We start from the raw sequence: 72,089 nt of genomic DNA, 5'->3' as shown, positions 1-72,089 counted from the left end.
CATTAGAATATGCATTTAAACAGACTCACACTGCTAGTGACTCCTATTACCAAGACCGTGATACCGGGGGCTTGAAAACTCCACACTTTCTAGAAAAAGATGGTTGTCTTTTCAGAGTGATTACAGACCATTTAATGGGGGAATTTATTGAGCAGCTAGTTGTACCTGAGGTGCATAGGGAAATTCTTTTGCAGCTGGCTCACTCTAACATCTTGGGAGGGCACCTGGGGGTTGACAAGACCAGAGAGCGGTTATCAAAACGATTTTATTGGCTGACTATGGGAAAAGATGTTGAATGGTTCTGTACTTCATGTCCTGACTGTCGGATCGTCTCCGCTTATAAGCCTCCTCTGGTTCCCCTTTGTCCTATGCCTATTTTGGATGTCCCCTTTCAGAGGGTGGGATTAGATATTGTAGGCCCTTTGCTTAAGACTAAGAATGGGTACCAATATACAGTGGTGTGAAAAACTATTTGCCCCCTTCCTGATTTCTTATTCTTTTGCATGTTTGTCACACAAAATGTTTCTGATCATCAAACACATTTAACCATTAGTCAAATAAAACACAAGGTAAACACAAAATGCAGTTTTTAAAATGATGGTTTTTGTTATTTAGGGAGAAAAAAAATCCAAACCTACATGGCCCTGTGTGAAAAAGTAATTGCCCCCTTGTTAAAAAATAACCTAACTGTGGTGTATCACACCTGAGTTCAATTTCCGTAGCCACCCCCCAGGCTGATTACTGCCACACCTGTTTCAATCAAGAAATCACTTAAATAGGAGCTGCCTGACACAGAGAAGTAGACCAAAAGCACCTCAAAAGCTAGACATCATGCCAAGATCCAAAGAAATTCAGGAACAAATGAGAACAGAAGTAATTGAGATCTATCAGTCTGGTAAAGGTTATAAAGCCATTTCTAAAGCTTTGGGACTCCAGCGAACCACAGTGAGAGCCATTATCCACAAATGGCAAAAACATGGAACAGTGGTGAACCTTCCCAGGAGTGGCCGGCCGACCAAAATTACCCCAAGAGCGCAGAGACGACTCATCCGAGAGGTCACAAAAGACCCCAGGACAACGTCTAAAGAACTGCAGGTCTCACTTGCCTCAATTAAGGTCAGTGTTCACAACTCCACCATAAGAAAGAGACTGGGCAAAAACGGCCTGCATGGCAGATGTCCAAGACGCAAACCACTGTTAAGCAAAAAGAACATTAGGGCTCGTCTCAATTTTGCTAAGAAACATCTCAATGATTGCCAAGACTTTTGGGAAAATACCTTGTGGACTGATGAGACAAAAGTTGAACTTTTTGGAAGGCAAATATCCCGTTACATCTGGCGTAAAAGGAACACAGCATTTCAGAAAAAGAACATCATACCAACAGTAAAATGTGGTGGTAGTGTGATGGTCTGGGGTTGTTTTGCTGCTTCAGGACCTGGAAGGCTTGCTGTGATAGATGGAACCATGAATTCTACTGTCTACCAAAAAATCCTGAAGGAGAATGTCCGGCCATCTGTTCGTCAACTCAAGCTGAAGCGATCTTGGGTGCTGCAACAGGACAATGACCCAAAACACACCAGCAAATCCACCTCTGAATGGCTGAAGAAAAACAAAATGAAGACTTTGGAGTGGCCTAGTCAAAGTCCTGACCTGAATCCAATTGAGATGCTATGGCATGACCTTAAAAAGGCGGTTCATGCTAGAAAACCCTCAAATAAAGCTGAATTACAACAATTTTGCAAAGATGAGTGGGCCAAAATTCCTCCAGAGCACTTTAAAAGACTCATTGCAAGTTATCGCAAACGCTTGATTGCAGTTATTGCTGCTAAGGGTGGCCCAACCAGTTATTAGGTTCAGGGGGCAATTACTTTTTCACACAGGGCCATGTAGGTTTGGATTTTTTTTTCTCCCTAAATAATAAAAACCACCATTTACAAGCTGCATTTTGTGTTTACTTGTGTTATATTTGACTAATGGTTAAATGTGTTTGATGATCAGAAACATTTTGTGTGACAAACATGCAAAAGAATAAGAAATCAGGAAGGGGGCAAATAGCTTTTCACACTACTGTATGCTGGTGTTGGTTGACTATGCAACGCGATATCCAGAGGCAGCTGCTTTGAAAAAGGCCAACTCCTCCGCTGTAGCCAAAGCTCTGTGCGTGATTTTTACTCGTATTGGCATTCCTAGGGAAATTTTGACTGACCAAGGCACACCTTTTACTTCTCGTGTGATGAAACAATTGTGTAATAGATTCGCTATTAAGAAATTGGGCACCACCGTTTACCATCCACAGACTAATGGTTTGACTGAACGGTTTAACAAGACTTTAAAACAAATGATCAGACGATAGATAGACGATATTTATTATACTTTCAAGGAAGTTCAGGTGATTTGCATAGTAAATGGCTTTGTGAGCCTTTGACTTGTGATTATCAGAGCTTTTAAGCACACTTACCAGCCGTTGCAGCCACTGTAAATAAAGAACATGGGCCTCTGAACCTTCAGGTTGCTCCATTCCAATTAGCATGTAATCAAGTATGTGAAGCATTCTTTATGTGGCATGCAAGTGCATGTAATCTGTTAAAAAAAAAAATTCCTCATTTCATTCACTGACAGATAAAATTAGTTTAAAAAAAGGTGTAGTGGTATGATCAAATCTAAAGCAGTCACTGGTGGTTTTTGATCTTTAATTAAATGTTTGATTTTTAATAAACCTCTTTTTTGTTGTTGTATCTTCCCTTAATTTTCTTAGTGGGAAATCCCCCATGATATGTATATATTACTTTTGTTGTAGCCAATTTAGTAATGCAATGTGTTTTCTGCACAGGAGTAAGCTAATTACATTGGCCTGACATTCTTAATGATGCTGGTACAGGCCCTGGCTTCTGCCAGTCATATAATGGACAAACATGGTTCATTTATGATGGGTGGATAGCCAAACTGTAAGTATTATTTAAAATAATAACTTGATATATGTGCACATACACATATCCTGAGTGCACACTGAATACACACACATACTGTATACTGTAGGTACAAATTGTAACACAGACACATCTTCTGTGTGCATTAGGCTAATTTATATTTAGTACAAATGGAAGTTTGTGACAATGCGGGTTCCAGTCCATGCTCCCATCTTCCTTCTGGGAGCTCTTGAACCTGACACCGTCGGTAATGTAACCGATGAGCTAGACAGTGAGGCACAACAAAGCAAGGGGATGATGCAAAAATGCCAAGTGCTTTTATTAAAACAACAACAAAGTCAAAATGTCCAAAATAAAGTGTAGTGCTTCACAAACAAGCCATTAAATAAATAATCCATAAAAACAAGTGAAAGGGTGGAGATTAAAATCCATTAGAAAAAAAAGTCCTTTAAAAACAACGAGGTTAAAACAGTGGCTGGAAGCAGTCTCTTTAAAAACACAAAGCACGGTTCTTTTACTGACGACTCCCCTGCTTCTCCCGTCCAGGCTATGCACCAGGGGAGTCACCCTACATGCAGCTGACCTTCTTCACTCAACTGGTCTGGTGACCTCCCGATCACTGGCTTCGTTCAGCCCCTGCCAGACCGAGACTTGGCTTTCCCCAACAGTCAGGACGGTCACGCTGGGGATTCTGCTCCAAATCTCAGATTCCCGCTGCCTTCTCTGCGGCGAGCCAACCTTCTCCTGCTCACTCCTGCTCCCAACAAGCGCTCAGCAGGAGCAACCACTAACATCAACCCCCGGGTGCCAGCCAAACACCCCACTCGGGCTCGCCTCTCCCAGCTGCCTGCATACATCTGCGAGTCTGCGCATGCTCGCTTTTTCGCTCTCCCACTCTCTTGCACACACAGGCTCCTTCACTTCCAGCTGCCTTCTTCCTCAACCTCCGTTTCTTTGTTTTTTTCTTCTTTTTCTCCCTAGCCGCCTCGCACTTCTATTTATTAATGGGGACGTGGATCAGATGTGGCAATTAGCAGCTCCCGGCACCAATTATGGACGCGGATGGCTCCTCACCTGTGCACTTCAGTAAGGACCTTCCGCATCACGCATCACCCGGGAACTTTTCCAGCCACACATACTATGCCCCCTCGCTAAGCCTAGAGTGCGGCGATTATTATTTAAAAAGTGGACTTTTTGATGTGAGCTGTGGACCCGATACACCACAATGTCATATTTTGGCAGTCGATCACTTTGTCACACCCATTGAGTATAAAATTGGATTTTAAATCAGGATTGAGATGCCTTTGCTTTTGACTTGAAGTCTATTCACTTTCTTTGTTTGGGTCCTCAATCACAGTTCAAAGTCATTGATATAAAATTGCTTAGATCAATCATCTGGCCTTCAATTAGATAGATAGATAGATAGATAGATACTTTATTAATCCCAAGGGGAAATTCACATTAGTTATCTGTTGTGCTTTTTGGCAGTCTACACTGAGGAAATAAGTACTGTACCATACTGTACTTTAAAGGATGTCAATCCATCCTAGGGCGCATCCACTCAGATTCCCACACTTACACAGGCTGTTACTACCTAACAGCCTTTTGACTTCCTCTTTGTAAAATATGCATGTTCTTCTTTTTTGTGTACATCTCCTCCCACAATGCAAAGACATGGTGTTGCATTGACTGGAAAATCTGATTTGGTGTGTGCGTTATGTCATGTGTGATGGACAAAATACTCATTCAGAGTTGGTTTCTGATTTAAATCAATTGCAGCCAAGTTAGGTTTAAGATTGTAGCTGCCATGACCGCGAGTAACAGGTTACACTCTTTGGAATAAATGAATGTAATGATTTAAAAATCAAAAAAATTAAATTTTATTGGTGTAAAGCAGTTTTGTTAATCAAGAACAGTCCTACGGAATATGAGTGCACAATTTTAAAGTGCCATTTCCACCACTGTTAATGTATTTTCACACTACAAAACATGCCTTACAGGGCTGTAATTTGCAGCAGAAAAACTAAATGCAGTCCCACCAGTTGCTGTGACAGTTTGTGTTGATTACTTATTCTGCAAGGGCAGATGCTGACTAAAGAAAATGACTTGATAAAATAAAGGCCTGATTTTCCTGCTGCTTCTATAATCAGCTGAATCTAGCTAAAAAAAAAAAGAGTTTAATCACTCCGTTTCCAATCAGCTTTCAAGCTAAACTATACTGTATCTCATATACAAGCCTTCTTATAAAAGAGCGGGGATTAAATGACAGGGTCAGAACTAAACATGTAAGAGCTTGTGTTAGATTTACTTGTATGACATTTTTTTGTGTTTCCAGAGATAGAAAATTTGGCACACATACAACAAGTCCATCATTGCGCTTACTTTTTAACCAAAGTTCAAAAAATGAAGTCATGTCATCAAGAACCTCTAGACATTTGCATCCTATTTCAACTGGGGCTCATGGGGATTATTTTTGAGTAGAAAGAATCCCTTTCAAATATGAAAGAGGTCTGTATTAAGGTAAAAAATATGATATAAAAACAAGTTGAGGAGAATTAGGTGAACATATTCTCAAAAGGCAAAATACCATGACACTAATAGAGTCAAATATAAAGTCATAGACTAAATACCAAAAAGCAAACAGAAAGGAATATAGTCAAAGACAGGAGACCACTGTCATTAATATGTGTTTGACTGGCAAAATGCCACATGTTTTAAGCTTGATTCTATAAAACTACTTCTGAAAAGTAAAATCTTGAACCTGTCATTGTTGCCTTCCTTTTTTGTCTAAATTTCTTAAGAAGTTTATTGCCTAACAATTACAAGACTATTCATACCCTAATGAAATCCAGTTTTCAGTCATTCCATAATATGTTAACTACATTAGTTGGGATTGTCAGTAGCCATCTTATAGCAGCAGATTCTGAGATTTCATGTCTCATCATTTTCTCCTCATTTCACTTTTTTTAAAAAAAAAAAAAAAAAAAAACCTCACCCTGTCCCGGTGTGGTGCTGAGGTGTCCCCTGCTGCTGGCCGCAATCATCAGACATCATTCTTATTTCACTCGATGGAATGAATATGTCGACCTTCTAACCTTCTCGTTGTTTTTCAGATGAAACTATATACTGTGGGCCACCATGCATTCTACTTTTTGTGGTTCCTTACTATCAAGTAAGCTTCCAGAAACCATCAGGGCTTTCTGCAACAGTCTTTTTCAATGCACCTTTAAAGACTTGTCTTTATTGGTGTTCATTTCAGTAATGTGCAGTTAGTAATATCCACATTTGGAGTCCCAGGGTTTTATTTCTAAATATCTTAAGAGGTGTGTGTTTTTCATCTGTTTTTACTATTCTTTCAATTTGTGTTTGAATTTTTTATTTTGAATAGCCTAGAGATGATTGTGGCATTGGCAAATATAAACTATTTGTACTTTGTAACAGGGATTTGTAAGTAAGGCCTAATGACCAACATGGCCCATGTAAGTTTTATACTTCCATGACAGAGCTTTATGAAGACTGCAGTCCAGTGGCTAAGACGCTGAACTGTAAGTGCGAAGTTGCCACATTTGATTTATCATTCTGACCATAAGCAGGACATCTGCCTGTATTTCGCTTGTAAACCTTAGTTATGTATTTGTAAAGCACCTTGAGAAAGTGTTCACTGTAAAAATACTCTAGATTAAACTATCGCTTGTGGACACCTCGTGGTTGCAGCCTTAAGTTTATTTGGAGTCAAGAAATCAAGCTCACCAAGTACCGTAGGCTTAAGAATGTAAATAACATACCTAAAATTCTCAAACCCACTTAATCCAGTTCACAGTGATGAGGGGTTTAGGGCAAAAAAGAAGGGGGTGCCAGCCTATTGCAGGGCCCACTCATGTAGTATTATTGATGATACTATATTGGCTCTTACACATGTCTTTTGTAACTTGAGAGGAATAACCAGAGTGGCCCAATTGGTCTCAGCCTGTGGCTTGACTTGGTTTTTCATCCTTTAAGCTGATGTCACATTACTTAACTTGTAGTCATAGGGATATATCAGACTTGCCAACTGCAGTTGCTGACCTTGTTGTCCTACCATGTCAGTTTAAATGACTGAAAATCACTGAGTATGTCACATATAAATGACACGACTAAGTTTGGACTTAACAGCACAGTTGTGCTTGCCCCTTTTTCTGAAAGTCAATGACGTACTGTGTGACAGTGTCTGTGCTCTATAAAGGGTTAACAGGCATGGTGAGTTCAGCCACAATCTCATCCTCTCTTTCATTCTTTCATGGTATATAAAACATGAGGCATCAGACAGGTGAGGTTCTCTTCTGTTTGTGAGGTCCAAAACACCTGCCGTCTTTATTCCTCATTGCATTACCATTGTTTTGTATGAGCATTCATTGGTTGTGCATGTAGCACCCACCCTGTGACATGGCCTTTATGTTTCCCATTGTGCCCTACTATTTCCAAATCACTTTGTGCGATATGCTAAACGGATAGGCAGCTGTAATTGACGATGCTGTCTCAGCACTATTAAATGTAGCTTCTCACCATGGAGTGGAGTATGACTAGAACTGACATTTGGCAGCACTATGTACTTTAGTTAATCCTTAAACCTAGTCACTGCTAGAGTGACCACTAAGGGCCTGAATATAAAATGCAGCATAATGACACTGATGGAGGGTCAGAGGCCAACACAGTAGCTTTTTGTGGTGAAGCTGGTTGCTTGCCTAGGCAGGCTGAAGTTCCAAAATCTGTAGAACATAGTTGGCTGAAAGGCTTGTAATGTTATTCACAGAGAAACCTGTTTCAAAAGAGCAGAAGTGGAATTTTCCAGAATGCCTGCAGCTGTCTCTCTGAACCCGTCACACTTGTAATTCTTCTTTTATGATGTGATGTGTGGGCCTGCTGCATTGGTGTGCTGAAGGATGGTGATACAACACATTCTGTACAATAGGAAGAAACAGAATCAACATCATAATGCAGCTGGAATTCTGTGACCTTTCTATTTTCCTAACTTTGTATCAGCCTTGGAATGAAAGAAAAAGTAAAAGAAGAGATCCTAAATATGCTGGCATAATTAGAATGCGGATAATAGCAGTAAGTAAATGTAAAGGTGTGTCAGGAATACTGTACATTTCACATTTACATTCCAGCAGCTTGATGGTATCTTAAAAATAGCTCACCTGACATGAAAGGCTATTAGTTTGCAGACCAGTGAACACTGCTAATAGAAAAGACACTAACTTAATGTGTGTGGCTTTGTGTTTGTTATCTACAATTGAGTATAGCAGAAAGGGACTTATTAAACAACAAAGGAATAGTGAGAAACATGGAGATGAAGTGCACTGTGCTGAAGGGGACAGAAGTCAGTTAAACACCCCCAGCAGTGCAGGTTTCAGGCTGGTGAAAAGGAAAAGACAAAGAGACATTGGGTCATGATCATGAGCTCTTCACTTGCTGGCCTGTGTCACCAGGGCAGATGCTGGAGTGTGGAAAGTCAGAGTGAGGAAATCCCTGGTATGACATCATGCCAAGTTAGTGTGCTGATCAGTGAAGTTAGTTACTATTGTCTTAGTATTTATATTGTTCTCTATGCTACGAGAGTGTTGTAAGGGTGTCCAACAAGAAATTGCCAGTGCCTTATTTAAAGATAAATGAGCCAGCCTAGAGACTGAGCACTTTAAGCAAAAAATAGGGCAGGTCTTGGATGTGTCCAGGAACCAGGGACCACTAGAGAGCACTGCAGCCTGGTTGATACAGAGTTTTGCGTGAGTTAATTTCTCAATATTCTTCATATTTATAAACTGTCTTAGTTTTAAACTGGAAAAAAAAAATTTATCTACCCTGGGATGGACTGGTGCTCAGCTTTGAACTGTATTATCATCTGCTGCCAGATGATCTACAGCCGTCTATGACCCTGAGTTGAAAAGAGTCAGTAAATGAGATGTCGTCAAAATCTTGAGCTGTAACTACAATAGGTAAATAAGCCTAAAGACATCTCAATGCATATAGTCAAGTCTGGACAAAATTTGGAAATTGCCCTGCAAAATATAGCTTTGTTACACTTTCCATTAGAAGGATTGGTTGGAGAGTCAAAGTAATGTGATGTGGAACACCTAAATTGGCAGGAGCCAGCCTTGGTACCACTCCATTACAGGGCACATTCATGCATTCAGGGCCATTCTGAATGAACATTTAACCAAGTCTAGTTGAGCCAGACACAACCATAAGTGAATTATGCTTAAAACTGAATGGAAACAATTAGATGGCTCACTGAATGTCACATTTCTAAACCAACCCAATGTCTCATGAAGGCACAAAGTAGGGGCAGTGATTTTGAACTGCAAAGAGCAGTGGTGCTCTTGTTAACCTGAACCGACAAAGAGCAAGCTTCTGTTGACAATAAATTGTCTACAGCCTAGAAGTCTCTGAGAAAGTCCCCTATTAAACATGTGTGTCGCATGTGCGGAGAGCACATTCCATGTGTTAAAAATATACCTAACCTTTTGCAAGAGAAAAACCTTTCTGTAATATCAGATTATACAGTACATTGGCATTCAAAGGCATTGATGGAGTAGTGGTAGCAGTGAACAATACATTGTTGCAGGTGCTGCTGTTCAGTTACAAACACAGTGTCGGATTCGATGTGATGGGTAAAGAATTGACAGATATACATTTGACGTAAACAATGTGTCACAGCCTGCCAAAAGCAGGTGAAAAGGAGATCTGTTTAGAGAGTTGATAAAGAAGAGCCGCAGGAGATGCAGATTTCAGTATTCAACACACTCGAATCAACAAAACTGCCCAACAACACCAGTAGATGTACAGATGAGGCTGTACAACATTCATCTTATGACTGCATGTGTAAGCAAATAGGTAAAGAAATGTAACATTACTGTCTAATTGAAAATTCAAACATGCCATTACAGAATAGCCGCAGCATTTTAACACGTTGTGTATTCATAGACCACAATGCTTATCTAAACTCTGTTTGCTGTTGTTATGTCATACAGTCATGTGAAAATTTGTGAAAATGACAGGAAGATTCAGAGCAAACAGAAGTATTTCTTGAACGTGTGGAGCCCTGTGGCTGCAGTAGTCTGTCTATATGTGTGTGCCAGTCTCTTCGGTCACAGCGAATACAACGTGCAAATTAATCATTAAGTGTTATTGTCCTTTTACTACTGAGCTCCTGAATGGATGACAGCAGTTTTAGACTTTTTATTTTCTCTCAGAATCATCTTTTGTCCATTTTCTTCTACTCTACCCCTTAACCCTAGTGGTTTAAAGTGCACAGACTGGGGATTGTGGGTGGGTGTTTTAAGGAAGATGCCATGTGGGCAGAGACTTTGCAGCAGCAGATTTTTTGTTACTGTTTACTACAATCATTTTACTAAGTTATCCCCAAACGTGTATTCTTAGGTATGGCCCCACAAGACTACCTAACTCGCATATCTTTGAGATGTGGGATGAAAACCCACATCTGTGTGTGGAACATGCGAACTTCATAAAAAATGTGTCTTGGTTGGAATACTGAGTCCAGATGCCTGAGGCAGCAGAACTAATTATGGTGCCACTGCAAGGTATGTGATAAATGTATTCAAAGATATTGTAACCATCTCCATCTCTTTGTTCAGTTCAGGGCCAGTGGCCTTCCCAGCAGCAACAGGCAAAAGGTAAAGACCAACTCTAGATTGGATGCCAGTCTTTTGCAAGGCATGCATGCTAATGTCAGGTTAGAAGTGCTAGTTGATGTGACAAGTATATATCTCTGGTGTTGTTTGATGGGCAACTGGTTTACCAGAGGAAAACTCTCACATCCAGAAAGCAAGCATGGGGAACAAACACAGGATCCTGGATCCATGCTTTATATATTAAAATTGAGTATATTAAGCCTAAATACCTCTCAGGAAAAGGTGTCTTTGTGAATTGAAGCAGATAGTGCAGCATATAGGAAGGACAAATGAGGCTGATTGGGTGTTGAGTGTTGGAGATGTGTGTGTAGAGAGCTAGTCGAGTTAAACGGAGGTCACATTTGGATAGAAGCTGCAGATTTGAATTTCATGTTAAAGGCCAAAGAAACCACAGAGAACAGCTACAAGATGAATTCCATGACTAAGATAATGATCAAGGTTCTAGCCCCATTCTTTTTGTGAGTAATCATTTGACAGACAGACAGACATTAGGATTTTATATATAGAGAATATACATAGAATTAGTTGAAAGCCATCTGATATTTTAAAATGAGTTCAAGAACACAGGATGCTGTTATGAAATGGAGTCACATACACGGCAAAAGGAGTATGAGGCCTTCCGAGTGATCATAAAGCAGGCCAGGAACCTTCCCTGGCCACCCCAGAAGATGCTTACGTTAAACCAGCTTGTCCTTAACAAATACATGCTGTCTTCTAGCCAAGCAGGCCGAAAATTGTAAGCTGGCATTAAAATTCAAAATACATGTAAGATCCCACAATATATCAAACACTGATTTGTATTGAGACGAGGTTTCACAATATTTTTATAAATAAAGATTTATTAGCAAAAATAGACAGAAAGCAAAAATGCTTAGCAGAGCAAAAAGCAGTTGAAAGGGAAGGACAATACACAGCAATAAGTCCCAATGCATTATCCAGTAACAGAAATCACAAAACAAAATACTTGAAGGAAAATAACAAGAAATGCAACTCATATAAAGCTCCAAAACAGCCGTGATGTTTTGCTGCTGAATCTCTATGTCCTGACTCAATATAAACCAGAATCACAATTCACTTTATTGGCCAGGTACACTAACATGTGCTAGGAATTTGCCTTGATCGTATTGTTGTAACATACAAGGACAACACAAAAGATAGAATGTATTGTGATAAAATATGATGCAGCATACAAGGGCAATACAAAAAATAAAGGGACAGTAGGATTAAAAGACCCAGGCAGTCCAGTGTACAGGCATACATAGATACGGAGTAGAAGCTCAGACCTGATCAGTCAGAAGGAGGACCCATCAGCAGTGATACCTGGGTGGCCCCACTCTCAAAATACACAAAGTAAAGCTACAGGACACAATTACTAAGTCAAAGACAAACAAAAAATTAATAAAAATATGAATTCAAAAACAACAATAAAATCCACAAGAATTCAGACTGTTACATAACAGATGCAAGTTGAAGCTGGTTATGACTGAACTTTACAAAAAACACTAGAAGGCAGAGCAGCATGGTGGCACAATGGTTACCAGTTGATTACTGGTTTCTAATTCCAGAGGCACTTTCAGATTGGACGTGTGCAGATCATAGAACATACTTCTTCAAGACATGTAAATGCATGAAAACAGTCGGTGGCTGGGTACCTGTGGTGCTGTAAGAATTATGTTTGTGGACTTCTCTAGTGCCTTCAACACCATCCAGCCTCTGCTCCTTAGGGACAAGCTGACAGATGGGTGTAGATTCATACCTGGTGGAATGGATCGTGGACTATCTTAAAGACAGACCTCAGTATGTGCGTCTCGGGAACTGCAGGTCTGACATTGTTGTCAGCAACACAGGAGCGCCGCAGGGGACTGTACTTTCTCCGGTCCTGTTCCGCCTATATATATCGGACTTCCAATACAACTCGGAGTCCTGCCACGTGCAAAAGTTCACTGACAACACTGCTATCATGGGCTGCATCAGGAGTGGGCAGGAGGAGGAGTATAGGAACCTAATCAAGGACTTTTTTAAATGGTGCGACTTAAACCACCTACACCTGAACACCAGCAAAACCAAGGAGCTGGTGGTGGATTTTAGGAGGCCCAGGCCCCTCCTAAACCCCATGATCATCAGAGGTATGCAGAGGGTGCAGACCTATAAATACCTGGGAGTGCAGTTGGATGATAAATTGGACTGGACTGCCAATACTGATTCCCTGTGCAAGAGAGGACAGAGCCGACTATACTTCCTTAGAAGACTGGCGTCCTTCAACATCTGCAATAAGATGCTGCAGATGTTCTATCAGACGGTTGTGGCGAGCGCCCACTTCTACGCAGTGGTGTGCTGGGGAGGCAGCATTAAGAAGAAGGACGCCTCACGCCTGGACAAACTGGTGAGGAAGGCAGGGTCTATTGCAGGCATGGAGCTGGACAGTTTGACATCCGTGGCAGAGCGATGGGTGCTCAGCAGGCTCCTATCAATTATGGAGAATCCACTGCATCCACTAAACAGGATCCTCTCCAGACAGAGGAGCAGCTTCAGCGACAGACTGCTATCACTGTCCTGCTCCACTGACAGACTGAGGAGGTCGTTCCTCCCGTACACTATGCGACTCTTCAGTTCCACCCGGGGGGGTAAACGTTAACATTACTCAAAGTTATTGTCTATTTTTACCTACATTTTTATTACTCTTTAATATTTTTTTTTCTATCAGTATGCTGCTGCTTGAGTATGTGAATTTCCCCTTGGGATTAATAAAGTATCTATCTATCTATCTATCTATCTATCTATCTATCTATCTATCTATCTATCTATCTATCTATCTGTCTGTCTATCTGGTCTCCACATTGATCTGGTTATCAGCCTCATAGGAAGGAGGAGAATTCTCTTCTGCTATAAGACGGCAGTAGTATTGTGGCCAAGTGTGTGCCATCTGCCCCCAGTGTACTCCATCTATAATTTATGGCCCTTAAGCATGATTTTTGCATTTCATTCTTTATTCAACAAAATGGCCTGCATAGGGACAAAGGTTTAGAAATTCAAATTATTACAAAAGGAGAGAGGGGAGGAAAACGTAAAAACACCAAGCCCGCAAAAACAAAAAAAAAATTCCTTGAATATTTACAGATTTATTGAGAAATTTGAAATTATTTGAAAAGGACTGCACAAAAGCAGTGGCAGGAGAGAAAACAAAATAGGCTTATTTAAACTGGAAAACAAATCAAATACAAAATTGGAAACAGTGCCTTAATTCAAGTAGGGGTCTAAACCAGGAAATTGAATATCCAAAATGAACAGCACACACCACAGGAGAGGAAGCAACCTCGGTGTCAAAGCAGCCATATCAACTTTGGCTTCTCCTTAAATACTACAGGGGCAGTCCCCACCAACTGAGGCTCCACATAAAGTGGACAAGACAGAAAACTAACGTACAATAACATAATACAAAAAAGCACAATAATTAATAACACCATGTTAAATGCAAAAAACAGTACAAACAAAATCAAAAACACAATATACAAAATAATAAATAGAAAATGTACTTGAGCCAGGACTTAGATTTTGGCTGAGACATACCATAAATTAAATCCTGGATATTCTTCATAACACCTTGGTGTTGCACATTACGGTAATGTGAATCATCTTGATTTGTGTGCCTCTACTGCATGTAAGACTTCATTATAGAGCTAATAATGCCGGCCCTTCCTCTCCTTCATTACTCCTTTATTTCCTCTCTTAATGAAGGTGAGTGACCAGGTATCCCATGCATTAGACCCAAGCTTTATTTGTCTTATATTCTAGATGAGCGTTTCTCAATGTGGGTCACTGGACGCCCTGGATTAAATAAAATTTAATCAGCCATCACTTTAATGTTGTAAGGGGCTACTGATTGCAGATTTGACTTCTACTCCCAGTCAAAGGGACATGTTTTCCTCCATACTAAGGAATGAACTGAAATGACTGCCATAAGTCCAGTTATGAGCAGATGACAACCTCTTTTACACCGCATGCTTCATTAAGAAAGGACATGTTCCTAAAATGCCCCTCTAAGTTCTTCCAATTCTGCATCAACCTCAAAATATTCATTCCAAAAATCTGAGCCAAGAAGGAACATGAACAAAACATACAAACCAGATGTCTGAGGTATAGACTTGGTATAGAGGTACAGTATAGACTTTTACCATGAAATGTGATGAACAATAGTTGTGTGGTATCTGTAGTGTGCTAACACCAAATGAAAGCATAATGCCTTTGGCTATGAAGGTACTGTATTTACTGAAGTAAATTGTTTGACTTTTTAAAATGAAGATCTTGAGGCGCCATTAAAACCATTCTAGTGCGTTTGTACAATAAGCCGGCAGGTACTCAGGGCATCGTCTCCTTGCACGTCGACCTACCAAACATAAGGAGGTGCACACCATTGCAAAACAGCTCATCGTGCCTTGTGCTGCAGATGTGTGCACCGAATTTCTAGATGAGTCAGCCAGCTAAAATGTATTCCTCTCTGCACTCTCTTCACTTAGCACTGAATTCAACAAACTTGTGAAAAGCAGACAAGCACAGGTTACCAATTAAAAAGACAAAAGAACACCCAATTTCATTCAGTTTTACGCCCCCATGTGTCAAGTTATTTTTGGATAAGTACCATGTGTATTTCATCTGTCATGTACACTGTATTTATCTGTTGAATGCGTATTTACCAACATTTGTTATTGTGTGCCATTCAGGGGAAAGTGTTGGCTGGTTATATTAACATTAGTGATAATAAAGGAACTGAGCAAAAATATATAAAACTGGGTCCAAAAAGGTTAGGAGCACAGCTTTACTTTGCATTCTGCTTAATCGCCTTCTTCCTCTTCATCCTTTTACACTTCTCCGTGAGGTCGATGTGCTCGATCAGCCTCGGTCCTGCACCTCCACGGCCCTTTCCTTCAGATCTTCTTTTACTTTATCCCTCCTCCTCCATTTTGGCCTCCCTCACTTTCTCTTCCCCTGGACTTCCATTCCCATCACTTTTTTGCCAACATCTTCATTGTCTGTCCTCGGCACATGTCCATACCACTTTATCTTACTTTCTTAGTTATCTCTCCCACTTCTGTTAATCGTCTCATTTCTTATTCTGTTATTTTTTTGTAACTCCACACATCCACCTCAACATTTTCCTTTCTACCACATTCTTCTTCTGCGCTCCTTTTACTGCCAATGTCTTGACTCCATTCATCATTGCTGGTCTTGCCACTTCCTTATAGGCCCTTCCTTTAACCTTGGACTCGATTCTTCGATCACACAATCCTTCTGATACCTTTTTCCAGTTGTCCCATCCACACTGCACTCTATGGGTTATCTCTACATCTAGTGTTTCATTTGGGACGGATCAAGACTGTTGAAGGCTTTATGAAACTTTAGTAGTATCCATCCATAACCCAACCTACAGGGTCACGGAGGTCTGCCAGAGCCAATCCAAGCCAACACAGGGTGCAAGGCAGGAAACAAACCCCGGGCAGGATGCCACACACCAAGCACACACTAGGGACAATTTAGGATCGCCAATCCACCTAACCTGCATGTCTTTGGACTGTGGGAGGAAACCCACTCAGATGTAAACTCCACACAGGGAGGACCCGGGAAGTGAACCCGGGTCTCCTAACTGCGAGGCGGCAGCGCTGCGCCACCCCTTTACTAGTATTTTACAGTCAATTCTGAATGACACAGGTAACAAAGGTAAGGACACTAAAACTGGTGTGATGTGCTTTTACTTTTTCTAGTGAAGTTTCTGGCTGCTGCATTCTGCACTCATTCCAACTGATGAACGTCTTTCCTAGGTAGCCCTGTTAGGAGTTGGGTGGAGTGGTGACTCTGGGTCTGACTACTCCATTGGGCCCTTGACCTGCAGTTGCTCCATCCTGGGTATGACGTTAACCTGCAAGCAGGTCCTCCATCTTGAACAAAAAACTCAGGTTTTGGTGGCAGGATTGGCACTCTTTTTGATTTTATTGAAATCACACAACATTTCCATACAAATAAATCAAAAGGACTGGCACTCTAGCCACCATGAAAACCTCACAGTGTTCCTCTCCATTCCAGCTAGTGTGGTGCTGAGGTGTCACCCGTTGGTTGCATGGCTGCACTTGGCTCCTAATTCAGGATCCTGAGGTGGTCTGTCGTGTGGTGGGTGCGACGACGTGCTGTATGCTCCCGACCTCCCTCTCTCCTGTTAGGAGTGCATTGACTAAACAAAAGCATGAATTTATTTTTCTGCATCTCGTAATGTTATAAGAGGTCTAACGTTTGCTAAATACGGTCCTAGAAATCTGTTTAATATGCTATTTAAAGTTTCGGTCAGAGTCAGTGATTACTCCTAAATTCTTTACCTCCGACTGAAGGGATCAAGTTTACTTGTAATGCCCTCACTCTGTCCATGTCTGCCCATCACTAAGATTTGTTTTTTCCTCATTTAGTTACCACTCCTCCAATACTGCTAAGACATTGGATCAGAGAGCCAAGAGCGTCGGGGTCTTCAGGAGCAATCGATAAATAACGCTGTGTGTCGTCCTCATAGCTGTGGTAGCTCGCCTTGTGCTCTGAGATCGTCTGATGCTGTGTGCTGTCAGTGGCGCGTGACTGAAATCGATCAAAGACGGCTGACACGGCAGCTTTACTTACTAGAGTCCTCTTTGCACCCTTTAGTTCTAAAATGGACGCCACGGTGCTACGAATTCTCGCTTTCAAGCCATTCTTTTATTTTTCCTGACATTACATCCTAAGCTCTGTCACGTTTCCATTTGTGTTTCTACGCACTTTCTAACCTGACTGTCTGTGTTTTGGGGAGCCGTTTCCACTCGCACTGCACTTCTGATGGTTTTATTGTAACTTGTTTTCTGCTCTTTGCTCTGTGAAGGTTCCAGTGATGGTGCACACTGGGACTGGTGCTGCAGTATATACAGTAACTCCAGGACATTTATGACCATTAGCACACCGGAGGCTCCTGCCCCTTTGGTCTAAAGCTGTTGGGAAAGGCGCTGTAGACAAATATTTACATGCCAGGGGTGCTCAGGCCACAAGCCACGTCAGACCAGCCTGAGGAGAAGGCCTCGGCACTCGGGTGCCATGCTGTCTCCGGCTTTGTGTTCATTTTCTATTTTAACAAAAGCCTCGAATTGCCCCGACTTGTCCTTCAGTAGCGACGGTAAATATGAAACCCATCAATCAATTGCTCTCGTCTTTCGGCAGATGCCAGCCCATTTCTCCTCACTTAAGCTTGGCTTGTTGAAACACATTTAGGACCCCCGGCTGCTCCTTGAACTATTTTTAGGCTGTTTTTCATTTTTATTCCATGCTTATCATAAACACTCGACAGGCTCTTCTTCACACCACCACATCTCGAACATGAAATGAAATGAGCAACAGAACTGGTAGGCCATCCATGGCTGCTTACTGCCTTGCACTTCTGTAAGCAGTGCGTACTTTAATAGACACGGAGACCCCAAACAACAACTTCTACCAAAGTCCATGTAACCCTCTGTGCTGTAAAGCCCCTCGGTGAAGATGCCGTGTCAAGTCTCTCGTTTCCATTTACGCCTCAGGTAAACTCTGACCCCTGTGAGCCTGCACTGGATTAAGTGGGCTTTGACGACGTATGCATGGACTGCAGCATGTGGTGGTCCTAAAGGGGGCTGCTAGGGAGTCGTCACCCCTCTCAGCATACCACTGTTTGGCAGGTCGGGCCCCATTTTATGCTCTAAATCTCCTAGGGTACCACTTAGGTTTGCGTTGTTGCCGGCCGCTCACGTGTGGGAATGAAGGACAGAGATTGGAGCAGGTCATTAATGATCTACTGGGCTGACTTGACACGTTCAGTGCCGCAAAATGGGGGGAATAAAAAGGTCCTCCTTGCTCTTGGCTAAAATTCAGCTAATTCCTTGATCAGTCATGCGTGTGAAGTTCGCTGTGGTAGCCATCGGCCGCTGGCATCAGAGATCACGAGGAGGCCGCACACGTTGGAGGGAACTCCTGTCCACAGCAAACTGTGAGTATGGAGCTTCACTGAGAGCGAAAGGAACTTCCAGCTGCAGTGTGTGTATAGCGCCTTGTAGGGTGAATCTCTCACGCAGAGTCTAAGCAAATTCTTAGAGGATGGATAGATAGATAGATAGATAGATAGATAGATAGATAGATAGATAGATAGATAGATAGATAGATACTTTATTAATCCCAAGGAGAAATTCACATACTCCAGCAGCAGCATACTGATAAAGAACAATATTAAATTAAAGAGTGATAACAATGCAGGTATAGATACAGATAATAACTTTGTATAATGTTAACGTTTACCCCCACAGGTGGAATTGAAGAGTTGCATAGTGTGGGGTAGGAACGATCTCCTCAGCCTGTCGCTGAAACTGCTCCTCTGTCTGGAGATGATCCTGTTTAGATCAGGGGTGCCGAACTCCAGGCCTGGAGGGCCGCAGTGGCTGCAGGTTTTCATTCTAACCCTTTCCCTAATCAGTGAGCAGTATTCACTGCTAATTAATTCCTTTTCCCTTTATTTTAATAGCCCTGTTTTTAAGGACTCAGTCCTCTGAATTGATTTGTTTCTTCATTAAATGGCAGCCCAACAGAAATGAGATGTGAAACGAGCCAACAAATGAGCAGCTAAACTGGGATTTCAAACTCCAAACAGTCTCTTAATGAGAAGCTGAGTCTTGCTGTTAATTAAGCCCGTTATTTAATTCAATGGCTTGTTGCTGCTCTCATTTCCAAATTTGTTGATTTTTTCTGTTTTTTCTAAGAACACCGTCAAAATGTTTTGGTGACCTGAGAGACCAACCTTACTGAGACCTTCACCTTTCTTTATTTTCAGATATTGTGTGATGGGCACAGGTGAACTGGTCATGTGGCGGCTTGTTTGTCTCGTTATTGTTTGGCTACTAATTAAGGAAAAAGAGACAACTAAGGGGTCAGAGTCAAGTGAATTAAAATTAAAGCAAATGAAGTTAATTAGCAGTAAAAACGGCTCACTAATGAAGAAGATGGTTAGAATGAAAGCATGCAGCCACTGCGGCCCTCCAGGCCTGGAGTTCGACACCTGTGCTTTAGTGGATGCAGTGGATTCTCCATGCTTGACAGGAGCCTGCTCAGTGCCCATCGCTCTGCCACAGATGTCAAACTGTCCAGCTCCATGCCAACAATAGACCCTGCCTTCCTCACCAGTTTGTCCAGGCGTGAGGTGTCCCTCTTCTTTATGCTGCCTCCCCAGCACACCACCGCGTAGAAGAGGGCGCTCGCCACAACCGTCTGATAGAACATCTGCAGCATCTTATTGCAGATGTTGAAGGACACCAGCCTTCTAAGGAAGTATAGCCGGCTCTGTCCTCTCTTGCAGCTTGGGTTCAAGGTCTGCTCCATTCCAACAATAGTAAACTCGCACATTATTGTGATCGACTTGTGCCACACAACGACCACCGACATGCTGAGGCACCAAACTGGCCACAGTGCCCGGTTCTTCAGAGCTGAAATCCCAGGTGGGGTGTGGGGGTGATGACAGACAATACTGGGTGCCAGGAACAATGGAGGAGTGCCACACAGACCCCCAGCGTCTAAGGGAGCGGGCTCAGCCGAAAAACTTCTGTTTTTAAGGTGTTGGCTTTTTATAAAATGCGGTGCTTTCTAAAGAGTACAGTGGTACCTCTGGTCACGACCGTAATTCGTTCCAAAACTCTGGATGCGACCCGAACGTACTTTCCCCATAAGATTGTATGTAAATACAATTAATCCGTTCCAGACCGTGTGAACTGTATGTAAATATATATATTTTTTAAGCACAAAAATAGTTAATTATACCATAGAATGCAGAGTGTAATAGTAAACTAAATGTAAAAACCTTGAACAACAGAGAAAACTAACTAACATTGTAAGAGTTTGCGGTAGACCCTTACGAACCGCTCGCTTTAAACACTTTTTTTATGAGTTTTAAGCACAGGGGAAAAATTAAATGTCACTTCTCTTACGAAACTTTTCAAACCGTCCTCTACTGGCTTTAAATTCCTCACCTTCACCACTCGAAGAAGGATTTTTTTTTCAGCAAATCGCCATGAACCTTCCTGGCTTTCTCACATAACATCGCCTCTCTTACGCTATCCCCTGCAAGTTTCTTCTCGCTCAGCCACACTAGAAACAGTTTTTCCACCTCTTCCAGCACTTGAGGCCTCTGCTTGGTTAACGCTGAAACTCCTTTTGCAACATCAGCTGCTTTGTTAGTCCCTGTATACGCAAACAAAAGCAAATGGGAAACGGAGAATGGCAAATTATTAGGGAAACTGGCCGCCAGTGTTTTTGCTCGGCACCAGAGTGTGTGGTCGTGAACAGTTGCAAAGTTTTGGCAAACGTTTTGATCGTAACCCGATGTGTACGTGTTCAGAAACGTTTGTGACCAGAGGTTCTACTGTATTCAGACTCCTTCACTTTCTGCACACTTTATTTTGTTGTGGCTTTAATTTGAAATGGATATGTTTGCCCATCAGTCTACTCCCAATATCCCATAATGAAAAACTGAAAACCCGTAAGAGGGGTTTATAAATGTAATTAATAATCACAATCTGGAATCCTTTATGTAAGGACTCAGGCCCTTAGTTCAGTACTTTGTGGAAATGAGTCTTCATTGAGAGGTCTCTACAAGTTTTGCACTCCTGGATTTGGCCAGTTTTTGTGTTCCTGGTAGGTCCTCTCAAGCCCCATCACATTGGATGGGAAGCGTCTGTCAGCTGCCACCTTTAGGTCTCTCCATAGGGGTTTCAAGTCTGGGCACAGTTAGAGACTCGACCTGAAGCCTCTCCATCATTGTCCTGGCTGTCTGCTTTGGGTCATTGTCATGTGGGAAGGTGAAGTGCACTTTAGAGCTGTTTATCTTCAAGGTCCTCTCTAAATTTGGCACCATTCATTGTTCCCTCAGTTCTGACCAGTCCCCCTGGCCCTGACAATGACAAGCACCCCCATAGCTTCACTGTGAGGAGCAAGACCCGGTCTTCACCAGACATGAGTTTGGATCAGAGAGTTCAACTTTTGTCTCATCAGACCAGAGAATTTTTTCCTCCTGCTGTCGAAGACCTTTACACTTTCATACGCCTTTAACGCAAGTATGGCTTCTGTCTATGCCAGGGGTGTCAAACTCTGGGCCTGGGGGGCCACAGTGGCTGCAGATCAGGTTTTCATTCTAACCCTTTCCCTAATCAGTGACCAGTTTTCACTGCTAATTAACTTCTTTTCCCTTCATTTTAATAGCCGCGTTTTTAAGGATTCAGTGATCTGAATTGATTCTTCATTAAATGGCAGCCGAACAGGAATGAGATGTGAAACGAGCGAACAGATGAGCAGCTAAATTGGGGCTTCAAACTCCAACCAGTTTCTTAATGAGAAGCTGATTCTTGCTGTTAATTAAGCCCGTTATTTAATGCCATGGCTCTCATTCTGCCACAGCAGACATTTCCAAAACTGTTGACTTTGTTTTTTTTCTAAGAACGCCATCAAAACGTTTTGGTGACCTCGGAGATCAGCCTTATGAGACCTTCTCCTTTCTTCATTTCAGATACTGTGTGATGGCCACAGGAGAGCTGCTCATGTGGGGACTCATTTTTGTTATTGGCTGCTAATTAAGGAAAAAGAAACAGCTAAGGGGTCTGAGTCCGCTAAGGCAAAAGACGTTCATTAGCAGCAAAAAGTGGTCACTAATTAAGAAGATGGTTAGAATGCAAAACTGCAGCCCACCAGGACCTGAACTTGACACCCCTGGTCTAGGCACTCTACCATAAGTGCTGCTGCCTTGACAGCTTCTCCCATCTCAGCAGAGTTCTTCTGAAGCTCTGTTAGAGTGGCCATTGGGATCGCGCTCACCACCCTGTCCTCTCTGCTCAGTTTGACCAGAAGGCCAGCTCTGGGCAGAGTCCTGGTGGTTCCAAACAACTTCCAGTTCACCCTTACCGAGGCCACTGGTGCAACTGGGAACACTCCAAGCTTCACAGCTGCTTTCATAGTCTTGCCCTGATCTTGGCCTCACCACAGTTGGGTTGTGAAACTCAACATGGAGTTCTTTGGACTTTACAGCTTGGTTTTTGTCCTGACATGAGTTGTGAATTTGCTACTGGTGGACTCCAGTCATGTTCTAGACACATCTCCAGGAGAATGAAAGTAAACAGGATGCCCCGACCACAATATGGAGAGCCACGACGCCTTAGTAAAAGGCCAGGTGTCTGTGTCTCTGTCACTCCAACAGATGGTGCATAACAAACATTAACACTGCTTTTATAAATTCAATACCAAATGGCACATAACAGAGACATGGGCCTTCCAGAGTGCACTGCAAACGTGAATGCTGAGGTCTGCATGGATTACTTACATTTTAATTCCTCTTAATAATAATAATAATAGTAATAGGTCTTAGACTTGGCACTTTAATAGAGTGATTTGAGCTTTTGATTTTCGATAAATTGGCAAACCTTTCTAAAAACCTGTTTTCACTTTATGGGTTACTGAGTGTAGAAGTGCAGAAAGCAAAGGGGTCTGAGTACTAGGAGTCCGCCGTATGCATTATAAAAATTCCAACTTTTTATTGTTTCTACACCAATCGGCTTGAACAAAGCAGGTTTCTACACAGGCTGTCGGGGACGACCCGCAAGCCTCAGGAGGTGCAGCAGGAATTTCAGCGATTTCTCTGTTTTTATAAAATCGCTGCTGCACTTTACACTCAGTCCACCGGCACACAAATATCGAGGCTTACACAGAACGGCAGATGGTGCAGCTTGGTAAACCAGAAAATGACAAGGACGCTCAGCTCGGGGTCATTCCTTGGTAGACTTCTCAAGGTGCGGGTGTTCAGCAGGACATCACCTTCCAAGTCTCGCTGACCTCTGATCTTTTTTATTGCTCCTTGCCCTTTGATTTTTACTGCGACGTTCACCACATGAGACCTGCTCTGCTCCTCTCGTTTTATTTGTGACTCTCCACCTTGACACCTACAAATCTGCATTACAAAAGGCGCTTACAGGCTTTGCCAGCTCATTTTTGGTGAAGTCCTCCATACTCTCTTAACCCTGAATGCTGAACATTAAAGGACGGTGAGATCACTCACCTCGTGGCAATGCCACACAACATGGCAGGCCATTTGGGGTGGTAGGCGAGAGCCTCAGTGAGGAAGGTAAATGTTGTACACACTGTTACGTGTATCAGAGAGTTCTTCTGCTCATCACCTCAAGTGCATCCACCATGGAGATGAGGAGATCCGGTGATATTTAGCCCTTTCACTAACTGTAATAATTTTTTTTTTTTTTTAATTTTTTTTGCATTTATATAGCGCTTTTCTCACTACTCAAAGCGCTTAGCAATTGCAGGTTAAGGGCCTTGCTTAAGGGCCCAACAGAGCAGAGTCCCTTTTGGCATTTACGGGATTCGAACCGGCAACCTTCCGATTGCCAGGGCAGATCCCTAGCCTCAGAGCCACCACTCCGCCTGTAGAAGAACTGTAGAAGAAGTGCCTACCCAATAGTATGAGGGTTCTTTAAGATGTCGAAGCTGTCCAGATATTTTGGTACCTTGCACATTCAAACAAGACATTGAGCGTGAAATGGACTGAACGGTTCTGTTCACATCGATTGGGGCGGAATGAAGGGTCTCACGGCTGTGGCACAGTGTGTCAGGGGTCCATAGTGGATCTGGGAGGCGTAGTCTTCTACTTTAAAATAGCGCAAGTGAAGATATGGAGGAAAGCTGGGCAGCCATGGGGCACTGAAAGGGGGAATGGGCTGATAAATCATTCATGTGTTTGAGAGCAACTGGCACAGGCATCCCTCATTGGTAAGCCAATCCATCATTAAGAGAAGCCCCTCAAGACCACTGGACCTCAGGGTGCACTTACTCTCTCTCACACACACACACAAAGAAGCCATCAGCCAAAACTGCATGTGTGTAAGTGAAGAAATGGGAAGAACGTAAAAACGTCACACATTGCAACAGCCAAAATCAGAACGCAGAGCTCTGGCCAACGACAGCAATGAGTAAAAATCAGATTCCACTCACGTACACAAATTTGGCTTTTTAATTCAGACAATGCTCGTCTAGTTATGAAGTGTCTGTTATGGAAGCAATTTTTAATAAACAGCTCCCTTGAAATATCCCCGAGGACCTCCTTGGTCTCAACTGCCAGCTACCATCAACTGTCTTGCCACAAGTCTTAAATCCTGTCAATGCCTCTGCCCGGGCTCCTGGGGAACATTCAATATTTCTTCCCATGGTGCACTGCTTGCCCTCTCGCTCATCTGCCCTTTTCATTTGGGCACAAACAAGACAGCACAGATCGATGCTCTCTACTTGCCAGTGATTTATTTCCATTTCCTGGAGGACTTCTCTCTGCCACACTGGCTATGCCATTGCCCTGGCCAGCCTGGTACCCAGACTGGGAGATTGGCGTTTCAATCAGGTGCCATCTCCAGGTGATTCACTGCGTGTGTGAATATTGAAAAAGACAGCTGTGGAACCAAAATGAAAACGACACTACACTGGGGTCTTCAGTGTCAAATGCTGTGTGTTTTAAGAGCCCCCCCTCGGTCCTCAACCCCACTGCACAGGCGCCCTGCAGATCCACAAGCCGACACTCAAGTGGCCTTTCATTTTTTTTCTCTTAGATACCCAAATGATTTTTCTCAGATGTCACTCAACACCCCCCTCTAGTGGCAGCACTTCAAGGTTGTAATACACAGCCTAAGGATTCAGAAATAACTTTAATGGAGGACACAAGTTTATTTTTTTCTCCCAGAGGCAATTATGAAATTACTTTACAATACATAATTAATGTACAGAGTAAATTATTCTGAAAATGCAAGTGATTAAAATACAAATATCCACAGGTAATATTTAATGTAATTGTTATTCTGTGGTGTATTAAATGTTAAAAAAAAGAAAAAGTAGAAAAATGCTAAATAATTTTTTTCCAAAGGTTTTGGGTCACAGAGCCTAAATTTCCAAAGAAATCAAACATTAAAAATAATAAGTTTACCTGCGGAAGAACAATATAAGCTGAGTGACTGCAATTACTGCTACAATGCTACACAGTTTCAAACAAAAATGAAATAAAAATACAAAAAATAAAAAATACAGGGTTTGATTTTTTTTATTGTAAATTCAGATACTCTATATTCAGCTTTAAAGTTTTTGCTTCTTTTGAAAGAATATATAAATACATTAAAAGAAATGCAGCAGAGCATTTTTTATCCTCACTCTAGTGTATCCTGGGGTTGGGGATCCTGATTTAGGTTTCTTGCTGAAAGTCCACAGCACAAACAGGACAGGATGGAACAACACGTAGAACAAAAATGGAATAAACATTCCACATTAGATCTGAAAACAAAAAATATCAAATTAACTTCAAGTATTTTTAAACACCCACCCAGGCTGTATGAAATATTTACAATAAAAAAAGGAAAGACATTTAGATCATCAAAAACAGAGAACCTCTTTACAAAGACGAATGCACGTTACTTTAAATAAAGATGATGTATTTCTGATGGTTTTCGATGCTCAATGTTCACTCGTACACAAGGCCATTATTATTAGATGCACACCCAGGAAGAGAGATTTGCTGATAAGGAAAGTAATTCAGGCCAGTTATGAAGGTTTGGCTGACAAGGACATCAGTTAACACGGCCGGCAGATCACCTGAACTGCTGCCAGTTTAAAAAGGACAGCGAGGGTCTTCATTAACCCCAAGGGTCTCACTGTCACTCCTACTGTTTGTTCTCCCTTTATTCTTGAAAATTCCAAGATGGAACAATTCTGTTCACCTTCATCTCACTGAAGCTCGAGACGGTCGTTGGGTGACTGGGGCAGCGCTGACACCAACAGGAGCTCCATTTTGTACTCTTGAAACCAGCCCAGGTGTTTTCTAGGCTTAAAGCAAGGAGCTGGAAAATGTCAATCTGTGGGCTGGTAAGCGTCAATGTGAAGACGCCCCCTCCCTATTTATATTATTAATATATTTAAACAAAACACCACTACAGCGCCACTTGTGGCCTTTAATGACAACACCTGACATTTTCACCAGATACTAATACTCTGCAGTTTTGTTTTGGCCTGCATGCTGCTGTACACGCGATGTGTTAACCTCGGTTATCACTTTTCAAACTGCAGGGAGACGGTGGTTTTAGGGGTGTAATACTCACTGGAAAAGCCAGCAGTGCTGACATTGTTGGATAAATCTGTTAGTTTCTTAAATATTTACTCTTAGCCATTCCCCCACTACAATGTACACACACACCTCTGACTCCTCTCACCAAATCACTGATCAGACGCACAGAAAATCAAGATGTATTTCCAGGGGACACTTAAGACTGAAGTCTGCAACAGAAGGACTTTTTGTTTACCTTATGTTGCCTACAAAGGGGGTACTCAACTCCACTCCTGGAGGTCCACAATGGCGGCAGGATTTTGTTTCAACCAATTTTTTTTTTTTTTTTTTTTTTTTTTAATTAGAACTCATTTATTTATTACTAAAGCAACATGGTTTTCTGGGTTTGGTTTTAGAAAACCTGTTTGTTACAACTCAGAACTCTTGATTGCAGATTTTAGTTTTAAATAGCTACATTAACAGCGGCCAAACCACAAGCGCTTCAGAACAGGTCATCACCTAAAGCTTAGCATGTTCAGGCCGAGCAAGCACTTGGATGGGAGACCAGAAGGAAAAACTTGGGTTGCTGCTGAATAGGTGTTAGTCAGAAGAGCTTTTGGGATTTCGGATGGGCGCTTACCCTGTGGTCTGAATGTGAATCCCAATGTCCAAGTGAAGTGAAAATGGCTTCACCCTTCAGATGAGAGATAAAACCAAGGTCCTGACTCTCTGTGGTCATTGAAGATCCCTGGGCAAAGATCCTCTTCGTAAAGAGCAGGGTGTATCCCAGTGCCTAAACTGCCTGCCATGGCCTAGTCGTTCTGCCCCTTAATCATCCCCCATCTCTAATTGGTTATCTCTCACCACTTGACCACCTAACAGCTTGTGTGTGGCGAGAGTACTGGCGCAACAGTGGCTGCCACTGCATCATCTGGGTGGGTGCTACACTCTGGTGGTGGTTGAACTGGCTCCCCACTCACTAAAGCACTTTGAGCAGCAAGAAAAACGCTATATAAATAGGAATTAATAATAATAATTTACAACTGTTTTCTGTAATTAGCCATCAGTTAATAATAAGGTGCAAACGACAAAGGAGCCACCAACTAATGTGCTTCCATTGAAATGTTATGATGCATCAAGAAGTATCAGTGTTAATACAAGTTTGGAAATAAATGCGAGAAGATAAAGGACCAAGAGATACAAATTTGTTCTGGACCACAAAACGCATGGATAATGCTCTTAGAAAATGAAATCTACAATGTGATAAAGATGTCTTGGAAGACTAAAAGACAACTTTCAGGCCTGGCTTCTAATTACGAAACTGGTTGGAATGAAAACCCACTATGCCTACTAGGGCTGGAATTAAGTACGTCTGTACAATACAAAGTACAATAATACAGTGGCATGAAAATGTTTGGGCACCCTTGCTAAAACCGTCTGTTACTGTGAATAGCTAAGTGAGCAGAAGTTGGAAGACATTTCTTTAATATTTTAAATCAAGATTACATTTTTATTTCCATCAATCACAGGTACAAAATCCCAAAAAATGAAAAGGGCCTGAAGCAGAAGTCTGGGTACCTGACATGGTCAGCACTTATTAACAGACCCCTTTAGCAAATATCACAGCTGGTAAACACTTTTTGTAGTCAGCCGAGTCTTTCAGTTCTTATTTGGGGTATTTTCACCCTTGCATGCGCTGCTCTTTTGAGATCTCTCTACAGGTTTTCAATGATTTTTAGTTTAGGGAACTGTGAGGGCCATCACAAAACCGTCAGCCTGCACCTCCTGAGGTATTCCATTGTAGATGTTGAGGTGTAATTCAGATCATTTCCTGGAATTCTGCACCATTTTTTCTCCAAGCATACCTTTGGTGAAGTCAAAACAGAACTTTTTGGCCACAATGTGCAATCTACATGACTTGTTTCCAAAATCCATCAGGCATGTTTAGATGTTAATTTCCAAATTTTAGAAGCTGAATTTTGTGGCCAGTGTGCAGGAAAGCTTTTCTTCTGCCGACTCTACCATGAAGGTTATATTTGTTCAGGTGTGTCTGCACAGTACAGCAGTGCACCGCCACTCCAGAGTCTAAATCTTCCAGAAGGTCTTTTGCAGTCAAACGGGGTTTTATTTGCCTTTCTGGCAATCTAACAAGCAGTTCTTTCAGAAAGTTTGAACTTGACCTTCACAGTTGCGGTTAACAGCCATTTCTTAATAACATTATGAACTAAGGAAACAGACACCTGAAAACGTTTTGCTATCTTCTTGTAGCCTTCTCCTGCTTTGTGACCCTCAGTTAATTTTCGGATTGCTGGGCAGCTGCTTAGAGGAGCCCACGGCTGCTGATTATTGGGACAAGGTTTGAGGAGTCAGAGAAGTTATACAGCTTAGCAATTTGCATCTCCTAGGGTTTCTAAAGATGGCTGTGAACAAGCCATAGTTCTAACAAGCTAATGAAGGTCAGACCTTGGTGAACGTTATCCAAGACCTTGCATAAAATGCTGAAAAGAAATGTCATCTTTATGCCTTTTGGTGTTAAGTTCATCTTCTGATCACTTAGCTATTCACAATAACAAACATTTTAAGCAAGTGTGCCTAAAGTTTAGCATACCACTTATATACTTAATTTGTTTGTTAATCTGTACTTCGTTAAGAAAACAAACTACTTCACATTTATAAGGGATATGGAACCAATGAAGCCCCTATACATGTTAATCACATATTTCAGCCTTCATTAACCTACAGTTTATTACATTTGATCTATGGACGCTGTACCATACACAGACACCTGGATATCTGTATATTACTCATGTATTTGCATCCTTTGATCAGCACACTACTTTGTTTATATACAAATTATAACCCTAACTAAAAGCAACCTACCATTCTTGTATGTAAAGTGATAAGAGACAGTACCTCTACAGTCTATCAACAAACTTCAAGGAATTTAAACTTTCCCATTATACCATTTAAAATTTACTTTTTACTTAAAATTCAGAAAAGATATGAAAATCAGCCAGTCATAAGATATACTTGAATGGAATATACCCTAAGCATACCACAATCCAACAACAAAAGATATTTGAACAATTATGTGGTCTAAAGTGTACTCATGACAAGATCCAACCTCTCAGTAATGTCAAATGCCCAAGCTGCTATGTCATGTTTTAAGAATGTTCCAAAATCTCCTTGGATCTACAAATCACTCTTAATGCTTTTATAATAATTGTTGCATTAATACAAGATGGGTAACATTGTGCTATGAACAGTCTATTGAGATATTCTACACTACACGGCTTGTATGAAGACTTGTTTTAAGTAGAAAAAAAAAAAAAATCTTGACCTTCCATAACTCACTAGGAAGCAAAATTCTCTATTATATAGCTCCCTGACTCAGACAGTAACTAAGTGAGGAGTTTGATGAATTTTTCCACAAAAAAATATTGCACTTAATGTTAACAAAAACACCCCACATTACTTACTAGTACTCACAGGCAAGTATAAATGCCACAGTCAGCATCTTAGCCTGAAAAGATTACTGCTGGAAAAAAGGCTTGAGAGTATATATACTTACATCATCAATGTCTTCATCATCATCTCCAATATCATCAAACTGGATTTCATCATCATCCCCAGGACCAAAGGTGTCAGTTTCGTTGATTTTAGCTATAAATTGGTGAAAAGGAAAAGTATTATTCATTAATGAGGCTGAAAACAAGGCACATCCTAGCTTTAGTAAATATATAAAGCTTCACAGAACATTCAAAACAAATTCCAGAGCTTTGTAAAACAGAAATTACTAAACAATGCTGTCCATTTTCACAGTACTCCTTAAAAGTCAGGCAGAAGTTTCTGATTTTCAAGCCTCTTACCATGCTCTGGAAGCTCTCCATACGCTTTCAAGCTTCTAGCTTCATCTGCATTGTACTTTAGAATAACATCTGCTTTGTTGTCCTAATAAAAAAAAAAGATTTGTGTTATATTCAGTACAACTTAAAATTGAGCGAATAACACAAGTTTGTCTAAAAGCATAATAGAGTGGCAAAAAAACAAAACAACTTTACCTGGTAATCTCTCAACCCAACCAAAATGATATCCGATGTGTTAATCCAAACCTGATAAAAGAAAAAAAAAACGCATAATTCAAAGAAATATCACATTACTTTTTTGGATGAGAATATAGCAAACAATTAGAATGAGCAAATTAATACAAAAATAAAGGTAGAACCAAACAGTTTCAGAGGCTGCAATATTTCTTCTTTTGTTGAACAATGACTATTTAGATTGAGGAATACGTTTGTTTAAAACAACAGTATTGTGTCACATCATGTAGGAAAAATACAATTATGCTAAAAGGAACTAGGATTGGGCAATATCATCATGGCAATAGTTTCAGCTTTGATACACAACATTTCTTTGCTTGGACATAATGACCAGCCACTAGTCACTTATTTAAAAATGGCTAATTTAGATGCAAAGAAGAAAAATAGCCCAGTTATTTGGATTTTTTTTTTTTAAACCAGACGAAAAAAAAAGGAGAGCCTGCAAATTTAAACACTGAGATTAATGAAGAAAGACAAGTGCCAAGCTGGTGCATTATTCAGTTTTGGTGGTGTAACAATGACAAGACTCAAGTTAAAACAGAAAGTTAAGGTTTCCTGAAATAGGTATCACCAATGAGGTGTGTTATAGCCGATAAAAAGCTGGGCACCTGCTTACAGGTGGGAAACATGAGCGTTGTTGCACTCACCACATGACGAACCACCCTGATTGAGACACGAGGGCAGCCATGCAATGAGTGACACCTCAGCACCACACACACGGCAAGACATTGGAGTATTCGAGTCCTGAATGCTGCACTGAAGGCCGTTGATGTGTTAATAGATGTTTTATCAGGAGAACACTGCACAACAGTTACTCCATTCGTACTTAGTAGCCTTGTGCAAACAGGCAGTAGCAGTAGCAGTATCAGTGTCAATTGATGACTGAGAACTTACATCATCATCATCTATGGACTTTGCTTTAAACCAAGTGATTAAACATGTTGTAAAATTCATTATGCACTTGTATCCAGACATGCTCTAAATGCACAGTATTTACTAAAACTAGAACATCCAAGTACTTCATCAGAAAGCAACAAATCCAAATTCATTTTCAGTACCAAAACAAAAATTAGTAACTTGACAGACTACATCGTTGTGGGTTTTAACATAGTAGGCAAGCAGTTTTAAAGGCCAGCGGAAGAAGAGGACTGCAACATATTAAGAGAAGAACAAGAGGCAGAGGATGTACTATTGCAATTTTGACAGCTCTAGCCAAAGCAGAAATTTGCTTCATTTAGTCTGGATACATAAACAAAATCAAGACTGGTGAGAAAAACTGCTTGGGTCGTTCTGTGACTACTACTGCTGCCCAGGTGTCATTTCATTTTTTTATTTGCAAGACAGCAGCCTGAGAAGACATGAGATTTCAAAAATGTATTTGTCAAAAGCATGTTGTAGCTGACATCATAGTATACTGCTATGGGTACTGGCTGTTAACACGTTATTCACTGTTTTTGGAATAAGTAAACTGCCAGTAAGTCAGTGCGTTCAGCAACTGTGTTGTGCTCTCAGATCACCTCTGCATCAAACTCCCACAAGGGAAGCGACTCAGTGGAGTGATGCAATTGACAGCTCACATACTGAATCCCTGTCACTGCCCCAAAAACAATTTGAGACGGATTACTACAACTGGAAGGGATGCCACCGTTTAACATACAGATGTGCAATACAAAGCAAACGTACTTTATTCACAGACAATGCAAAACAGCTGCTGTACCGTTGCATTTTCCTGACTGTAGTTTGGTTTTTCTATATTCAAAAGCACAAACAACAGCAGGTAAGATCTGCCATAGTATAGTCCACTGGATGCTGTATGCACAGATGACAATTTCTCAATAAAACATTTCTGCTTACTCAACAAATAACTTTGGTTAATTTCACTTGACTTACCATGCTGATTTGTTTTGAAGGCAAAGTGTTGCCAGTTAGGCTGATCTCTTCTTAGTCCACCATTTGCACATCTATATTTTTCTATTTTAAACATGGACAATTTTATTCCTTGCCACAATGCAAAGCAAATACTAATGAGGACACCCTGTGGCCAAATTAAAAACTACAGGCACTGCAATAAAAGCAATTTTGTCTTTTTGTTAAAATGGTGATTTTAGCCTTGAAACAAACAGGCCCAAATTCCCAATCCCCCTCAAATGATACCCCTGCCCCGATAATACAGTCTATCAATGATGTTTAAAAACACAAATCACTCTGAGAAATCCACACATCTATTATCCAATTCTAAAGGGGACTCGTACTAAACCCAAAAAGTGAAAATTCAGGCCCCAAGTTTTACACAAAAAGTACCTGAGGTCATATTTTTGCATTTTATATTTGTTGGGTCTGAAAAGTCTGATCTGTTTTTTTTTTTTTAGTGTCTCCCAAACAACCAAATAACTTTACTTGGAAGTGAATATTGAGGATAAAAAACTAATTCTGAAATACTGAGAGAGATTAGTTTCAACCAGGAGAAAGAAAAATACAATCACCCAAGTATTTTCCTCAAGTAAATTTATCCTGTGAATGGATTCCTCCACCATCTTCTATAGGCGACTGCAGACAGCGTGAGCTAAACTAAGCAAGCAAACAAAGAGCAGCGAACATGTGCAAACTACAAAATCCATAATAGTAACCTGGATTAAAGATTTACTAATAACTCAGTTTCTCTAACCAGAGTAACTTTACATGGCAGGTTATAACCAAGTTTCTGAAAATAACCAGTTATTAAAGTGCATGTAAACATGCTAAAAGATAATAATGCAGCTATGGATTAACTTTAACGCAAAATAAGCACATTCATAGGGCACCAAGGGAAAGGGGTCACCACAGAGTTTTTAAATAAGACAGACAAAATTAAGTATAAATAAAATTAAATTGTCTGCAATAAGAATTATTTTTAAATCTTTCCAGTAAGTTGAAATGCTATATTATATATCTTCAAGATTTGAAATCAATAGAATAGAAGACAATTTGATTCATACAAATAATTGTGTTTTCAGTAGAATATCTTTCAATAACCGACCACTAAACACATGTTTCTGTAGAGAAAGGATTTTGGAAATGAATACTACAACAAGTTTGAAAGCTTTATTTAGTAGAATCTAAATATTGTAGGGCTTGGTTTGCCAACCCCTACTAAGGCAGTACTTTGTCTTTGTAAGTTTACTTCATGCTCATAAAGATGTTTTAATGTTAGGCCTGCTTGTTTTTGTTAAATGAAAAACAAAAGAAATTGGGAAGAGTAGCCATTGTCAATCTTTTTTTTTTTTTTATAAATAGTACAGCCTATACAGTACACAATTTTTCAAATATTGTGTCCTTTTAATGGCATGTGCACCATTTTATTTCTTGTTCAGTTCTAATTTTTTACATTACGATATTCTGGATATAAATTAAGTAGATCAGCCAAGTCAATTTACTTTGTAATAAACCACATTAAAATTCATTTGTTTACCCTAAAATTCTGACCATTTCACTCTGTCCATTTGTTCATGAGGATTTGCATTTGTATCACAAATTATTTCATTTGCTCAGGGTTTTCCTGCAGTATTCTTATTTATACTTTAAATCTGGTTTACTGGCAGTTATTCTAATGCAAAACATTATTTCCTGTATTTATCTTCATTTAGTGTTTCATGCTGATATTTTGTACCCAACTGTGTATTTGACATTTTTACTATAGGCAGAACTGGGGTAGACCAACAACTGTGACATATTATGCGTTTCATTTGTGAAGAGGTGTGGTGTTACCAACCCAAGTACGGCACCACCATTATACTCACCAGGAAAACTGAACAGAAAATGAGCGGATACTTTTAGATGGAAAGCTTAGGAAAACATATAATAAGACAACAAATTTTGCAGTGTAAAACAAGTTTAATTCCAAAGCAGGAATTAAAATTTCTAAAGTGACTAATGTTAATAAACTTTTCTTTGTATTGGGCTCAGGTACTTAAATATTTTAAACAAATGAACATACCTTTTTTCTTAATTTGCCTCTGATATGGCACAGCCGCTTAACGCCATCAAAACACATAGCTTCCAGCCTACCATTTCCTAACATTTTGATCACCTGGGCATATTCTGAAAACACAAAAACTAGTAGTCAAACATTAAATCCGATACATCAGAAACCCAAAAAGACTTAGTAATTGAATCATTTTCTTAAAAAAAAAAAAAAAAAACACACACCACATACAAATAGTGTTGGGGAATACCCAGAAATAACCAAGAGAAGAAAAACAAATTTCAGAAAATACACAGTATTATCCAAAACACCCATCTCTTTTTTAAACAAGACAATCCAGTAAAACTTGAATGATGCCTACTTGATCAGATAGAAACAATAAACAAATTTCAATAAGTTAGCAATGTGTAAATAGAGATTGTGATTTCTCAATTAAAACTCACTTTGAAATTTAAGGCAGTCATCCAAGATAAAAAAAAATGATTTCAGTGTTTCATATTAACATAGAATCCCATGCAAAAGTTTATACTCCAGGCCAAATTATGTATTTTATTGACATTTGAAGTAAAAATAGTAAACATTGATAGGAAACACATTAAATTGCATTTTAATTAAAATGTTAATGTACAATTTTATGAAACAAAAACAAAATAATGTGTAAAAATAGAATGTTTTGTAGCCAGCTATGAGTTTTTGCATTCTTGTTTTAGAAATGTTTCCCATTTCTACCTTGCCGATTGATTCCAGCTATGATGAGAAGTCAAGCAAAATGACACCTTTTGTTGGTTAACTGAACAGATTACAACGCAGGCCCCTTCTTCAGGCAAGATGTAATCAGGTTATTTTTTTTTTTCACATCTTGCCTTAAGTGCGGAGTTTCCTCAAAAACTTGTATGTTGTAATCTGTTCAGTTAGCCAACAAAAGGTGTCATTTTGCTTGACTTTTCATTGCATCCATAATAGCTAACACGGTACAACACTACCATTCCAGCAATGAGATATTCTTGTTCTGTCTTGCCTAATGTCACATTTAAGATCTTCTCTCAGACTGCAAGGGTCGTTCAAAAACACGAGCCTTGTGTTTTCTGAGGTACTTCATAGTACATTTTGAGCGTGTTTTGGATTGTTGTCTTTTTTTCCCCACCTTCAATTCCCTGAATTAGTTAATTGGGGGCCAATTCTATTCATAAAAAATAAGTCTACTTGTTCAACAAGCAGTGAATTTCTTATGCACTACAAGTCCCCTTGCATTCGTATGTGGCAATGTGCATAACACATATGAAAAAAAAAAAAAAACACTCCACTGTGGATTTAAATCCTTGGGCACTAAACTGGTGTCAACGCATTCACAACAGGCATGTATGTACTGTATAGACGAAACTGATCACAAAAATACCAAATACTTTTACCTCTATATCTGATGTTCAGGTCTGACAGGAACATGTTCTTTAAAGAAAATTTCACATCCTACAGAAAGTTTACTATTTGGTTGTCCTGTCTAAAGGTGATATTTTCAGATGTTCCATGTATTTCCTTTGTCAATCTGCTATGTAGCCTGTACTATTAAGCATTGTTCATTACGAGTTCCTACACAGGTCAGTTCTTCTAAACTGTATGCCTCGAATAGTTTGTTTCTTGTGTATAGCCTGGAATAATGCACAAAGACTCATGGACATGAATGGTTGTGATGCCATTGTCTGAAACAGTATAGGTCATTTCCTGCTTTACTGAATAAAGTGGAAAGAACTTTAATTCAGTGAGTAAAGCATACCTAACTTACAAGGTTGTCAAAAAATCCCATGGATGTTAACACACTGTATAGCCATATTTTGTCTAGGTCTTTTGCCATCTTTTATTACGTGACAAATATTTTTCAAGAGCAATGTAGGTATTCCACACTTCTCTTGCCTATCCCAAACTGGATGACACTGTATGATTGTATGGCGAATATTTTGCCAATTTTCCAGTCTTTCATCTAATAAAGAAAATAACCTAAAACTTTCTAATTCTTTGGTGACATGTTGTATAGGGATTAATCCGATATCATGTACTGCTAATTTGAATCTATGTTAACAGTACAACACAAGGTGCAGTAATATTTTAATTTAGTACCAGCTCCATTTTTCTGTCCAGCATAACTGTAGCCCCATTAAGAGCAAAAGTAAATGTTACTTATTTGAATAAATGAAGATCTAAAATATGTACAGACTATGTGGTAAGTGTTAAGTATAGCTGAATCCTGAAGTGTATATATATTATATGCATATATTAAGATTTATATTTAGACCGTTGTGTTCTCGGACTTTCATAAAAGGTTAAACAGTGAATAGTCAAGTTTGTTTAGCAATCTTGTATCTTCTTCTTTCGGCTGCTCCCGTATGCTGTAATTAAATTCCTAAACTTTTGATTTCAGCACCAAATCCAGCTTTTGGACGCCAGTACAGATACCAAAAGGGTCCTGAGGCAAATAAATTATAACTGTAAAACTCCCGCCTTCCTTCAGCCTCTCTGGAATGCCATGCCATCACACCACTTTCTCCTTCACAAATTTTGATTTTGCCAAGCAATTAAACCAAGCACAGGGTTAAACAAGACGACAGACTGGATCATACAAAGACTGCACGAGTGCTTTGTCCTCTATGACTTGTCTGAGTTTGCAGAAGAGAAATAATCAGTATATTTGGAATAGATTTTTTACTCCTTAAACATTTGGCAGAATTAAAGAGAATGACAGCCTCAAAAAACACATACAGTCAGAATACACCTTATCCAGGTCAAAACTCACCTTGTCCGTCTTCTTTAAACACCAATTCTCTTTTTTCAGACTCATTCTCATTCTTACCACGTCTCCGATTTTTTCCTCCCTTACCTAAGAACAAAATGTACATTAGACCAAGAAAACAATATTTAATTGCTAAAATGCTTTGTCATGCACAAACTGTCTCATTGCACCATGCTCATATTGTCCTTAAAAACAAATTTACTTTAATATTTATTTAATAGTATGGATGATTGTTGTGATGCATCTATGGAAAACGATAATGTTTCTGATGAATAAAACAATTTTGAAACACAACTTTGCATCATTGGCTCACTATATATTATCACAATCCTGCAGCACCATAGTGCGCACACTCCCGTATATCGTATTTCGGGTGTTAGGTGGGGAGAGATTGAATAAATCTGGTAATGACCAGCAATCCTCCGCTGAAGCTAGAGTACCAAGTCGTGAGCTTGCAAGCCTACACAATACCAACTAAAGGGGGTAACACAACCAATTTAACTAAACACATGAAGGACCAGCACATCAGTCAATAAAAAGAAATCAGACAAGTAGGCATCTTATTTCAGAAATTATAGAAACAATCAGTATAAGCAGTACAAGCCTGAAGACTTGTAAATTGTTAATTTTGAAGTACAGATACAGCAGTACAAGCCTGAAGACTTGTAAATTGTTAATTTTGAAGTAGAGATGCAAAGTCAAAATTTTTTTCCCCCACAACTTAAAACATTGATGACCGAAGTATTATGCAAACATCTCATGGTCTGGATCAACAAAACACATTGTGAAAAACAAACAAGTAGGGCAGGGAGACAGGAGGACAATTCAACTCGGATTCAAACTTCAGCACACAATGTCTGAAAGCACCCTTACTCGAGGTTTGTGTGCGCCCAAGTCTTACTTTTTTAGCTCTCATTTTATTGTACTGGTCTAGAATGCACATGCACTGACTCACTCCCTTTAGTTCTTACAGGTGAGTGAATGAGTTAATCAACTTTGCGTTTTTTAGATATGGATTCAAAACTGACTTGCCAACAAAAACACTTTCCCATTTTGTTAAAAAGCTAAAAATTTGGCATCTACATCAGTAGATATCCGCTAAGAAAACGACATTTCGATATATAGATCTCAATATTTTAGGTGTAAACCCCTCCCCCTAACAGAAAAAAACACATGCACCTCAACAAAAACTTTGACTGATTTGACTGAATGTTACATAAAAAAAAAATTAGCTGACCAGTGGTATTTTTTCCTTGATATACAGCTGTAGGGAGTGAGGTATTCTTAACTTTTCTTTTTTTATTAATAAGAAAGTTTATGATTTTTTTCAGTTTTTGATGTATTGATTGTAATTTTCAATAAAGGTGAAATAGGTTCTGACAGGATTTACCTTGGTTTCATGTTTTTATTAAACAAAAATATGTGATTTTGGCAGGAGGGTGTAAACTTTTTTTTATATCTACCGATATACATTGGAAAGTACATCATGGGTTTTATCAATCATTAAGACTTTGATTTTGAAAATTCTAACTCAGTGGTCATAAAGGCAATAAAAATCTGGACACTGCACTATGGCCGTCAACTCTCTCTGACCATGCATATTTTGGGGGAACATTCAGGGCGGAGTGGTGGCTCTGAGACTAAGGATCTGCGCTGGTATCTAGAAGGTTGCTGGTTCGAATCCTCGTAACTGCCAAAAGAGATCCTACTCTGCTGGGCCCTTGAGCAAGACCCTTAACCTGTAATTGCTCCAGGGGCGCTGTACAATGGCTGACCCTGCGCTCTGACCCCAAGGGGTATGCAAAAACTAACAAATTCCTAACACAAGAAATTGTATAAGGCAAAATAAAGAACAAAACAAAAAAACAAAAAACATGTTAACTTGCTATTAAAATCACTTCAGCAAAGTACTACTGTACAGAATACACAGAATATCATTCCTGCTAACATGGAGCACATAAAAAATGAAGTATAGAAGGTATGGGTTGGTCAACTATGAAGAAAAATACCTATCAACATTTTGCTAGTTTTTCAAGTGTCTAATTCAACTATCGAGCATTGCTTCAGCACAATGCGCTTTGTAAAAATGGGCTTGCTTAACAGCTGAAGTGCACCACAGCCTCAATGCCTGCAAAGGTTGAAGTAGCAAACCTCATTATCTGGCACTGAAACTGCAAATACCTTGCAGCAAGTGAATAAGTGAGTACCCATATGTCAAAAAAAACCAAGTGGAGTATCGCTGATACCCCATTTTCTTGACAATGGCATTTCCTCGTGTGTAGCCAAAAGGCTTCCCCCGCTACATTATACAGTAGTGATGCTCGGATCGATCAGCCGGCAATCTAAATTGTTCAATTTTCACTATAAGACTGTCAGTGATCAGTAAACTGGCCAATCACAAACAAAATGATTTTCTGCCTCAGCTTTTCCATAATTTATTTGTAGTGCTCCTTTTAGGAGCGAAGGACATCTTTTTTGCTGCAAACCTTCTGTAAACAGAACAGTGAGGCAGACATCACCATAGAAAGAAAAAAATGGAATATTAGACTTTACAATAAAGACAATGGATTAATAAACTGATGAAAAAGTAATCAGAAGAGATGCCCTGTGCAATTAGACAAGAAAGGATACTTTAATGAATTCAAAGCTTTTTATCTTGTCCTTTAAATTAAAATGAAAACTGCTTTGGGAGCTTGTGTGAAGTACAGCAGCATATATTTTCACTTAGAAAAAGTAATGAAAAATTTGAAATTGCTGTTTAGTAAGCAATAGGCTTTTTAGGTTAACTGCATATTTTTGTCTATTTTACTTTTTAAGCATGATAGCCTTGTATCCTTTTGAGGAGATCTTATGAACAGTTGAGAGAATTGTGGCTTTTTGGAAGGTATGTACTGTTTGTATAAATTTTAGCAAGAAACAAGAATTGCATAATTAAAAGATCAATCCATATTTATAATTGTACATAAAGAATTGGGCATGTCTAACTATTGCACAGAAAAAAAATCGAAAAACCTCTACAAAACACAGTAGACGTACATTTTAACAGCAAATAAGCTGTAGTGCAATTAAAAGTTAAAATATATTAAAACAAGTGAATATGTAATATACATCTACAATAAAATCTAAATTGTTTTTTGCAAAGTGAGTGACATGACAGCAATCAAAAACACACATTGAGATCCCACGCATTCACTATATCATGTAGCCTACTCTCCAGAAGTCAGATGTGATTCTCAAACGAGAATCCACATCCGGAGACAAACTTAAAAAGTCAGATTCTTCCCAAACAACCGTTCTTGATTCCTCCAGTCCAGAAAGTTTAAACTGCCAAGGATCAGGTAGAAAGCAAACAGAAATTAACTGACTTGTTGCAGAGAGAAAGTAAAAAGCTAAGATTGATCAGGAGCTTGGTAGCACAAAGTAACTGAAACTCAATGTTTAGATTGTACATTTTATTGAGTACTACGACAGTAGACACAGCCACTTGGTTCCACATGTTTGAGAAGTGCTTCTGTCTCCTACATACACTGCCTGGCCAAAAAAAAAAAAAAGTCACCACCAAAAAAAAAGGTCACACACACTAATATTTCGTTGGACCGCCTTTAGCTTCGATTACGGCACGCATTCGCTGTGGCATTGTTTCGATAAGCTTCTGCAATGTACAAGATTTAGTTCCAGTCAGTGTTGCAATAATTTTTCACCAAGATCTTGCATGATGGGTGCATCACTTCATCTGCCTCTCTTCTTACCCTGATGCGCCCATCACTCTGAAACAGGGTAAATCTGGACTCATCAGACCACATGACCTTCTTCCATTGCTCCAGAGTCCAATCTTTATGCTCCCTAGGAAATTGAAGCCTTTTTTTCCGGTTTGCCTCAATGATTAGTGGTTTTCTTACGGCTACACAGCTGTTCAGTCCCAATCCCTTGAGTTCCCTTCGCATTGTGCGTGTGGAAATGCTCTTACTTTCACTATTAAACATAGACTTGAGTTCTACTGTTGTTTTTCTTCGATATGATTTCACCAAACGTTTAAGTGATCGCCGATCACAATCATTCAGGATTTTTTTCCGGCCACATTTCTTCCTCGAAGACAATGGGTCCCCACTATCCTTCCAGTTTTTAATAATGCGTTGGACAGTTCTTAACCCAATTTTAGTAGTTTCTGCAATCCCCTTAGAGGTTTTCTCTGCTTGATGCATGCCAATGATTTGACCCTTCTCAAACAGACTAACATCTTTTCCACGACCACGAGATGTGTCTTTCGACATGGTTGTTTAAGAAATGAGAAGCAACTCATTGCACCAGTTGGGGTTAAATAACTTGTTACCAGCTGAAAGATAATCGCCCATGCAGTAATTATCCAATAGGAGGCTCGTACCTATTTGCTTAGTTAAATCCAGGTGGCGACTTTTTTTTTGGCCAGGCAGTGTAGCTCATTGTTGCATCCCTATATGTCAAGACAGTGAACGGTCTATATATTATATATAAGCATTGTGGTCAATGGATACACTACGTGCTAAAATGCTGCGACTATCCTGGCATGATTGAATTTCCATTAGTTACTCATTCAGACGTGCCATGAGAAGGTGGATGCTATGCAGGCTATACGCGGTTCTACTGGTGGATATGTGGATTTAGGTGTGTCAATTAGCAAAACCTGCATCTCCTGTGGCTTTTCATTTTCAGCTCTTCTAACATCAGTCCTTTTCACCTCCTTTTGACAGGGTGTAACACATTATGATGAATGCATATTCTGCATTCATGAAGATAGCAGTTTATGATAATCGGAAGTTTGCTCACTAGTGGACTAAATTAATGGGACCATTATAGTCCCTTCAGGTTTAAAAAATAAAATAAAAAAAAACAAACAAAAAAACGAACAAACAAACCACTGACCCCTACTTTGAGCACCTTTGAGACACTGGATTGGTTTAAAGATGGGACAGTCAGAGCTGTTCAATTGCTCACACCACTCACTGTTGTCTCAAGACCTTTACATTCATGCGCCAACCTACAGCTCCTATTTGGCTGTAAGTGGGTCACAAAGCATACAAGTAATTTCAAATGAGGCTGTCTGCGTCACTGGTATACATACTGTAACTGCAGGTATGAAGTAGCACAAATCTATCTTCATGCTTCGGCAGCCGCACGGTGGGTCTAGATAAGGGGGTGTTTCTCAGCCACTGGACAGTGCTCCTGGTGGAATGAGAGATGCCGTCATTGGTTTGTGAATAGGTCGCCCAAGGCCGGAGTTATACTTCATGCGATGCGACGCATGCTGCAGCAGACGCTCCTGCTACGCAAGCATTGAAGTGTTTATACTTGCGCGCGTACTTTACGTAAATCTGGAGGAATCCGCCAGGTGGCAGTGCGAGATATTATCACGGTGAGAACATGTTCGGCTTCTCTGTGTTGTGAATTGCCTAGAACACCTATTAAATTCCGATGACACCTTACCACAATATCTCTGAAAAGGATGTTTATTGCTGGAATGGACACATCCCTGGATTTAATCAATCATTGGGCACGAGTGAGAAACAATCCCTGGACGATGCCTCGGCTAATCGCAAGGCGAATACAAGCACACACACACACTAGCGTCATTTTAGTGGCACCAAATCCCCAAATCTGCATATCTTTGGAAGGAAACTGGAGAACACTGAGGAAACCCAGCAGGAAAACATGTAAACTCCAGGCAGGGAATATTAGCGACGTGACTCCCTGCAAGAAAGCAGCGCTAACGCTCCGCCACTGTCACCCCATGTGTGTAATTATTAACAGTATTCATTATTTAAACGAAATTACCGATCTGTAAAATGTAATATATATACTTTAATGCTTTTCATCATGAAAGTGCTATCAAGTATAAATCTAAGGATTCTAAATGTGTAGAGAGTTGGAATATCATACATTTAATTTGCTCAGTGTGGCGATCTATTGCTGGCGATTCGCTGCTGTCAGGAGCAGAGAAAGCCCTAGAAAAAAAGATACCACAGAAGACGTTATGTGATAATTTTAAAACGTATCGTGTCATTACGATCGGGAATATGCGACGCTTGAATATAAAAGCACCACTAATACATCTGTATGTCGCCATTTTGCTTCACCACATCGAACCATTTATCAAATATCGAAGCGTACACACCGATCTCGTAGGATCCGCAAAGCGGCTTTCTGTCACATGTAGATAGTAAACAGACTCTGACGTCGCATTCTAACTTTTAGCACACTGCACCCTCCAACTTTTTGCTGGTACTGCAACTCGCACACGCGTCGTGTTAATTTCGGAGGACCTGCTCAGAGGACGCATGAAATGAATGATCAGAACGCGTGGCGGCCATGATGCGGGGGTGTACGCGTTCTGAGCGTTTAGTATAAATGAGCCCTTACCGATCATCACCAGCGTGCGATGTTCCCCATTTCCTTAGTGAGTTTGTTTCACCAAGGGGTCCACAGATTGCGGTCTTCTCATCAAGAGAGCAGAACTTAAAGGCAAAATTGGGTCACAGGACCATAAAAGCTGAGAAAAACTGGTGTAAGGCAAGGTGGTGCTGGCTGAATGCATTGTTCACCATAAGAATAATTCTGGAAAATGTTTCAGAATTGTCCAGTGCTAGGAGTCTACCATCATGATGAGGTGCTTGCCTGCGCTCGATTTCTCTTTCAGCTGCTCCAGCACACATTGCTGATCACAACAACCATGCAATTTCTTTTCTGGAACATAGGCTAATCTGCAGTGAAGGCTGCTTGCCACTAAAAATTAATTTGTAAACAATCATACAACTACTTTATAAATTAACAACTAGGCTGTCAAAACGTTTCAAGCAGGCATATAAATGTTTGCTTCATGAGACCATTTATTGAGTAACTGAACATAGGGAATTTGAATGCAAAAGACATGGAGTCACACAATGTGAAAATTTCTGAGAAAAGAATGTTTAGAAATGTACATGAACTCTCAAAAATAAATGTACTCTGTCACGGCTTGAAAATAACCACTTAAATAAATGATCATTTAAATATTTCTGTATATTCACTATGTCTCATAACACATTTTTAAAAACATCTCTCTTATGCGGAGATAGGCATAGATGCTTATTCACTACGGACACTCCAGTTCCGTTTTTTTTTTTAGGCCTATACCAATCGTGATTCCATGTTACTGGATCAGCTGACTCAGATTTTTTTTTTTACCACATTTTTTAACAAAATTAAATTCTGTAGGCTCATTGTTCAGTATCATAGAAATACTAAAATTTCCTTAATATAAAAAAAAATATAAAAAGGAGACATGCAGAGCTGACAATGTGTGTGTAAATCAGTTCTCATCTTTAAATTCTTGATGTTCTTGAAAGCCAACCTAACTGGTACCTTAATAAGCAGGTTAAAACTGTCACATGCAAATTATTAAACAGTCAAAAATCATGTGTTTGAGTATTGTAGCAAACAGAGGTTCTGTAATACACAAAAATGACTCTCCACAGAACAGCTGGTCTTCAGACTTAAAGAGGGGAAAGGATGAAGTGGGAGAATATCACTAATTCAGTATAACTTCACAAGTTACTCTTTAAGGGTAGACCTTTCTGGAAGGGCAGGGAAGACTAAACCGTCCATAAACATTTCATTTCTGAAAGGCTGATTTTCAAATTACCACGAGGACCAGGATTTCACTAAGCTGTGAGGTCTATGCAGCCGATTCAACATGAACTAAATTAGAAAGAGGGTTTCTTTTCAAAAAAAAGAGGACAATTCACAGCATTGGCTTGTCTGCAGGCACAGAGAATTGTGTTGCACTGCCACACAATAACTTTGTTTACATCAGCCGAGGCAATTGCATTAGAATTAAAATGACATCTTTCCGAGTCGACTTGAATGTTATTCAATTACAATCTAGTAACAGGAGAAAATACCAAAAATTAAATTTGTAAATAAAAATTTAGTAGGTTAACACCAATGTGTATTCTTTCGGATCAAGTGCACCCAACAGAGTACTCAATCATATATAACTAGCCTGTGTAATGAAAATTTATTTAAAGCACTAACCAAATTCTATCCCACAAAGTACAGTGGCTGTAACCTTCATAATAATGCTATTAACTAGAATTTCTGTAGTTAATAAGCTTTATACTGTATCACAAAAAGCTGGGTTACTCAGAACTCTTATCTTTTGGATTAACTTTCTTTGTGGTGCAGTTGCCGCCACATCTTAATATGCAGGAGGTGAAGGGACGATTAGTCAGTTAAGAAAATAGGGAAAAATTTTTGCCAATGATTGTCATAGATTACTCGACTACATAGAATCATGGCAGCTCTAATGTGTAGGAACAAACCCATTAATTACCTCATTGATAAATTAGATTATTGATGATTGTTTTATGTAACGGAGTAATCAAGGGATAATGCCTGTTTACATGTTTTGAGAGTATGCTAGTGATATTTGGGGAAACTGGTTGAGGGTTTCTAATGGGCTGGAAACATTTTTTTTTTCATTTAAAACAATTTTTTACCATCCACTTTTTGTTTTCCAACCCATTTTCAGGAATGGATTACAACTGGATAACCACAAACGTCTGCATTTACATTCAGCATGAATTCAAAACCATCCATCCATTTTCCAACCCGCTGAATCCGAACACAGGGTCACGGGGGTCTGCTGGAGCCAATCCCAGCCAACACAGGGCACAAGGCAGGGAACCAATCCTGGGCAGGGTGCCAACCCACCGCAGGACACACACAAACACACCAAGCACACACTAGGGCCAATTTAAAATCACCAATCCACCTAAACTGCATGTCTTTGGACTGTGGGAGGAAACCGGAGCGCCCGGAGGAAACCCACACAGACACGGGGAGAACATGCAAACTCCACGCAGGGAGGACCTGGGAAGCAAACCTGGGTCTCCTAACTGCGAGGCAGCAGCGCTACCACTGCGCCACCGTGCCGCCCCGAATTCAAAACCAGTTTTACATAAATTTTTACTGATTTTATTACTTTCCAATAGAAAGGTACAGTTTAAAGAACAAGTTTTGTATTTTTCAAGTCAAAGTCATTGCTTCTCAATTATGATATATAGTTATTTCCCTAATGAATTTGTGTTCTAACCTGAAGATCATCATCCATCCATCCATCCATTATCCAACCTGCTGAATCTGAACACTGGGTCACGGGGGTCCCCTGGAGCCAATCCCAGCCAACACAGGACACAAGGCAGGAACCAATCCCAGGCAGGGCGCCAACCCACCACAGGACACACACACCAATCACACTCTAGGGCCAATTTGGAATTGCCAATCCACCTACCCTGCATGTCTTTGGACTGTGGGAGGAAACCGGAGCACCCTGAAGAAACCCACGCAGACACGGGGAGAACATGCAAACTCCACGCAGGGAGGACCCGGGAGGCAAACCCAGGTCTCCTTATTGCAAGGTAGTAGCACTACCCACCGCACCACCCACCGTGCCACTCAATATTTAATCAATAAAAAAAAAAAAAATATTCCTGCTCTTGCATTTTACACTGGGGCAAGTATTTACCGGGTCAAAAATGTGAAAAAAAGTTTCAAAACTTACTGAATACATTCATTTTCCAAGCCATTTTTCAGGCATGTCTTCAGATTGTACACATTTTGCAAAACACACTATCCATGTTACTTTAAGAAGGATAAAGGCAAAATATTTTTTTTTAGAGATTCAGCCACTTTAAAAGGAGACTGGCTGTGTACAGTAGACCCCCGCGAAGATGCGGTTCAGGGTTTGCGGCCTCAGTCATTCGTGGATTTTTCCTTAGAACCTAATTAACAATTGTTATCAGAAACCGCAAATATCCTCCACAATTTTTGATGGCTTTTTTCATGGCAATACTGCACTGTAGAGAGAACAGGAAGCAACTGTAGAGGAAAACATGGCTTGGGATGGTGAAAGTAGCCAATCCAAGAGCGTACTCGACAAGAATTTGAAACTAACTCCCAGCAGTCCCTTTACTGTGTGTGTTTTGTTTGTGCTTTGTTGCATTTAATGTATAGATAGATACTTTATTAATCCCAAGGGGAAATTCACAATAATCATCCTCTTTAATGAAATCCCTGTGTGCGTCCAGGTGTCCGTGTGTGTGTGTCTTCTGGTGAAGTGCGCATGCGCGGGGCATGGTGCGATGCGCGATATTACTGTCAGAGAAAGTTACAGGCGTTTTACAGAATTACAAACCAGTATTACTGCGAGAAGAAATTAAAGGTACACAATATAGTGACACATATTACAGCCACATACAAGCCAGTATTACTGTCAGAGAAAATTAAAGGCATACAGTAATCCCTCCTCCATCGCGGGGGTTGCGTTCCAGAGCCACCCGCGAAATAAGAAAATCCGCGAAGTAGAAACCATATGTTTATATGGTTATTTTTATATTGTCATGCTTGGGTCACAGATTTGCGCAGAAACACAGGAGGTTGTAGAGACACAGGAACGTTATTCAAACACTGCAAACAAACATTTGTCTCTTTTTCAAAAGTTTAAACTGTGCTCCATGACAAGACAGAGATGACAGTTCCGTCTCACAATTAAAAGAATGCAAACATATCTTCCTCTTCAAAGGAGTGCGTGTCAGGAGCACAGAATGTCACATAGAGAAAACAATCTCTAGCAAACAAATCAATAGGGCTGTTTGGCTTTTAAGTATGCAAAGCACCGTGGCACAAAGCTGTTGAAGGCGGCAGCTCACACCCCCTCCGTCAGGAGCAGGGAGGGAGGGAGAGAGAGAGATAGAGAGAGACAGAGTTTGTTTTTCAGTCAAAAATCAATACGTGCCCTTCGAGCTTTTAAGTATGCGAAGCACCGTGAAGCATGTCGTTTCAGGAAGCAGCTGCACAAAAGATAGCAACGTGAAGATAATCTTTCAGCATTTTTAGACGAGCGTCCATATCGTCTAGGTGTGCGAACAGCCCCCCTGCTCAATCCCCATACGTCAGGATCAGAGAAAGTCAACGCAATAGAGAGAGAAGAGTAAGCAAAGAATAAGCAATCTAGCTTCTCAGCCATCTGCCAATAGCATCCCTTGTATGAAATCAACTGGGCAAACCAACTGAGGAAGCATGTACCAGAAATTAAAAGACCCATTGTCCGCAGAAATCCGCGAACCAGCAAAAAATCCACGATATATATTTAAATATGCTTACATATAAAATCCGCGATAGAGTGAAGCCGCGAAAGGCGAAGCGCGATAAAGCGAGGGATCACTGTATTACCAATGTGCACGCCTGTATTACTGCCAGAAAAAACTAAAAGTATATTACGGACATACAAGCCAGCAGACGTACAAGACAGTATTACTGTCGCAGAAAATTAAAGACACACAATACACGGCGGCAGCTCACGAAGAACGGTCAGCTCAGCAAGTAAACATCAACAAAAGAAAGGCTGAAAGACAAAGAAAAATACGACCAACAAAAAAGAATGAGGTCAAAGTCCCTTGCCATTTAATATAGACTGTTCCTACTAATGTTTATGCACTACTGTTCTAGCGCCCGTTATTGTAACGGGCTTAATGACTAGTATAGTATAATCACCTTAAGGGGAACAGGGGTGGTATCGTTTTCATTACATTCTATATTTGCTGTTTGATTACCGGTTTGCTTCGTTTTTGTCTCTGTTTGCGGGTGCGTGCGGGTCGGGTAGGGGCTGCGTGCATCCCTGGAATCTCCACCATAAAAATGAATAAATCGTCTTCTCAACGGTGTGAATCTTAGTGCCACAGGACCGCTATAGTTTTATTCATTTCTCCTTGCTGCTGATCGACTGTTGTCCTGTGACGCATCTCCAGCAGAGTGTTCTCGTGTTTTCCGTTCTGTTCTTCTTAATCCTTAAACCGCCGCAACCAGCTATAGTCGTTTCCCAGTGCCATTTGCCAGCACGTAGGAGCAGAGTATATTCGGCGACGTATATTCATTGAACGCCGCAACCGGCTATTGAAATTAAAGTGTTTTGGGGGCATATGTAGGGTTTAAACTATAAAAATAGGCTTTTTTTTTTAACCATATCCATAATTCGCAGTTTTTCACAATTTGCTGGTGCTCTAGGAACGTAACCCCCACGAACTGAGGGTGTACTGTACTTCATTTTGCTACTCATCTTCCTCTGCAGCAAATTTTCAGAGCTAGGTGCATGGATTCAATTTAAAGTCATTGCTATGGACCACTGTTGACATTATTGAGTGCTGATGCCCAAAAAAGTTCACACTTAAGTTTCCGCACAGAGAAAGAATGGGATTGGTCTTTATGTTCGCCAACGTCTACGAAATGCATGCAAGTCAACGGGAAGTGAGGAACTGAACTAGTTTTGAGAGGATTACAAAGGTGCGATAGTCTTAATTGTCCTTGCAGGCTAGGGAAAAAGTCTGCCAACTATGCTGGATCCATAGTGGCCAAAAATACAATCCAAACTGTGAGGCAGTGGTGATAACCACTACACCACTGTGCCTCAAACCACAAAAGACCCAGATGGAACAAAAAACACAAACAAAATGCAACATTCACAAACTAGTAAAAAGAGGTCTGACAATTTTGCAAACTTACCATCACGCGCTTCCGTTGGCAGCACTGTACAAGCTGTACAAACAGTTTGGTAAGGTTTCTTAACCTTGGTATAACTGTCTCACAGCTGTGTTTGTGTCGACGTGTGGTGGTGTCTTGCTGAGTGGCACTCATTGTTGTTGCGTGTTCCTGTGTGCCATCACGATAATGTCGGAGCTTGCATTAGAGCAACCAACATACAATAAATTTCCTGTTAAACATGGCAAGAGTGGAAGTGAAATCAGGGACATGTTAGTCCAAGTTTATGGGGACAATTCTGTGAAGAAAACAGCAGTGTACAAATGGATTAAATGTTTTTCTGAGGGGAGAGAAAGTGTCACTGTTGGAGAGATCAGGGCAGCCACTAACGAGAACGGTCAAAAATATTGCAAAAAATCATCGAATTGTGCATCAAAATCATTGGCTGACTGTGAGAAGCATAGCAAACCAAGTAAACATCTATAGAGAAACAGGAAAATCTTAACTGGAAATCTTGGCATGAGAAAGGTTTGTGCAAAATTGACTCTCCTTTGCTTTTGTTCATTGGTGAGTTCGTTCGGGACCAAAGTTTGCCAAGAACATTTGGAGAGGCAAGACAATGTTTTGGGCCATGCTATCAGTGGTGATGGAACATGGATGTACCAATACAACCCTGAAACAATGCGTCTAAGTGCACAATGGAAGTCAGCCAATTCTCCACAACTAAAAAAAGTTCTGTCAGTCCAAATCAATTCTCAAAACAATGTTACTAACCTTTTTTGATATCAGTGGGATTATTGATTTGGAGTGTGTACAAACTGGACACAGTTAATCAGGTATACTATTTGGAAGTGCTGAAAAGGCAATGTGAAAAAGTTAGACGACAATGACCTAAACATTTCGCCAACAACTCATGGCTCTGCACCGGCTGACATGGCACTGTCTGTGAGGTAGTTGTAGCTAGAAAACAAATACATTGGAACACACTCCCATCTCACTTCTTCTGGCCCCCAATGACTTTTTCTTTACCTGAAGATAAAGGAAATATTGAAAGGAAGACATTTTGATGACATTCAGGACATTAAATGTAATACGATGACAGCTCTGATAGCCATTACAGAAGGAGTTCCAAAATCGCTTTGAAGGGTGGACTAAGCGCTGGCGTCGGTGCCTAGCTTCCCAAGGGGAGTACTTCGAAGGTAGTGATATTCTGCAAGGAGATATGTAGCACTTTTTCTGGCATGAGTTGGCAAACTTAAATTGTCAGATCTCATTAGTAAATAAAATTATAGATCATCGCACTCTCAGAGTTCCAAATGTAGGGCACACATTGGCCATGCAAAGAAGCAACAGCATGGGACTGGCTTAAAAGAAAAAAAAAGTTTGCCTATGACAGACACATGGCCAATTTTCAGTAAATTATTTGGCTAAAAAGGTCACCGGAAAAACAAGAACATTTGCTGCAAAAAATGCCTTGGCCAATTTTCCCAATCAAAATTATTTGTATAATTGATGTTTTAATAGGCAGAGTAGTATCACAGAGTTTTCGTTCCTGCCTCACTACCCTACGTTCTGCATAGAGTTTGTAAGTATCAGTGAGAATCAGCAAGTTTACTCATTTGAAAACATCCTCAGCTCTTAACACCATACCCTCAGCAAGGACAACTCCTCATGTATTAAATTTGGTAATGTTTGTGATCTGTTTCATTGTGGATGAGCTCCAACACACTGTCATTTTCAAAGCATTTTTTTTAAATTGTGCTGCACTGAAAGCACAATGTGCAGATGTCTTGACGTTTTCAAAAATCTAAGGCTATTAAAAATTCAATGCAGTGTAATCAGTACAGGTTTACTGCTATGTGCATAGGATACAAGGAAATTCCAACTTGAACTGTTAACCAGAATGCTGCCACTCAGACACAGAATATAATAGACAAAATATAGGCACCATTTAGGAAACAATCTGTGTTTTTAAAACCCATCAAAGAACATAACTGCTAAAGAAACAATTTCATAAGCAAAAATAGGATAATAAGAAAAATACAGCTTGGGGCTGGGTGCTGTCAGAACTCAACCTGCAAATGTTGCCCACTGAGAGCAAACAAGTGAGCAACAAACTTGTTCTTACCTCAAGAAAATAGCAACTGTGATAAAATGCATTATTTTCAGTTTACTTAATCACAAGCATTTCTCAGAAATGCAGAAGGCCCCGTTTCATAAATAGAAACCTCTGTCACTTCAAAGGAGATGTATTCAGTTAGGATTTTTCACAATGGGAACCTGGTATCCATTAGCTTCATTATAAAATGCAAGGCCAGGAGAGTATTTTTAAAATGTATAAAATATGCTTCACTTTAGAATATAAATTTTTCCCAAGCTGGCGACAATTTATTATTTCTAAACAGTTCAGTTCCTCTACACAGTTAAGGTTTTTAATGCGTGTTGTGATTCTTCAACAGCATGCAGAACTTTTCTACTTTGGCAACACATTTTGTTTTCAACATTAAAAAAAAGCATGCTTGACACTGATCACATCGCCAATTTAACTTTGATAATAAGTGGTCTTCAAAAAAACATTGATGTAAGGATGTAAAACAAAACTTTCATATGGTTTCATAAGTCACCATGCATTTCTGTCTCTAGGATATTATTGCATTCTGGACTTTGTCTTTCATGCAGGAGTTATTGTGTTTGTCTTCTGTTTAGCTGTCTGTCTGTGTTCTTCAGGGATTCTAATCTTTCTTGGCCTTTCTCACTTAATCTTATTCTGAGATTTGCTTGATGTTTGACCTGGTTTTTGACTACTTTTTCATAAACATGCAATCACAAGTTACTTTGCCATCCTTTGTTTGTTTAATGAAGTCTAACTACCATACTTAAACTTAACTATGTATTCAGAACAAGTAAATACCATGTCTTGGAGAATTATAAACAGGTGGCTTGTGGGGACCTTACATTTACTACAATACACTTCTCTGTCCACCAGGCTGCCAAGACCAACATTTTTTTTTTTTTTTTTTTAATTACTAGAACATAATTAGGTCAAAGTGAGGACTATGTCTTGCTTGTTTGTGTGCTTCAGGGTCTTGTGGTTTTATTCTTCCTTTCTAAATTGCCTTCTGCAATTGACACTCAGCAAATGTCACAACTCTTCTAATACCTTCTGCCATTATGTTGTCTTTTAAAAAAAATAAAATAAATAATAATCATTTTGTCATGCTTTGTGGCTACCAGGTTGCTGCTACCTGAAATTTTTTGCATTTTCACAGTTTATCAGCTCCTAAGTTTCCAATTAAGACCCAGATCAAAGTTCTGGTCCCATTAGTTTGACAGTAATTGTGTAACAGACAGAAATTAGGATTATATATATATGGGAGCCAAAACGAAGTACCACATTTTGAATGTTTATTCAACAAAAAAACACTACAAGATTACGACACAAGAAAGTGTATACAAAGTAGATTTTTTTTTCAATGGGTTTTAAAAATGAGGTCTTCAAGGTGGTGGCCACCATTATTGAAACACTCTTCAAGATGATTTCTGAATGCTCGAATGACTCGTTCGGCCATTTCAAGCATCCTTGAGAGCTTCAAGGTGTTGAGGATGGTGTGTGTATATACTGTACCTTGGACTTGAGATAGCCTGCCAAGAAGAAAATCACACAGAGCGAGATCAAGCGAATGTGAACGCCACCTGACAGCACCGCACAGGGAGATCAGCTTCCCCGGAAATATTTCCTGCAAAACTTGCATAGATCTCCATCCTGTTGAAACCAGCCATCCACCACATCCATTTCTTCCAGTTGGGGCCACAAAAAGTTCTCTAGTATTTAAATGTAACGTTCTGAAGTGATGGTGACCGTTGCTCCCCCTCCTCAAAAAAGTAAGGGCATACAATGCCAAATTCTGCAATGGCACACCAAACTCACACACAAACTTGTGCAAGGGTCTCCAAGAAAGTTCATGAGGATTGATTTCAGCCCAATAGCGACACTTTTGCTAATTTACTCAACCATGGAAATGGAAATGTGCCTCATCACTGCACATGACGATGGCATCTCGATGAACGGTTTGCAGAATGTTCTCACACAACTCTAAACGGCTCTTGTAGTCTCTCTTGGTGAGATCCTGCACTACCATCATTTTATATGCATGGAAATTAAGGTCCTCATGCAAAATTCTCAAAGACGTGTTGGAAATCCCTAAGGCAGAGGCATATTTGCACGCTTAACGTCTAAGAGACTGCAAAATTGATGCCCTTACAGCTTGGATGTTTTCAGGCATTCGTACAGTCCGAGGGCGGCCTGGAGACTTTCTGGTCAATGAGGTACCCATCTGTCTAAAATTAGCCACTTACAGAAGAACTGTTTTCCGATTTGGGACTTCACCTTTAGGAGGAATGTTGAAGTGCGTTCAGAAGGCACGTTTCGTAGTGATGATGGATTTGTTGTTTATGAAGAACGCTGCGACAGTGAAAGCACGGTACACACCAGACCAAGGCATATTGCAGACTGAAAACTACAAGGGATTGCTTATCAAAGGACCCCCCACCCCAACCCACTCAGTTGCCTCTACCTCACTCAATGACCTTGAGAAATGTGGTACTTCATTTTGGCTCAGCCTGTACATAAATATATAGACCTGAATATAGATAAGTGGAAGAAAAAAAAAATGCCCTCAAGTTTAAGGGAAAAAAAATAAAATATTGAAGATGTTCAAGAACAACTCAACCCAACATACTTACTTGTCCAAAAGCATGCAATCTTTTACAAAAAGGAGATGAACACCAAGAATAATAAACCATTTAAAAGTAAGCAACTAAAATGTGTTAATAAAATGTACTACTTGCCATCATGCTTGTTTTCAAACCAATTGATCGATTCAACTATTTGGTATTAATTATCAGTTCTTCTCACACCAGTGACAATCACCAGTTGATTTCAGTACCCTGATTTTTTTTTTTTTTTTTTTTTATAAACCTGCTCTGACTGATTTCCATGGTTGGGAAGTGAAGGCATAAAATGTGCAGAGGTGGTGAATGATTTGAAAACCCAAGAATGAGATCTTCAACAAAAGCTGCTGTAATTAGCACTTCATCTAGCTATGAACTGTAATGTGAAATAAACATTTTGCTGAGGAGAGGAATCACCTGTTACAAGTATGGGCGCAGTTTTACAGTACTTTATTGGTCCTTGGCAGTTCAAGGCACTTGGGAGCAACCATTGTAGTTGAGGAGATGTGGGCGATATAGTTTGGAAATTTCCACAGAACACACACTAGGTAATTTCCCTTTGGCTTTAACGGAGGTATTGATAACAGGGGAAAAGACTCCTCGCAAGGAAGAAAAAACAATGGTGGAATTACAGTGTGTCACATTCTTCCTGAGAATGCTAGAGGAAACTCAGAGGAACTGGAATTTTCAGCTGTTACAAAGTCCAGCGCACATCTGCAAATGAAAATTCTAACAAAGGGATGCATCCTTCACCACTGAATATTCTTCTAAGGGCCTCTTCATCACATTTCAGGGGGTTTCTTATTTATTGGAAATGAAATTATAATACTGAATCCAGTAGTTTTAGCTTGCAATGAATACAGCTGTTCTCTCCTTAAAATTACAAATAAAGAAATTCTTATGTGACCCTGTGAAGGACCAGCACCCTGTCCAGGGATTGTGACTGCCTTGTGCCCTATGCTTGCTGGGATAGGCTTCAGCTTCACTGCCACCCTGCTCAGGGTAAAGCAGGTTTAGAAGACAGATGGCTGAAATTCTTACCTACTTCCAGATTAAAAATTCAATTACGGGATTTTTTTTAATGATTAGCAATATTAAACTAACATTTACTAACTTCAGTTTTCTGATGAAAAGTACAAAGATGAAAATCTGAATACCTATCATTTGAAAACGTGACAGACAGACGCTCCCCTAAACCTACCAGACTTGGCATGAATACACACATTAGCTGACAAAGCCCACAGGCAATTGTGGGGATGATGTGGAAACTCAGCAAGAAAATAAACACAAAGACTTGCACGTTTCAGGCAAATCTCACAATAGACATAAGCTGGGCTGAGGTCAGGTTTTGGATTCTTGTATTTTTTTATATTACGTTTATTTACTTAGCACCAGCTATTATCCAATGCGACAAAAGCGCTCACCAAAATCGTTTTAAATATCAGTCGGGGGCTTTTTAACAACAAGACAAAGTTACAAAATTCATCATCACAAGTGAGGCGTTTAAAACAAAATATATGCATTAACGACTCCCAGATTATAAAAACCGTTAATCAAAGAAAACAGTTGGCTGTCTCATTGCTGTTCCACAGAATGCCTTTCGAAAATGTGTAATTTTACGCTAGTTTTGAATTCTGATCAACTGGGCGGAATGTTTTAAATCGGTTTCTTATGCACTCCGACTTCGCAGTGTATATCGATAGAAAGTCACATGAATTGCTATATTACTCAGAGATAAGTAGATAGTAATGAAAAAGCACTACATGAGAGAGACAGACAGAGGGCATACTTAACAAAATCTCAAGAAATACAGATATAACAAACAATAATCACATTCTGAAACATAAAGAGATTACAAAAAAAACAAAACTCAAACTAAAGTTTACCCTTTACAGCAGAAAGGTGCCTTTACACACACAGCCTTGATGCATATTATAATCCCAAATGCGAATTAATTGCGCACTGGTCTCAGTAACACCGAATCCAAACCTATCATACTTCCTCTGTGATAAAAAACATATGATAAATGAAACAACCAGAAGACATGCAAAAACTAAACTGACGATGAACTGGTAGGCGTGCGACTGCCAGAGGCCTGGGCCTAATGCGGTGCTCCTAGTGCACTGCTAAAGTTGTGCAATACCAAACGCAATACACAGTGCGAGGCCTTTAAATTAAAGAGGAACAAAAACAAAAATAAGTTCAAATAGGTCACACTTACTAAGTGCCACTGGCTTATCAAAATGAACAACTGCCGTTTAAGAGTTTTCACCAACGTGGTACATACTGATCGAGTAACTGACCATCCTGACGAATGATTCAATTACCAAACCCTAAAAAAGTTGCCCGGAAAAACAGCGTAAAATGTGTCAGAATGTGAACTGTAACATATGTTATATTTCGTCAAATGTTCGTTCCATACTGGATGTCTCTACTCACGTTAACGGAAAAATGCGTCAAAAAAAAAAAAAAAAATACCAAGCGGGAACACGGAGGCCCAGACTTACCTTTATTTTTAGGCATTTTTGTCCAAACTGAAAAGTGGCGCTCAAAAATTAAACAAATCACGATAGGCTTACAACCTTCCTTAAATAACGGAAAGAACTGACATTAAAGCAAAAACAGACACTGTCCTGAAATACTTCAGCCCTTCCTCGGCAAGTCCACGGAAGGCAACGTCTTCACCACTACTAACCAGGGGCCTCACGCTTCAGAACTACACATGCGCAGAATGCGTTTATCAACTGCAACTTTATTGACATCGAATTGTTTGAACATTTGGTGTACGGCGGATTTTCTCTTCGACAAAACAGATTGACGGCCAATAAAGTGCAGAGCTCATAGCGTCACTAATCTCTCTAAAATACAAGACAGAACAAGCAGAAAAGTAAAAGACGGGACATAAATAAATAAATATCTCGAATTCAGGTTGGGAGCATGCGCTGAATATACAGTGCGTTGTGAAATGGGACAAAAGTAACTATGAACGTTCATCAGCACGTACCGATATGGCGTTCAGTTTATAAGGTTGTTTTCTTTGTTTTCACATATTTTAAAGAAGAGAAATGTTGATTTAGGGCATTTAGAAAAATAGAGAAGGCGGGAGTAACTTTAAAATACGTTTGTGAATTTAAAAAAAAATATTGACCTAAAGCACTTGGCACAGAAAAATCATTATGTTTGCTTTCCAGAATAAATCCAAAAGTTTAGTGTGGTCTTGTGAAGAACTGTCCAGGTAAGAGATTTTTCAATAAAACCATTTATGTAACTAATAATAATAATAACAATAGTAATTTATCCATCAAATGAATCATTACACCCTCATGGTAACCCCTAAGCTCAAGGGATGGATTTGGCTTTGTGAGTGAATAGAGCAGGACTTTAATAATAATAATAATAATAAATTTAATTAATTAATTAATTAGTTTACACAACACAGATTAATAACAAACGTCCTCCACACAAAACGGCACGAATGCTACCCAGAACAATAGCTCACATGTACACAAACTACACAACATCCATACCACAGACACCATCACAGGGCACAACAACCACACAACTTAAAACTCAAGCATGGACTCGGAAACCATGGCATGGCAGACATCCTCATGAACTTTATTAGCTTTGTGTGGATAAGATTGTGTCAAATAGCTAGTGACATGTTTGGAGAGATAGAAGGGTTAATGCTAGTCTTACAAGATCAAGCTATAAACACTACAAACTAAAGAAAATATATTCTTCAGGAGCTAACATTACATGCAATACCAAACAATCTAACACATCACATCAGGTTGTAACCCACTGGCACAGACTGACTACACGCACAGACCACTCAGGAGGCAAACGCATCAAGGACTGGCACTACAACACAAACTAGGAGACACATACAATTAATTTGCCTTAATGGTGGCCCTGACTATACTGACAGACAAAATTAGCCCCCAAATCAGACCAGGCACAACAATGGTAGACAAACAAAATAAAACTACGTATATTTTTGACATTGGACTGCTACTGACACTGTGTGACCACAAGCAAGTCACTTGACCTGTCTGTGCTGCTCCAATTGGAAAACCAAAAAGAGAACTGTAACTAATTGTTTTATAAATGTAAGTCGCCTTCGATAAAGGTGTCAGCCAAATAAGTACAAATGTAATGTGTGTCTGTAAATACACACAACTTACAAAATACTTTTACAAATAAAATGCAGAAGTACATAGAACTGACAGAAGAAATACAGTGTTTGTGGAGAATGGATAAGATGAGCATTGTGTCTACTGTTGTATCCCACATACACTTCACAAAAGCCTACAGCCATTACTTATAAAACAATACATGTAAAACTATGAAAAGCAGCCATTTTAAATTCATGTCACATAATGAGGATATTCCTTAACAAACAATCCCCTAAAACATATACTTTACACCTGTACACACCATATAAAACTGCCCTATGTTCAATATAGGTGGCAACACCAGGACTATCCCAGAATATACAGCATTATGAATAGCAGTAATAATAATAAAAAATTACACTATTGTCCATTCTTCAGCCAGAATGCAGATCACACATTACCTATCATGGGGTGAAGAGACAGGGAATGAGTAGTGGGCCAGAATGACCAGGATGTGGTGGACAATCTAGGGAGGCCCTACTCTTTTTAAAGATGCTCAGGGACCTTTTATGACCACAGAGAGTCAGGACCTTGGTTTTCTGAGGGATGGCACCAGTTTTTGTTTTTACAGCACAGTGTCCCCATCACTGCACCGAGGCACTGGAACCCACGCACAGATCACATGGTAAGTGACCCCTGCTGGCCTCACCAACTTCTCTACTATTAACCCAGGCTTTTCTGAGATGGTTTCCGACCTTAGTAATGGCCGGGCCCAAACATGTTTGGCTGTGGGTGGATGACCTGTTCTGAAGTGCAGGTGGTATGGTTATGGAATCCTTTATGGGTGTCAGACTGGAAGGCATCAGTCTAAACACTGAAGAAAAAAATGTCTGTGGCTGAAATGCAATCAACACAAAACCACCATCTTACTACTTTCTTTAGTTTAATTAGATACAGGAATTTTAAATACTTGTATGTTGTTAGTAAAAAATGCATCTTATTTGACTACTTAGGGACTCAATGAGACACAAACGTTTCTAAAAATTAAAGCCTTCAATTAACAATGAAGGAAGATGGGAGATTGTTGGAGAGGAATTTTCCAAGGTGTTCTGGACCATCCTTGGTTAGCACCAAATAGGAACCAGCCTTAATGACCAGATTATATTGTTCTTGATTAAAATACAAACACATTTAATCAAAAAATCCTAAATGTTCCCTTATAATCTAACAGATACATCAGAGGATAGGTTCCTCATTCCATCCAGATACTCTGTTAGAATAGTAATTTGCTTTGAAACACTGTAGAATAAATCTATTATCCTACATTGGACTATTACAGCTGTGAACATAATTTTAAATTAATTAATAAGTTTCAACAAAACAATACTTGCTGTGGCCCTGCTCAGGATTGCGGGTTTGGAAGATGGATGCCACCATACAGCAGATCTGTAGCATACAAGGAGAATGCTCTGGTGGCTTTCTTATTAGGTTCTGTCATTTCTACCTTCCTCTACTCTTATGAATTGAGCAGTTTTTTGAAAGATGGACAGCAGGTACATCTAAGAGGCACGTAACTGAGATAATACGTCTCTGCTCAGGAATTCGCTCAGAGTGACCCCGCGAGCCTCACGTCTTCCCTGAGACTGCAGCACTCAGACAGAAAGTCGAGACCTTGGGATTCCAAGCGGCCTGTCTTAAGCTGATGTTAAATTTTGTAACTTTTAGTCGTGGGGCTCGTCAGATTTTCCGACTGCGGTTGCTGATCTCATCGCTGGAGTGACTGAAAATCACCGAGTGCATCGTATTTACTGACCGCTTGCTGACTTTCCAGTCATGCTCGCCCCTTTTTCTGACATACAACAAACCTGTTGCCTGACGGAGCTGGTGCTGTATGGCGAATTCAGCCACAATCTCTGTCCATTTGTTTACTTTTTCCATTTTGTCTTGAGACATCAGACAGACTAGCTTGTCTTCGGTTTGTGAGTTCCAAAGCGCCTCCTCACTGCACTACATTGTATTCTGGATGAGCATTCATTGGTTTGTCAGCTGTCGTGTTCAGAGTCCACTCCTACGACTAAGGACATAAATGAATCCTGTTTGTTTCTGTCTGCGCGAGTCGCTAGATATGTCACATTAGGTGACTGCTTCCAGTTCACTAAGACTCTGTAAATGATGTGACATGGCCTTTAGTCAGCGGAGTGAAGCTAGGAATTCTTTTAGCTGAGCAGTAAATCTCACTGCTTGTAATTCCAGCAGCCCGTGTTTGACTCCCACCGCTGTTGACTCACAGAGGAGGGTGTGGAGGAGCAAATCCCAGCACAGAGACACCATGGTAGTAGTGCTATGTAGCTGAAGGGCATGGAGTCTGATAAGATTAACGTCAAACATTTTGACGTAAATTCTAAGCAGTATGTGCGGCTCAAAGTCTGGTCACCCCACCACACAGTAAACAATGGCCTCGTCACTATATTAGGGATACTTTTCCTCTGTTCCTCTTGCCCTGAGAAAAAAAGATGAATGGGTTAGAATGCAGAAATAATATTTTATAAAAACAAGCACCGACTCTGCCAAATGTTGGCATTTAAGAGGGTGAAGACCAACTACACACTGGCAGAGTGTCACTGGAGTTAATATAAATTGAATTGACTGGATGTTTATGACCGCTCCCGTCAGAGTCTTGCTCTTCAAACCATTACAGAAAAACATGGTGCTGGCAATGTCTTACAACTCTTGTCCTCCGTCTTATCATTTTGGTTTTATTTAGTACTAGCTGTCTCACACGGCACAGCCCGCGTAGTAGGGAATCAGGACTAACTTAAAAAAAATCAATTTAAAAAAAAAAAAAAACAAAATCCAATAATTTGTATTGAGAAGAATATATATTGATAGCTTTCATATCTGAGGGGCTCTTGATATACATTACAGTATTTTTGGTTTTACTATCAGGGGTGAGAATGCAGCTGTGATCTCTTTGCCAAAAATGTAAAAAGTTGGCAAGGTATCTCTGGCCAAGCGGAAGGTAGGTACGCTCCAGCGTCACATGTTGGCACCGTATCCGATCGTGTTCAGCTCTGACGTGGCCGTGATATCTCTGGCAATCAGCAGTTACCCTCTAAAACACACGTAGCTCTGATCTCCCTCTCAAAAATGTCAACCGTTACTCCTTAACAATCTCTACATGATGATAATGTGTGCTGAACAAACAGATGTCGCTAGCTAAGTGGAGGCAAGGTACGCTCCAACACGTGGCGAGAGGCAGACCAACTCGAACAGAGGCTGGCACATGAGTGAGGAGAGCTATGCCCACCTCCCGCTCCCCTCAGCCTCTCTCTCGGATTCGCGTGAATAAATCGGTGCAGCAACTGAACTATGATACTTAGTGCGATGAGAGAAGTCGCAAAATCAACCGGAATATTCAAGCAAATTATAGAAAAAAACCCGATCTAAATCCGTTAAGTAGTTCTCTCGTGAAAAGCGGACAGTCAGACAGAAGTTGGATTTTATATATACTGACATGTTGAAATGGCAACAATAGATTTCTGGAGCAGACTGTGTAATCACCTAACCTTGCTTACGGTTATGAGGAAAGTGGCTTTTTTTGGTGCTCAGCGCGTTCCTCAACACGTTGGCCTACTCCTGGAGACCCAGTCGGCCGCTCGGTCACAGTGCTTTACCTAACAAACGGCCGTGGAGGTTTCCCTGCATTCTTTTGCAGTTTGGACTGAAGTAGACTGCTGGGTACTTTGGACTGTTGACCATTGACCTTGTAACTGCCACATGTGAGCCTGGGCTTCCTCCTGGCATCCTAACCGATAATAACGTCCAAGTGAGTACTGAGTGGCTGCTGCATAGCAAGCATTTGATTCATTTATGTATCGAGTTACTTTAGCAGTGTTGTGTTTCTGAAATATCTGATGCAATTACAGTATACTGTATGTAAGATGTGCCCATGCAGCACTTTTATACATTTTATTTCAAGTTATTCGCTTTATTGAGTCCCAGCACAAAATCGTCCTTGTCCATGTAATATACAGAAAATGCCATAACATATTCCAACTAGCTTAACCTAATTTAGGGTCACGTGGAGTGTTGTTCATTCATTCACACGCCGCTAACTTACAATGGCAAGGCAATACTGCCAGAAGAATATTACTGCCAACTTACCAAAAACATTTCTACCGTTATGGCCACCCAACGTAGCTCAGCAAAGAGCGGACTTGTACTTCTAAAAATAATCAGCGTAACGGCTTTAATGTCATTTTGGCAGGGGCTCCGTCAAGGAGAACGTACGACTCTCAAATACCGTGGAGCAGTTTGATACTCGCCGTCTGAAATTTTGATGTCTCTTATGTGGGGAAAAGGGGATGAAGACTGATAGAAAAGAAAAATATCTTTAAAAGAAAAACCTAAAAGTATACATTTATTTGTTAAGAACTGTGTTCTTTTTAGGATAAAATTGTCCTCTTAAAGGCATCAGTAAAGTTACTTCAGCAGAATTCTTCCAGTGAAATAGCAACTGACATTGTCGGTGACTGTGCTGTGATGTCGCTGGTCTCTTACGTCCTTGGACATTTATAGTTACTTCACCACACAAGATCCCACCTCTTAGGCTGGCCGCTGAGCCAACGGTGCAATACCAGAATAGCGAGTTCATTGTGGCTCCCCAACTGCTTAGGGATGTTGAAAGAAACGTTTTCTTGTGGGCCGGTTGACTGTCAACCTTTGAGCAACAGGTCACCATCAAATGTTTTCCAGCTTCTTGGCAAAAAAGCAGCTAAAACTCTAGAGATGTTACAACAGGTTCACGATGACCAAGCACTTAGCACTTTGACGTGTCGAAATCTCAAGTGAGAATCGCAGACCAACTTCTAAGAGAAAAGCTGAATTATGCAGCAATACGATCAGCAGTCTTGCAATGGCTTCCTTGCTCAATTTGTTGCACTTCCTGGATGTTCTGTTCAGTTTGTATTGCTAATGGAGGACCATTTCAGTCATCCAAGAGATTTTCTTTCTTCTTATGAACAGCAGGTGCCTGGCAAACTCAACACTGTGGCTAAGTGGCGGGTCGCGATGTGCCTACTGAAACATCTGCAGCATTTTAGTTGCTGATATAAAGCAAAGCTGGCAAAATGCAAGGTGAGTTTGTTGTCCATTTTTTGGACTTGTCAATGTACAATAAACAATTTCTGAATACAGTTACGGGCTCAAAGACTTTGCAAAGCAGATTTTAACCACAGCAGTGCCACACGGTGGCCAGTCTTTGAACTTATTGACTGGACCTTACATGTCCGCATCTGGTTATTAAGAGAAGTACATAAGACTATCCGGTATTATTTGGTGGGCGGACAACTACAAGTTTTCATTATCCATATTCCTGAATTCTGGTGGTTTCTTATTCAGGTTGGTGCTGTAGCCAGAACTGAAAAATAACTACATGATATTGTGATATGCGAGCATAGTGTCTGTTACTTACATATATGCAGTTTTTAACTAAAGAAGCAGAAAAAAACTGTTTGCTTAGACAGTTGTAACAAATATAGTAAGGGCTGTAACTGAAGGTTAGTGGTTGGAAGAGGCACACTTTTCCAGGTAGAATGGACCAAGGCAATGGTCAGTAGAACATACAGCCCACTGAATACGCTAAAGTGGCAGAAATGTGGCCGTTTAAGTCTTGTCAAGATGCCTTGAGGCCAGAAGCCCACTGGCACAGAGGTGACGTCAACCCTGGGCCAAGAACCTCAGTGCTATACCGAAATGAAACTGCAATCATCAATGATCCCCCCCCACTGAAGAACTGAACGGCGATTGCACACATCCTATATGTGTATGTACTGTACAAATGATTATACTACAATATATATTAGGAGCTAAAGCTGCATTTTAAAGCTATCTACATATATCCTGTTTTATACCATATTTTTATCAAGTGTTAGCTGCATTTCTAAAAGAACAGCTTCCCAGGGGGCCTGCGCCCTCTGCTGGACACAAGTGTTTTGGCTTGCTGTCATGGTGTGTCCTTCACTGCTGCTGCAGCCTCCGTTCCCTCTCAAGTGTCCATCATTATCTGATAATTTGCACCGACCCGCTGGTTTGACTAGAGAGGGTCTAGGGTCCCTACCAGCTCATCAACAGTTCCACTGGGGACTTGAAGTTATCGTAAACCTGGGTTTTGCATCGTTCAAAGACGACAGTAGGGGTGTCTCCAGTTCCCTTTGCCCACCTGATCCTCTGCTTCACCTTGATTTAAGACGTAAAACTAAGGGTTCGATTATTTTTACGCTCACTAATTTTGTGTAAATGGTGTGTGTAATTTTCATTGAAAACATTCAAACTGAGAATAACTGTCAATTATTTTGTGGTTTAAAAAAAAATCTGTTTATGCAGTGGGTTCACACATTCTGTGAATTGCTGTCACCTACTCACATACCTTTATGTAGCATTCTGGGTAATTCTATGGACAGCGCTTTATTGTGCGCATCCCAGCCTTGTAGCTATGCATTTCATGTAAGTTTCACACATCAGACCACCATTTGACGCCTTACCCAACCTCTTTGGTTTGTCAGTGGAATGTTGCTCATCCAGTGTATTGTTAAAGATGGCACACATGCAGTCTCACAGTTTCTATCAGTAGTCTTCTATAAGCAAATTGCCCCATCAGGTAGAAAGAGCAGCTGTGAGGCCAGCAAGACGTGTGTACCCAGCCTGCACAATAATTGGCACAACATGGCGATGGGCTTCAGGTTGAACTTCTTTGCTTCTTTAGTGGCGACTTTTTCTCTGATCCAGAGGTGGTCTTTCTGGCATTTGAAGATGTTCAACCACCAGCCAAGGTGCCAGTAGGGCAGAGAAACACAAACCCCAAAGCCTGCTGGCATCTGGCAGAAGGAGCAGCCAAAAAGAAAGTGAGATAAATGCAGGAGCAGAGGAGAGGATGAGAGAGGAATCTGTGACTGGGGACAGAACCTTAGATGAAGGAGAAGGATACAGAGCTGTGCTCACGATGGTCCAGCTCCACTGTAAGCTGTGCGACACGCCGAATGTCCGAGGAGGGAGAAACAAAAATCAAGTTACTGTTAAAAATGAAGTAGAAATTGTACAAAAATAACGCTATTACAGTATTAGAAAGAAGAGTACAAAGCACTATCTGCATTTTATACAATTACAGATACTGATTAAAACTAATACAAGACAGACACTGTGGACATCATTTTTTTTGTATATTGGAAAATTTTATTTTCATATAAACTGGTTTTCCTCGGAAGAACAAAATCCTGCTTAGTCATTTGAAATATACAAGGCAGGGAAATAGTTAAATACATTTTAAATATGAAGAGAAATAAGACGACAGCATGTGAATACACTAACCCCAGGTCAGGATTAGAATAAAGCTGTCGTTGTTGCCTGCTCTTCAATCTCATTTACACGTTGATCCATGTCTGGAAAAAATACTCATTTGTTATGGCCAGTACGTACGTATGTATGGTCTTCTAATATACAAGAGGAGATCAGGATCAATGCAGTAAACACTTAGGAGCCATGCAGGAGAAGAGTACAAAGTCTGGCTGTTTACAAGTTTATAAAAATATTCTATCTGATCTTTTAAGTCGATTCTTCTTAAAAATGTATTTTTAAATAATTACATCCCTCAACTTTACATTTCCCTTTAATAATGCTACCAAAGTATAGAATGAAAAAAATGTACATCTTTTTTTTTTTTTTTTCTTCTTTACAACAATTTAACCATTTCTATTATTAATAGACAAAAATAGCTTCTGAATTTGAAAAGCAATTTCAGGGATGTGGGAAGTTTAAAACAACAGACTTTGGAATATTTCATCAAGACTGAAAATACTGAAACTGTGTACACCCTTTATATCCTGAAAAATCAGCTTTCGTTCAGGACCCTCAGCAGTTACCTCACAGTGTTTATAAAGTAAAGAACAGCAGTGCAAACATTCTCAAACAAATCTGCACTCCAACATGTCCAGAGATGTGTGTCTTTGTGTGAATTATACATTCAAAGAGCTGTGGTTAGCGGAAATATCCTCTAGTGTAAAACGGCAGAGGGCACTGCAAAGAAGGAGCGACACTGGGCACGCTACTGAAACATTAAAAAGGACACACGGGGTGCGCTGCCTGCCTGCCATGAAGTCCTGTCGGAGTGCACCTGACATCTCATTTGGAAAGACGTTAAAATCACCCGATTAACAGACTGAACTGGAAGCTCCCTACAGAAAATGAACATTTCAGTCATATAGAAAGCCACAATGTGATAAATTTGTTAATAATCTATTGACAGTTAACAAAAAGTTAACGCGTTAATGCCATCAATTTCTTTTCATCAGTAAGACATTTTAATATGGTGTCCAAAGGAGATTTTTCTTTTCTTGTACACTGATGAAATTAAATATTAGAGAACTGCATTTGTAAAGCCTATTGGGCCTTTAAATCAGTTTTACATCCAAATTTGGAAGATTTGATATTTTAAAAATTACAAAAACCTGAAGAGTAATATAAAAAAAAAAACAACAACCACCACCACCCTCAAGTTCAGGACCTCACAAGCCCCGAGTGTGCGCCGCTTAAACATCACGAAGAATTTAGAAGATAACATACAAGTCAGATTGGCTTTTACATTTGTTCAAGTGACAGAGCAACATCTAATGCTTTGTTTCTGTTTGGCTTAAATATATTACATATATTTATTTATATATAGATATATACTGTACACACAGACCTTTTTTTTTTAGCAAATTAAAATGCTTTAGATCAATAAATGCTTTATTAATGTTATTTTTTTTGCAGCATGTCTACAATGCACCCCGAATACCTTTATATTTTTACTGCATACCATCTTTTTTATTTAAAAAGATAGGAATTTTGTATTTTCTTTTGGATTTTATATTTGCATTAAGTGGCTGGTCAGCAACAAACTGAAATTTACTCATGCACTTCCTACTCAGCTTAAAATGTCACATAACCCTAACTCCTTGTTCTTCTTTACAGTCAAAAATAATACATTATTAATTTGTTTTTCCCCAAGTCCTTAACAGTACACTGATTTATAGCTGGACATAATACTATTAAATATATCATAAAGTGAATTAAAGTTACTTGATATAGAAGTCCAAATGTCATAAAAATATGACCATATACTTTTTTTTTTTTTATCATCTGCCATAAAAAGATATAAAAACAGTAGCACTTGTTATAAACCAGCTGAAACAAAGTCTGCGGTTACTTTTTTTCTCTTCTAAATGCACCCTTGGCATTCAGTCCAACGCCGATTAGAGAGCAGTAGACGTTAACTTCTTCATCCCTCTTCTTTGTGCGAGTGTAGAGCAGCCCACCGGCTCCAGGACTGGGGACAGCGGATTGCGGTTCAGTGCAGAGTAAGTGGCTGCCATTGCACCCTGTAAAAGAAAGCAGAAATTATTCATTCATTTTATATTTCAATCTTTCACATATTTTAAAAACAAACAACAAGACTGAAGCAAGCTTGTGAGATACGTTAGACACAAACTGTGTACATATGGAAAGAAACCTGAGCCTGAGCTCCTCCATGTGCAGGGTGAAGGAAGGGAATCTACAGAATTACACTAAAAGGACAGGTAATGTCTCTAAACAAAGTGATTCACAAGTCTGAGAGAGAAAGAGACACGGAATTAGAAAGGTGGGTTAGGCAAAATGATGGACCTGCACACTTGGAGAAAAGCACAGACGTGATGGAGTGAGTGAGCAGAAGAAATGTAATGAAAAGGCTAGCATGACTCAGAGACAGAAAAGAGGGCAAAAGCATTTAAAGGAAGAACGAGGACCAAAGAAAAAGGAAAGCAGCACACAATTCAAGAAGAATGCGTTTAAATGCTAAGAGGTAAAGTGTAAATCCTTACACTGGCTCCCGGTTAAGTTTAGGGCAGATTTCAAAATCCTTCTTTTAACATATAAAGCATTAAATGGTCGAGGTCCAGCTTACTTGTCTGAACTTATCATGACTTACAAACCAGAGCGCACATTAAGATCTCAAGATGCCGGTCTGCTTATGATTCCAAGGATTAATAAAATAACAGTGGGGGGTCGAGCTTTTAGTTACAGGGCCCCTAAACTGTGGAATGGTCTGCCTGCTACTATAAGAGATGCCCCTTCGGTCTCAGCTTTTAAATCCCGGCTGAAGACTCACTACTTCAGTTTAGCATATCCTGACTAGAGCTGCTGATTAACTGTACAGACTGCATCTCTGTTGTTAGTCATTAGCACTAAAACATAAGTAACATGACAGTTATAATTATATACTAACCCTCACTTATTCCGTTTTTTTTCTCAGTACTCAAATGTGGCACTTGGTGCCACGGCCCACCTGCCAAGTTGTTTTGCCTGCCTAAGGAAAAGTCATCCCAGATGGAGGATCGCAGGAATCATGGGAAAGAGGGGTCCTTTCATCGGATTGGCTGGCCCAGCACTGTTTCAGCTGTGGAATGGCCAAATGGGGGAGGCAGCTTGAAGGATGAGGTCTCCAGGACTCTATACAAATCCAAATCTTATTATGGGATATATCATCTACTGTTAAATTCTGCTCTGTACTTCTAAAATGTATATTTTTTATTTCTTACTATATTGAGAAATTGTTCTGTTCTGTACTGTATTGTATTGTATTGTATTGACTCCCTTCTTTTGACACCCACTGCACGCCCAACCTACCTGGAAAGGGGTCTCTCTTTGAACTGCCTTTCCCAAGGTTTTTTCCATTTTTCCCTACTAGGTTTTTTTTTTGGGAGTTTTTCCTTGTCTTCTTAGAGAGTCAAGGCTGGGGAGCTGAAGGCAGGGCCTGTTAAAGCCCATTGCGGCACTTCCTGTGTGATTTTGGGCTATACAAAAATAAACTGTATTGTATTGTATTGTAAAGTGCGTCTTGTGTTACTGCTTCTGCTGGCATAACTGAAAGGAATTCAGGAGCAGAATGACGAGCCATCGTAACGACAAAGGAACTAAGAGCTAGTGGACAGCAAGCACCAGAGGGGGGATCTCAACAGTCAATATGCAGGTTTATAGTAAGATTGGTTTTTTTGTCCATCCTTGCTTTAATATACTTCTATAAAATATGTAAATATATAAAATCCATTTATGTCCATTGATTTTTATTATGGTCACACTAAAGTTTCCACACAAACCAGCTGTACTCAGGACAATAATTACTTAACATTCTACACTGAATTGCAGCTTACTTTGTAACACAAATGTAAATGACACTTAATTTCGTGTATAAGCATAATTCATCTGTAACTGTAATGATTGTCATCTATAAATTACCACAGAATTGTTGTCTACTTTTATTAACATGGCTGAATTTAGTCAAATTAATAAAATTGATAGTAGAGTAAAATGAGCCGGCTATTGGTCAGTGAAAGTTTTCACTTTTCTGTTACATGTCTTGTCTTTCATTACGTATATACAGTATATATATTTACTAACTCAAAACTGATATACCATATTCAAGTGATGGAATTTACAAGTAGAAGATAAAAGTAAGAAATAAAAGTGATATAAAATGGTAATTGTTTAATAAAACTATGACAAGAAAAACACCAATTGCAATTATCTGTAAACAAGACTTACCAAGAACATGGATCTCAAACTCCCTTCGTAACCTCAGAGATTACAGGTTTTTATTTTAACCAAATTCTAACAAGAATTACAAAAACAGTTTAAATAGTACTTTTTCTATTAAAGAAATATTTTAATTAAATAGATGGCCTGCCTCAGCTATTTGCAACAGTGTTGGGTTTACTGTTGTTTGAACGGTCCAAAGAGTCTGACTGACTTCACAGGTTTACCATACATGTGGATATTGCGTCTCTACAAATTAAGCTAATCTGATTAGGATTCGGAGTACAAGATTGTTTCTTTTAGCCATTTCTGCTTGTGTTCATCATTAACTAAAGAAGTTGGATGAAAATGTTAGACGTTGAATATCCATTCGACTGTACAAAAACATTTGGGATTTTTCTCAGAATAAAAGCATACACGGTTGGAAATCTGCTATGTGGCAGAATAAAAAAAACATGCAATGCTAAACTTTAAACAAAAGCCTGTAGCCATTGCAGGAGCAGAGCCTGAAAACCACTGCCTGTAATAACTTTATGAACCTTAATATAAAACATTTTACAGCTGTAACTCCACCTAGAAATGTCAGTTGCCTTCTTACCAGAATCTAAAAACTTGTGCTCAGTGGAGTAAGCAGTCAGCGCAGTTACTTTACATTGAAGTTACATGGAAACCCAGGAGGATTAAACAAAACGAAAATTCAACTATCACTTACAAACTTCTGTGAATATAAAATCTCAACCCTTCACACAAACCTCTTTGCTTGTAATGTAATTTCCCCCTTTACTACCATTAACAATAATAACATAAGCAGATACATGAGAATTTCTCTGGTTTACTGTTCTCTCTCCTGTGTGCTTTAAAAAAAGGTTGGCTTCAGATAAAACAGCACTAAAACGTATAAAAAGCCAATTAGCTTCATTTTATTTATATATTCCTTGGTGTAAAATTAAACTCCACGTTCCAAGCATGTCGTTGATTGCCTGTTTCCACTGACCTTTTTTTGTTTGTGTGGGGCAGAAGCAGAGACGTTAGCAGGCTTTATGAAGGCGAGGGGGTTAGTGTTGCTCAAAAAGGCGCACGTGTCACTCTACACATGTGATTAACAATGAAAACATGCCGGGAGCTACAGGCTGTTAAACACATCAAGTCAGATACTTTAATTATTTTAAAATACATTACAGTGTTAAGTCTGACATCCTCATTATTATTGTGCTTATTTATATTTGTGTTTGTCTTTGATAAATGGTTACTTTCAAGCTCTCAATACTGAACTCCCTCTGAGTATCAGAGTTAGTGCTAACATTAAAGTCTGTTTTTGCAGTTCATGCTTGAAAGTTAAACCTTTAAGAAGTGGGAACTGGTACAAAAGATTTGTTCTTAAAAAATGCATGGCAACTATATAAGTATAAAAGGACCAAATATAAATAAACACATAAATAGGAAAGTACAAATAAAATTCTGTGCTTTACAGTCAATTCACACACATTACCCTCC

At 39.8% G+C, this 72,089-nt stretch overlaps 2 protein-coding genes across 8 annotated transcripts in view; both read right to left on the bottom strand.

Annotated features, from left to right (window-relative positions):
- Window positions 1-25,354: 25,354 nt before the first annotated feature.
- LOC114650024 (eukaryotic translation initiation factor 1A, X-chromosomal) lies at window positions 25,355-57,599 on the bottom strand. The gene is made up of 7 exons (XM_028799457.2): window positions 57,381-57,599; window positions 37,600-37,683; window positions 34,827-34,930; window positions 30,815-30,865; window positions 30,623-30,704; window positions 30,325-30,416; window positions 25,355-25,987 (listed from the first exon to the last, which is right to left on the bottom strand). Exons 1-7 carry the CDS (start codon window positions 57,394-57,396, stop codon window positions 25,982-25,984), a joined length of 435 nt encoding a protein of 144 aa, XP_028655290.1. The 5' UTR covers window positions 57,397-57,599; the 3' UTR covers window positions 25,355-25,981.
- Window positions 57,600-67,309: 9,710 nt separating this feature from the next.
- The window catches only part of LOC114650023 (ribosomal protein S6 kinase alpha-3), a 172,122-nt gene continuing 167,342 nt past the window's right edge, over window positions 67,310-72,089 (bottom strand). For all 7 annotated transcript variants that reach the window (XM_028799453.2, XM_028799454.2, XM_051927362.1 and 4 more), the window contains one exon: window positions 67,310-68,404. In XM_028799453.2, the coding sequence (XP_028655286.1) occupies window positions 68,279-68,404 (126 nt within the window). In that variant the 3' untranslated portion in view covers window positions 67,310-68,278. The remainder of the gene's footprint in view (window positions 68,405-72,089) is intronic.

Source organism: Erpetoichthys calabaricus, chromosome 4 (genome assembly GCF_900747795.2).
Source record: "Erpetoichthys calabaricus chromosome 4, fErpCal1.3, whole genome shotgun sequence".
Taxonomy (NCBI): Eukaryota; Metazoa; Chordata; class Cladistia; order Polypteriformes; family Polypteridae; genus Erpetoichthys; species Erpetoichthys calabaricus.
The sequence above is the reverse complement of the archived record's forward strand: the minus strand, read 5'-3'. Positions and strand labels throughout refer to the sequence as shown.

Excerpts from the sequence above, each read along its gene's own strand:
- LOC114650024 (XM_028799457.2), bottom strand. Across the intron at positions 30,866-34,826 it reads GAGGCAAATTAAGAAAAAAG|GTTTGGATTAACACATCGGA; the intron begins GTATGTTCATTT and ends TTCTTTTATCAG. Across the intron at positions 30,417-30,622 it reads TGGAGAGCTTCCAGAGCATG|CTAAAATCAACGAAACTGAC; the intron begins GTAAGAGGCTTG and ends ACCAATTTATAG.